The sequence below is a fragment of the Lissotriton helveticus genome (assembly GCF_964261635.1).
Source record: "Lissotriton helveticus chromosome 1_1 unlocalized genomic scaffold, aLisHel1.1 SUPER_1_unloc_3, whole genome shotgun sequence".
Lineage (NCBI taxonomy): Eukaryota > Metazoa > Chordata > Amphibia > Caudata > Salamandridae > Lissotriton > Lissotriton helveticus.
Genome location: NW_027611670.1, coordinates 5,649,121 through 5,721,209, shown reverse-complemented (window position 1 = coordinate 5,721,209; position 72,089 = coordinate 5,649,121).

The window sequence follows — 72,089 nt, the reverse complement described above, 5'->3', positions numbered from 1 at the left end:
TTGGGAGGTCTCTAGAACATTCACCAAAAAATGGCATTTTAAATTGTAAGTTTCATGCGAGTGAATATATTGCATCACTTTTCCTGTTTTGCACTAGTTTTGTAACAAAACATATGGGGCACAGAGCTCTGACCACCCACTCCCCTTGCATGCGGAACCCCCATTTATTTTGAGGCTGAAGGGCGCACAGATGTATTTATAATCGGTACTAGCTTTTTTGTAAAAGGGAAAAACAAACTTTTGTTTTATGTGCTGATACGTTTTCTCTCATCGAGTATAAAAATGAGGTGAACTCAGGCATGGGAGGCTGTATTGAAGCCATTGACCATACTTATGTTTCAGTAATATTTGAATATATTCCCCTTTCAGGGACCATCGGAGAGTTCTACTGGGTTTGGTCTAGAATAGATTTGAAAAATTACGATGGCCCTATTTGTAAACGCACATTTGAAGATGTTTTTTAAACACAATACACTTTTTTATTTCATTGTAAATGCATATTCCAGATTGAATATTTGGCTTTCAGTTTATTTATTGAAGACAACACTATTCAGTGGATTCAAATGGCCTCGGGTCCAATCTTTTTGTTTTTTTACATGACATCTGAGCTGGTGGCCACACTGGGGTTACTTTATTTTTATTTACTATGTCAAATAGTTAATTGTGACCATAGCAAAACAAATGAGACCCAGGCCCGGCCAACGAGCGTTCTGGCTTTGTTTTGTTCAAATAAATGCAGTCTCTCATGACTTCATAAAACTGGAGGAGTTCTGATTAAGCGTGACTAATACAGTTACTGTGCTGATGCGGTCATCTGCATTAAAATGCGTTAGTCTAACCCCTGATGCGTGGTACTTGTCAGGGCTGCACATGCCAACTCACTCCCACCGTGTGATACAATATTGGCCCTCTTCACACAGTCACCTGGTGAGGAGCCGAAATCAGCCACCCTCAGCACGATTTTGGGGCATATTTGAAAGCCCCTATCACCAAAGGAACGTCACATTTTATGACAAAACAATACGGTGGAGGAGGACCTAGGGGAAGTTTAAAGACCATGCTCTGGATACGATCCCCACAAGAACCTATAAACAACAAAGGTACCAGAGGGTCTCAGCAAATGTGCCCAGAAGTAGAGAAAACCAACCAGACGCCCAAAGGCTCTCACAAGTCGCGTCACAGAAAGCTCTCAAGGGATGAGGAAAAATACCCATCAGTCACCATTCGGATCCGCCCTTCATCATTTGGGATTTTATCCGTACCACCCGTCAGAGATGAACTGTGCCCCACTCAGAGGTCAACCCGGTGGTAGGGGGTATCCTCAGTAGGTGTAGGCAGCGACAGTGTGGTGTGCCACTCGATGTTAGTGAGTGGCCATAGAAGTGGGACTGGGGTGTGCAGTGCAGAAAAAGTGTAAGAGAAGAGAAACCAAGAAAAAAGTGTGTTTAAAATTGGTTTTAAAAAGCAATAGACAAAATTTATTCCACGTGTGCTTGACATACCAATGTTAAAAATAGTGCGACCTAAGGCTGTCTGTTTATGTAGACCGCCTGAGGTAAGGGTGGTCGACAAGTTTCAGCAATCTATGGACTATTGCGTCCTTGCATTCATCAGGACCAAAGTACAACAAATACTACGGCACCAAGTGAAAAAGTAAATTAAGTGAAAGGTGACACCAAGAAAACATAAACAAGTGCGCAAGGTCACCTGAATGCTCCGGGTGCCCTTACAGTCTATGTGGATCACTGTGGAGAGAGAAAGGGTTGGGTATAGCTATCAATATCTAGTGGGCTAAACAGTAAGACCATAGCATGTGGATCAAACTTGAAATCACACTCAGAGTGTTGATTTAAAAGGCACTTCATATTAATACCACCAAAGGTTAATGCATTTGGAAAGAGATTTCGAATACCAAATGTCGTTCAGTTCTTACCTAGATCTGTAAGGTAGACTGGCCTCACCCCACCTGGCAGCGGCTCAGGGGAAGATGAAGCACAGCTCTAGAAAACATGCAGGACACACGTTAAAACACAGTATGCACATGATAGGACAGAACACTTCTCACTATCAGTAACCGATAATGAATGGTCTCAGTATCCTGAGAAAGGGATGTCGTTCTCAGCAGTAACGGAGAAAAGGCTCCGTCTGGGTAGAGGCACCCATGGTGAAGAATACGCGGTAATGCGGAAAGATGGAAGAGCTCCTCTTACCTAACCGTCGGTACTCCGGGCCAGCGTCCTGGCCGTCTGGGGAGGTACCGAAGGCAAACGCGAGGCTGTTGATAAACCGCGCTACCATTGGTCGCGTGGTCACGTGGGGCGCTTCGTCGCGTCTCGTGATTGGTAAAGACGCGTACAGACCTGCACACCCATTGGCTACCAGACCTAAGACCCGGGATGGTCATTGGTAGATTGGTTGTTCCGTAGACAGGGAGACATGGGTAAACATGTTCGAGCAGGCGCGAGGCTGTTGATTAACCGCGCTACCATTGGTCGCGTGGTCACGTGGGGCGCTTCGTCGCGTCTCGTGATTGGTAAAGACGCGTTACAGACCTGCACTCCCATTGGCTACCGGACCTAAGACCCGGGATGGTCAATGGTAGATTGGCTGTTACGTAGTCAAGGAGACAGGGGTAAACATGTTCAAGGGACAGATGTAACCCTGGATAATAACACTATAAGCGCGGCCCAGTCGGGAAGAAGCTCAGGAATGTAAACAGCGTTAGGATCAGATGCGCTGAGGGACAAAGTGTGAACCTGGATTAATTCAAATCAAGCAACACTCGTAGCCATCTTAATATAAAAGTCGGGCTAAGGAGAAGCGCAACAGAGTGCTGGTAATAGGTTGACAAAAGAGTTAATGCCAATAGAGCCATACATCCAGTATCGTGGTTAACCCACAAGGAACTATTACCTTAGACCAGGGTGTCAATGTCAAAGGGAATGATGTATATCTATCTTACTCTTACTGTGGGTAAATCTGGACAAATCACTGATGCTGAAGTAACCTATTGATAATTGGGAAGGAATTAGTTACAGTGTAGACCACGGAATGTCATCATTCAGACCCTCTTTATGGGTTTTCAATTTGAGTACCCATCTTTGTTCTTTTTTCATCAGGTATTTGGCCACATCTGCTGTGTGTGTTGGTATGAAAGGTTGTTCCAAAACAGTCCACTGGAATTCAGTGGCCAGGTGTTTTGCCTCCAGGAAGTGGGCAGTTAACTTAGTGGCTTGTCTGGCACACCGGATCGTACTCTTATGCTCTGATATCCGTATGCGGACCTTACGTGTGGTCATGCCTACATACTTGTGACCACAAGGGCAGGTGATGAGGTAGATCACATGATCACTATTACAATTGGTGAACTTTATTTGCTTCCAAGGTCTGGCAGTCCCAATATCGATCTCCAATGATTTTGTTGTCTGTGCACAGACCTGGCAATTACCACAGGGATGATGTCCCTGGACAGGTGGGAGATTCCACAATGTGCCTATAGCTCTAGGCATCTCATCACGTGGCCTGGTGTGCACCAGTCTATCTCTCAGGTTTGGGCCCCTCTTGAACGAAATTAGGGGGCGAGGAAGGGTTAGGCGTCCAGAGTTCAGTATTGGCCAATGTTTCTTGACCATGCTTTGAATACTGTTGGAGAGGCTCCCAAACGTATGAACAAAGGTGAGGCGGTCTAAATCCGGCTTGGGGGGTCTCGGTTCCAGCAAAGCTTCCCGATTAGTATTCATAGCCCTTTTCATGGACCTTTGCACAAGTTTGGGGGGATATTTTCGAGCCACCAGTTGCGTACTCAAATCCTTCGAATGTTTCTTGAAAGCTGTCCTCGTGGAGCAGTTCCTCTGAACCCGTAGAAATTGGCTAAAGGGGAGGCTCTCCTTCAATGCTCGCGGGTGGTTGCTGCCAAATAGCAGCAAGGAGTTCCTTGCAGTAGGCTTCCTGTAGAGCTCTGATTGTAGGCCTTCCGGTCCTGCAGTGATCAGAAGATCGAGAAAGGCTAATTGTAGTTGACCAATTTCAATGGTGAACCTAAGGTGGTTATTCCTACTGTTCAGCCAACCCAAGAATTCTAAACAACTCTCGCTAGACCCTCTCCACACAACAAAGACGTCGTTGATATACCTTTTCCAGGTTTTTAGTTTATCGATGAAAGGATTAGCCTGGTTCAGTACATGATTTTGTTCGAACGAGTGAACATACAGATTCGCTAAGCTGGGGGCATAAACGCTCCCCATGCTGGTGCCTGATGTTTGTAGGTAAACCTGGTCCTCAAATTGAAAAAATTTTTGTTTCATGGCCAGAGTGGCACAGGCCATTATAAATTGGACGGGAGTGATGCTGTTTAATTCTCTGGACTCAAGAAGTTGGTGTACCACGTCCAATGTCTCATCCTGCGGGATGGAGGTATAGAGTGCCTCAACATCAAATGAAACTAAGAGGTCAGTATCCGTATCAAACTCGATGTTAGGTATCAATCTTAGCAGATCAGTAGTGTCTTTGAGATAGGTGGGCATTTCCTGCACCATCGGTCTCAAGAAGTGATCAACAAAGGTGGAAAGGGGTTCCAGAGCTGATCCTATCCCAGAAATTATGGGGATCCTGGAGGCGGTCGTTGCTCTTTATGAACCTTGGGTAAGGTGTAAAAGTAAGGCATCTTTGGGTGCTCAGTGCATAGGTACATGGCTTCAGCTGGAGTGATCCATCCCTCCGAAGAAGCTTCTTCAACCATTGCTTTGATGTTCAGTTTCAACTCATCTGTCGGGTCGTAGTTCAAAGGAGCGTAAGCATGTCTCATGTTAAGTTGTCTGAGACACTCAGCTCTATAGACTTGTGTGTCCATTATAACAATCGATCCGCCCTTGTCGGCTGGCTTTATTGTTAAGTCCTTATTATCAGTCAGAGATTTGAGTGCTGAATGATGTGATTTAGGCAAATTATGAAAGATTTTATGTTTAGTACTGAAGAGGTCATCCATTTCTTTCTCAAGGGCCTGCTCATAGGCCAGTACTTGGGGAGGCATAACATGAGTAGGGGGAGTGAAGGTGGACTTGCATTTCAGTCCTGTGTTGACATCTTCCTCACTCTGTGCACTGGCTTCTTTATCGGCGAAGAAGAAATGTAATCTAATCTTCCTCAGAAACCTGGCTAGTTCTAATCATTGTAATGAGTGGGCACAAAGCCCAATCCTTTATTCAGGGCCTCCTCCTCTGTTTGGGTCAAGATATGACTGCTCAAGTTCATAACTATACTGGGGCTGCACTGCTCTGTCCGGCCTCCTTGTTCTTGGACGAGTTGCTCCTCAGTGTCCTCCCTTCTGTTGATGTTGATGGGGGGCTGAAGTGAACTTGAGGCTGTGTGTTCCCTCTCTTCCTGCCCCGAGATCTGCCCCGGCCAAACCCTAAAAAAGGCTGCCCGTTGAAGTTATTTGCTTGGAAATTCCCGGGGAAGTTGGTCATATTCGGTCCCATAGGCTGTTGGAATGGACCCGGTTGTTGAGGGGGAAAGAAAGGGTGCATCCCGCCAAACTGCCAAGGGGTGGGTGACCACCATTGTTGTTGTTGGTTGCCCCTCCAGTTGTTTCTAAAGTTTCTTTTGCCTTGACCCTGACCTCGTGTGTTGGAGTTATCACTACCGGTGTCACTACCAGAGGAGTTATCGCCAGAGCTAGATGTACTGTAGGATGATCCCTTCCTACGGGCGTTAGTGCCAAAGTCTGGGGGGGTGTAAGTGTCGCTAGAGTAAGGATATATTTTCTCAAACTTAAACTTATCAAGGTCTTTCCTGAATTTATCCATCTTAACCGCTAATGTGTGCTCTCTAAAATCTCTGTTGTTTTTGTTGGAGTCATCTAAGTTCTTGCTAAAGACCTTAGGAGCTATTGTGGTTTTGATTTTAGACTCTAGGATTTGAATTTCTATAAGCATGGTGTCAGCTATGCGTTTGGAGGTTTGGATGATCAAAATCAGCCAATCTCTAGTGCACCTCCAGGAGCCTTTTCTCCGTTACTGCTGAGAACGACATCACTTTCTCAGGATACTGAGACCATTCATTATCGGTTACTGATAGTGAGAAGTGTTCTGTCCTATCATGTGCATACTGTGTTTTAACGTGTGTCCTGCATGTTTTCTAGAGCGGTGCTTCATCTTCCCCTGAGCCGCTGCCAGGTGGGGTGAGGCCAGTCTACCTTACAGACGCACCTAGGCAGATGCGTCACTTTGTAAACCCCTGTGCCACATTATACCTGCGTCAGGTATAAAGTATGCAGGGTGGGCTTCCCCCTCAAAAAGCCTGGCAGAAGTGACACAGTGAAATCTATGAGATTTCACTACCCCACTTCTAGGACGTCATTGCGTCAATATCGTTCACTTGCCTCACAGCAGGCGTAAGACTGATGCAGGCCAATTAAAACATGAGACTTGACCCATGTGAAAGGACACATTGATAGAGTTGCGTCTGTTTTCAGACACACCCCAGTAATGCATCACTTTTGCGCCTACAGATATGTCAGAGATACTGACATATCTGTATCTCCTTGCCGCATGATGCGTCACACAGTAAATATGACGCATCCATGTTTTCGCAAGGAGGGTGCACTGAGAAGTGACGCATCTCTGTTTTCACATAGCGATGCGTCACTTTCCATAAATAAGGCCCTCAGAATATAAAATGTACATCCGTGGCTGGGAGTTGACTTTTCTAAAACGAATTGATTTCTACTCAACGGAACACTTTTTGCAACATTAGGATAATGAAAGACTGGGGAGAAATTAACGGGCAGATTTACAAGCCCATTGCGCCGCCTGTGCCTCACGTTGTGTGACATACAGGCGGCCAAACTGCTGCGTGATATTAACAAGCACAAGTAATACCACCCGGCGTGGCTTTACCTGTTCTAGTAAATATCGCCCCTTTTCACTCATCACTTTGGGGGAAATGCACAATAGAAGTGGCGGAGTGAGGTGTTAAACCTTTCTACGGTCTCATAAGACCTGATTTTTCAGTTAGGCAATGGACACAGGAACACACAGATACACTTTGTTCCCTACAAGCTGACATGATTGCTTCAAACATTTACAGACACGTGTGAATATCCACAATCAAGTGATCCGTCTAGTTGTGGGTCAATCTGGGTACACATACTTAACAGATAATGAAGGCCAAACAGTACCCACAGCATAGAAATCACACTTGTACACAGATACAGAAACTCTGACGGCTGTACAAAGAGTGGTAGTGAGAGAAAGAGCGCTGCCTCAGGGGAAAGGAATAATTTTTGTGACTCTAGTACCGGCCTTAGAGGCTGCTCCAAAGGCAAGCATCCCAAACCCTAAAGCGTCATATCCAAGATTAATACAATGGGCTAATTCTCTCACTGCATCAGATGTAGAATACAGATATGACCCAAGTCTAAAAACACACGCATTCCTGCAACATGAACAAGAAGATCCTCTACCAAATGAAATATTACCTCTAGATCAGTATGAATACATAATTTACACTGATGGATCTGCGCAGGCAGTCATAGGAAGTATACAGCAATACAGCACGGCGTGTGTGATGGTAAAAGGTTGTATGCAGGAGGGCAAGTTCCATCCAGGCTGTACAGCAACACAGTCACTAGGAGAATGCATGGCTCAGCTGGCAGAATTAAAAGCTTTGATACTCGCATTGGTAAATACGGATCAGGAATTCCCCACACTAATTGTGTGCGATTCCTTTTACTGTGTCCAGTCATACAATGAATATCTGCACTACTGGGGACAGAATGGGTTTAAAGATTCAAAAGGTGGCACAAATAAACATAAAATGTTATGGGAACAGGTAGCTAAGTTGAAAAATGAACGACCAAGAACACACTTGATGCACACACTGAGTCATCAACGTGATGGCGTTCACGTTGAAGGGAATTCATTGGCTGATGAAGCCGCAAAGGGGGCAGTATAACTGCTTCGGTAGCTGCAATCACTCGTTCGAAAATGAGAATAGACAGATAATTGTAGCTGTCACTGCTTCACGCAGAAACAGCCCAGCAATACCGAAAGGTTTTACACTCAAGTACTCCTACAAGTTAGATATAAACAACATTCCGAATGATCAGATTCCTGGAGTGGGGGATAGAGTAATACCAAACATGGATCGTAGATTAGATTTAATAACTAGCTGCACACAAGTGTCTAGGTTCTGCACATGCTGGAGTTCCCACAACAGTTTCTTTACTGAAACAATGCTATTGGTGGCCAGAAATACTAACACAGACAAAGAACTTTGGGCCATATGTATCATCATCTTGATTTGCGAATTTGAAATAGCGATTTTTTTAAAATCTCTATTTCAGAATCGCAAATTGGGATATATGCACAAATTCGCATTTTTTTTGCGATTTCTTAGTATTCCTTAATTGCGATTAGATAATTGCGAATCACAATTAAGGAATACATTCCCATTCATTTCTATGGGCCAGGAGGTTCATAGGAATGAATGGGAAGTTATTTTCAATTTGCGATTCGCAATTTGAGAATCGCAAATTGAGAATAATTTCAAGGGTGCAGGGGTGTCCAAAGGACACCCTGTTGCACCCCTGAAAAGAGCATGGGTGCTCATGTGGCCATGTTGCGCACATACATGCCCTAAGGGCATGTATGTGCGTCACATAGCACCTTGAAAAATGCAAAAATGTGCATTTTTCAAGGAATTCCCAGCTTACCACCAACTTGAAGTTGGTGGTAATTTACGATTCCTTAAGGACAATTTGATTTTTTTTTGCTTCATACATTGCGTTTAACGAATCACAAAATTTGAGATTCCTTAAATGCAATTGCAAAATAAGGAATTGCAAATTTTGCGATTCCTTGTTTTGCACCAGTTTTTCCTTATTACATATCATTTAGCAAATTCGCTGGATACATATGGCCCGTAGTCTTGAAGGTTGACGTCTGTCAACACATTGAAAGAGCGCCATGTTACTGTGAAAATTTGTAGGGATGCATCATAATCCCGAGTAGTCAGCACCCATATATTTAGAGGACTTATTAATGTAGTTTAGAAACGTAACATTGGGCCGGGGAACAGTGTAATATGTAGTGATGTGTTTATTAATCATAGACTAATGTAGTGCCTTAATCACAGAATAACGTAGAAATGTGACCACGTGTGAATATTGTATCAGAAATAATGTGCCTTAACCGAGTACACACATAGTTATTAATGAGTGAATTAATATAAGCTTATAATCTGAGAGATACGTTGCTTACTGTTAAAATAAAATAATGTTTTCATATGATGAATTATAATGTCATATAATGTGCAAAGGCCTGGAATACGATAAAGCCAGTAGAGGCCTAACTGTCATTTTTTAAGTTAGCCTTAGTCGAAAAGGAATGATTTTCTCTCTCTGGAAAAAGCTGTCCTCAGCGAGAGTTGAATTGTAATTTCGAATGTTTGAAAGGTTGCTTCTTATGTATTTCAGCCTGCAGGTGCAAGGCCTGAGGCTCGTTAGGTAGAAAGATACATTGTTTAGGAGTTAGGATGTTAGGCACGAGTGCAGAGGAGCCACCAAGGAATTTGGGAGTGCAACATTCAGCGGAGAAGGTGCCTGGAACCCAAGGACACTCCAACGGACGCTTGATGGAGAGGTGCCATGCTGGAAAAATCCGAAGATCCGTACCTGCCAGAGGTGCATGCTTCTGGGCGTGCCTACTGCTTATGGGGTTTTGTATTAGGGACAGCACCCCATGAGAGGAGAGCAGATTGTGGTAGATTCAGAGGAGAGCAGACACGAAGTTAGAAGGGAGTAGATTGATCTAGAAAGAGAAAACTTTGGGGAAGGCAAGATGAAGGTAGTTGTGAATTTCAGGCAGGGTAAGGTGTTGTTGCAGCGCTACTCCGGAAATTATTTCTAAACCATATCACCTTTCACAGAAGTACCGAATTGCACAATTCTACTCACCAGTGGGGCCCATAACACTGCGAGTGTCTCACAATTCACTTACACCCTACTCCATGGATCGGTGAAATTCAAAGGAGTGTTGCTGTATCATTGGCAAAGTGTCTAAACCAAACTAAATATTTATACTATTTACACCTGCAGTTTTAAATGAAATTTACCATTGTTTTATCAGCAAAATAATTGTATTCAGACACACCACCATAGGGGTCAATGGATCTGGTAGTAAGAAAAACAGGCGTAGGAAAATAAAAGACCAGCTTAATTCTCCATTTATCTAATTTTTATTAAAAGCAACCTTTTAGCAAGTCTGACATTTTATTCGCTTTATTTTATTTCTTTATTCAGAGTAACTCTTAAGGAAAAACTTTAATTAAAAAAACAATCATTTTATTTATTTAAAGATCAGAAAATAAACATTATTATTTTAGTTCAGAATAAAAGTTCAGTAAAAGAGAGATAGTTCCCAAAATTCATTTGCTCCTAGCATCCCTAACTAACACCCTCATCTAAACCTCAGTTTTCATTCTGAAAAGTAAGCATTTATTCAAAGAGTCTTACATCACAGGAACCGATCAGCAGTCTGGCAGCATCTCGTGAAGAAATCGAAGAGAAGCATAATTCGAAGTAGAATCAGGGGTTTTTATACACTATTTCGCTAACTTTATCTATCTAAAAAGTATCTAGCAACGCAAACTCGATTTCTGATTGGATGTATTTGAGGTGGATGAGCATCACCTCATCATTACAATATTATTTTCACAGTGAATCAGCACAATTTAAAAGGTTCATTGTTTAGTAAAGTCTTTGGCCTAGCACATCCTCAACTGGATACTACCGGATATTTTCTCATGTTCAAAAACTCAAATGTCCGTCCTATTGTCAGTCATCAGGACTTCCAGGTCATGTTGGCCTTAAACTATCCTCGTTCAGGCACAGGCGGCTCACATTCATTCTTGAGCCGAGACAGCGCATGCTCATTTCAGCATCTATTCGCAGTTTACCAGAGCAGCCATTTTCTCACTAGGCCTCACAGGCCTAAATGGGAACTATCATAGAAACAAACACAAAACAACTAAATAAGGAACTATAGCCCTTCTGTTTACCTCCCCCATACTAAGGTTTCCCTATTAGTTATTACCTAGCAATTAAGTCACACAGATGCTATTTACACTTACATATCCAACGACTGGCTTGAATTCATGAACCTCGAATAATATATAACGTACTAACTAACATGTTTTGTGTGCTAATATTTGCACCACATGCCATTTAAGTAGCTAGGGGACGCTTTTACTAACGATAATCCGCTTCCAATAAAATGACTGCTGCTATGCGGGGTTTTCTATTGCGCATGTGTCTGTCACATTCACGTGACATGACGTATTCTATGCTTTGGAGGGAATCTTTTGTTTCTGCGCACTAGAGCTAATATGGCTGATCCGTATACTCACATGCACGGAGCTTGCACTGCTGCTTTTGCTAAGCTGTTCGTTCTGCCTAATCCTAATGCTATAGTTAAATATAAAATAATGGGTACAGAGTAGAGATAAGTGGTATACAGAATATTCTTTTATCCTTTGTTCTAAAACTGTTTGTCTTCTATTTTTACATGTAATTAATTTGGGCCTGACGAGATCCCACTGCATCCATTTTGAACATGCGCACAAGAAACCAAAAGACGCTTCAGAAATGGCATTGAATGATTGCCAGGAACTGTCTCATCCAAGATGCGCCTGAGAACCTGACCTGCTGAACTCAATCAGAAGCAAATATTGTTAGCATTGTATTTTTATAAAGAACATTCATTGTTGAGTGAAATAAAGATGTCAGGAGAAAAATCAATTGATGGGCGGGAACGTTAATTTGAATAAGACATGCGGAAAGTTTCATTTTGGTACGGTGTGATGACCTCTCCTCTTATTTTGCCCAATCGAAATTGGGGATTCTTACACTTGCAACATTGGAGTGTGGTACACTGCCCTGGAAAATGGTATAACTAGAGCAGGCTTAGTTAGCTAAATCGTCCGACTTGTCCGAATAGCTGACCTGTCACTGACCCAACGCACTAACTAGTTGATTGAGAACAGAGGTGTGGGCGAAGCACTCTGTCAGAAGATTCGCTGACCCAATCGGGGTCCTGGGAGCTGAGGTGCTGGCGAAGCACTTGGTCGGGAAATCGATAACCCAATCGGCGTTCTGGCTGTTAGCTGCAGAGAGGGAGCAGCGCAGGTGTTGCGACTTAACTGCCAGTGCCGGTCTTACCCTTTGGTGGTCCTGTCCTGATCCAAATTGGCTTCACCTGTCCTGATTCTAATCTGCACCTGCTGGCCTACTGGCGACTGCAACTTTTGGGGTTTTCTGTCCTTTGTCCAGCCCGTGGCCGGGGTTGGTCTTCACACCATTCTAGGTAAATATAAATAGCTGTGGGTTCGTCATTGTATTGTTTCCTTCTCTCCACCCTCCCTCATGTCAAATGCGTAAAGACTGTCTTATTAAATCTTTGCATATCCTCATTTTAATCATTATTTTCCTAATTGAGCAATGTTTAATGTTTAACGCTTGGATCATGATACTTAACAAATGTTAGATAAAGAGTTTAAACTTTTCCAGAGTCTGTGGTTATTATATGAGTGCAAATGTTATTTTTCTCTACCTATTTTTATTATAACACCCTGATCCAATAGGTTTACAGGTACCAGCGACAAGGATTGGTAAGTCAATGGTATAAGACTTAGTAGATAAAAATAACTGATAGTAGAGCGAAGGTTACCTGATTAAGTTATGTGTTATTGATTATGGGGCCCAGGTGAGTATGTTAAATTATAGTCGGGTGACCTGCGCCCTCTATCAGTAGCTGAGGCTAATTATGGGAAAAAAGTGAAGATACTTCTTAGGAGGTCTTCTCTGCTGACACCTTCATTCTTGCCGGGGAAATCCTTAAGTAGGGATGTCACTCTAGAGAAAGAGTAGGGACAGTCTAACCCAGTTCTTTTCCTTTCTGTAAATGCAGTCCAGATTTTCTGCATTGACGATAATAGTATGCCTAATGCTTCTCAAACTGTCCCTAATTTTCATTCTGAGTCGTCTGAGACTCCTACGTAGGATTATGTTTGTATTAGTGCCCATCTATTTCCTGAACTTTTTTTTATTTTTTTTAAGACCTTTATTGCACACTTCTAAAATGACACAGCTTATGGCCTACAACCGCTGAGGCCGGCCGCGTCGTTGTGTACTTTTTCACTCAATGCCAATCATGTAACACAGCCTTTCAGCCGACATCCCTGGGGCCCGGCGGCGTTTCAAATGAGGTGTATAGAAGTCATTCAATATGAGCAGTGGATCACGTAAAGGCCTAACATTTTCTCAGGTTTTTCTGTTTTTCACATTTAGAATTTGCAAAACTTTAAACAAATCAATCAATGACACTTGTAGAGCGCGCTACATACCCGTAGGGTCTCAAGGCGCTGGGGGAGGGGGGGTGCCGCTACTGCTCGAACAGCCAGGTCTTCAGCTTCTTCCTGAAGGAGAGGTGGTCTTGGGTCAGGCGCAGGTCGGTCGGGAGGGAGTTCCAGGTCTTGGCGGCCAGGTAGGAGAAGGACCTTCATCCTGTAGTCGCTCTTCGGATGCGGGGGACGGCGGCGAGGGCGTGGTTGGCTGATCGGAGGTGGCGTTTGGGAGCGTAGAAGTTGATCCGGCTGTTGAGGTAGCTCGGGCCTTGGTCGTGTAGGGCTTTGTGTGCGTGGGTGAGGAGGCGGAAGGTGATTCTTTTGTTGACGGGGAGCCAGTGGAGGTCTCTCAGATGTCCGGAGATGTGGCTGGTTCGTGGGATGTCGAGGATGAGTCTGGCTGAGGCGTTCTGGATCCGCTGGAGTCTCTTCTGGAGCTTGGCGGTGGTACCGGCGTAGAGGGCGTTGCCGTAGTCCAGTCGGCTAGTGACGAGGGCCTGGGTGGCGGTCTTCCTGGTCTCGGTGGGGATCCACCAGAAGATCTTCCGTAGCATGCGTAGGATGTTGAAGCATGCCGAGGAGACGTTGTTGGCTTGCCTGCTCATGGAGAGGGAGGAGTCCAGGATGAAGCCCAGGTTGCGTGCATGGTCTGTCGGTTTGGGTGCGGTGCCCAGGGCGGGAGGCCACCAGGAGTCGTCCCAGGCGGAGGGTGAAGAGCCCAGGATGAGGACCTCCAAACAAACACGTTGACAATCAGCACGACAATGGTTCCGTCAGGTACATGAGCAGATCCATACCTGGGATCGAAGTTAACACAGTCTGCATGTGATGTGAAGCCCCACAACCCCCTCTATCTAGGTTCAGAGGCAATCTTATCAGTCCCAGTCCCCCTCTTCTTCCTCATCAGAGCTGGCATCGTCGTCTTACGGTAGTGGATCACAGAGGTCACCCCTGTATGCTTTCCATAGGGACCAAACCTTGTTCCATTTCCGCGGACAAGCCCTATTAACGTAGACTGCCCGCTCTGTAAACATTAGCAGGTCCATGTTCCTGCTCCATTGTGTGACCGTGGACAGCTCTGAGGACCCCCATTTCTGCGCTATGTCCCATTTCGCCACCAGGAAAGCCAATGTGCCCCACACCAGCCCGTACCTGTTCAAATAATTTGGCTCCTAGATGTTTAGTAGACATTTACGTGGTTCATGGAGTTAATGACACCCCCAGTGTTTGTGACATTGTGCGCAACACCTGACGCCAATAGGCGGTGATTCGCGGGCACTCCCAGATGGTATGAAACAGCGTACCCTCTTCCCCACAACCCCGAAGACAGTAGGGGTGCGAATCCCTTTGTAGCTTATGTAGTGTGGTCCTCGTAAAATATGTACGGTGCAGGATTTTTAGTTGCACTAGCTTGAGCTTGGCCGAGATTCCCACCTCCCTTGGGGACGCCAGCGCCTCGTTCCACTCCGTCTCATGCATGTCGCCTACTTCATCCACCCATTTTTCGCGCAGTTTCAGCATAGGGTCTGGTTGGTTGTTCAGCAATTTTTTATATGTAAGGGAGGTGGCACTGCGCTGCATATAATCTGTTAGTAATCTATCCTCCAGTGGGGAGTATTCCGGGACCTCACTGTCTAGCGGTATTGCCTGTAGTAAGGCGTGTCTTATCTGTACGTACCTGTAGGTTTCGTTGGCGTCTAAATCATATTGTTGCTGAAGAAGGTAAAAGGGGACTACCGTCCCCTTGTCCCATAAGTCACCCACTGTGGATATTCCAATGTTGTCCCATTGTGTAAACCCTTTACTGTTTCTCAGCTGTCCCAGTGCCTTAGTATCTCAGAGCGGAGTGAGTTTAGTTATGGTATCCTTCCACCCCAGCTTCGCCTGTGCTGCATGTCACAGCATGGCTGTGTGTTTCGTGGGTCCCACCAATCGAGCCGCCTGACCCCTGTTGTAAAGCACTGAAAGCATACTCTCTGCGCCTATCCGCTCTGTATGCTGGGTCATCCCGTGGAGCATGAATCCACTGGTTGATGATTTTGATTTGGGCGGGCCAGTAATAGAGTTGCAGGTTGGGCAAGGCAATCCCCCCCTCGTACCAGCTTCTATACAACTTGACCTGGGCAATACGTGCCGGTTTGTTGCTCCAGAGTGAATTGGACACCAATGCAGACACCTGTCGGAAAAAACTTGGCGGGACAGGGTAGGGTGAGTTTTCCAGTGCGTATAGGAACCTCGGGAGTGCCATAATTTTGTAAAGTGCCGCTCTGCCAAGGAGCGTCAATGGCAGCGTAGCCCAATGCTTGACGTCCGTTTGGAGCCGGGTCAAGGGTGGAGTTAGATTTTTCCCAAGAAAAGCTTGGTTGTTAGTAATGTGGATACCCAGGTATTTAAAGGAGGACTCCGCCAGTTGCAATGGGCACTGCACATCGAGCTGGGGCGCAGGCCCCTTAAGGACATAGATGAGCGACTTTGACCAATTAAGGGTGTACCCCGAGGTTGCACCATAATTGCCGCACAATGCCAGTAAGGCTGGTACACTCCTGTCCGGCTCTGTCAGGTACACCAACATGTTGACGGCATATAAGGACACACGGTCCTCCCAACCCTCCCTCCAGCCAATGCCTCTTAGTAACGGTGTGGTCCTGATTAGCCAGTGGTTTCAAAACTAGGGCGAACAGTAAGGGTAAAAGGGGACAACCCTGTCTGGTCCCTCTTGCCAGATGGATTGTACGTGAGATGTGACCGTTGTCTGTAAGGTGTGCAACCGGGTTTGCATACAGGAGACGCACCCAGGCTATGAAATTGGGGCCGAACCCCATCCGCGTCAGGACCGCGAAGAGGTGTCCCCACTCAACCATGTCAAACGCCATTTTGGCATCCAACAAAAGGATCACCGCTGGTTCCGTCAACAACGGAGCACGTGCCAGCACCCCATGTACTCGCCTGAGGTTAAGAGCCGTGCTCCGGTTCTGCATGAAGCCAGATTGATTGGGGTGTATCAACAGTGAGAGATGTGTTGTCAATCTCGTGGCAAGTACCTTCGCCAGAATTTTGGCTTTGGCGTTAAGGAGAGAGATCGGGCGATAAGATGTACACGCCGAAGGTGGTTTGCCTGGTTTCGGGATTGCCACTATGGTGGCCGTCCGTTGGTCTATGGGGAGTTCCGCCCTGTCCCGACTCTCTGTGTACATATCTAGCAGGGGGCGCGCTGAGTGTGTCCGACATGAGTTTATACCACTCTATGGGAACCCCATTCGGGCCCGCCGTTTTTCCTGACTGTACCGCGTGGATTGCTAATTGTAGTTCCTCAACAGAGAGGTCGGTTTCCAACTCTTGGACTGCTTCTGGTGTAAGTGTCTGGATCTCTATTTGGGTTAAGGAATCTATGGCTGCTTGTTCCGTGATCGCCTGACTTGGGGTGTATACATCCTCGAAGTGGTCTGCCAGTGTATTTACAATTTCCTCAGGGAGTGTTTGTAGCTGACCTGTGCTAGTGTATAACTGCTGTATGCCTCTTTTGCTCCCACCCTTCTTGTCCAGCCAGGCCAACATCTTCCCTGCTTTATCGCCCACTTTATACACCTTCTGGGACGTACTATCTATCACTTGCAGTCTGAGGTGTTCCCTATAGGGCTGCTGGCATACCTGTAAAGTTTGATTTGTGTCTATCGTGGGATCCGCTGCCTGCGACGCAGTGGCTGCATGCAAGGAGCGTTCTTGCTCCACAAGTTCCTGTCTCTGTTTTTTCTTATGTCCCGCAATGGATTTAATTGCCTGCCCGCGAAGGACTGTCTTGTAGGCTTCCCAGAGTGTCGAGGGGGAGGGCACCGAGCCTTTATTTTCGGCAAAGTACAACCTAGTCGCTTTCTTCAGCTCTCTCCTGATACTTGGGATTTTTAAGAAGTTAGGGTATATGGGGTATATCCTTCTGCATGACTTTTCCCGGCAAAGGAACGTCAACATTATCGGAGAATGGTCTGAAATTCCCCTGGGCAATATGTCGAAGGTGTCGATGTCTTGCATACCGTCTCCCAAACCCAAAAGTAGTCTATGCGCGATAGGCTGTTATGTACGTCTGAGTGGTAGGTGTATTGCCTTGCGCTCAGGTGTCTGTGGCGCCAAATATCGATTAGGCCATGGCCTCCAGGAAGCCGTGTAAGCTAGCCTGTGTATCGCAGCAAATTGGCCCTGGTCATCTATTTTGTGGTGCAAGAGAATGAATGGGGAGGTCTTCCTCAACAGAATACCTGTTCCCCTGGAGCCTGAAGTAAATTCCGAGTGAGCCACCATCTTATAGTCCCTGCGATCCAGCGCTTGACATGCTTTTCCTGTGAGGTGTGTCTCCTGCAGCAGAACCAAATGTGGGTTTTGACGTCACTAACCCTCTCTTAATTTTGTCACCCTGCCCCCTGACATTCCAGGTCAGTATCTTCAGGGGTGGGACCAGTGACTGTTGTATTACGCCGCTAGCGGCGGAGTCGTGTGAGTGTTGTGACATATTGCGATGAGCTAAAAGAGAGTCTTTGTGTCTCCCCTATCCATGCAGTGGGCCCAGCATCCCATTGAGCGGTGTATGTGCATTCCATGTCGTGTCGTGTCTTTTCGTGCAAAACTAAAATCAAAACAATGAAACTCTCCCTCCCCACCCCCCTCCCTGCCTCCCTGCTACACGGACATAAAACCGCCCGCCTCCCCAACTTAGCAGAGTGCATAGCCCCGACCCAACCCATTGTACTTGCTTGTGGGGTAGGTAGTTCCGTGATGGTAGCGACCCCATCTGCCCACTTCCGCTTCTCCCAGAGTGTAGCCCAAGGGCAACACGCCCATCATGTTCGATTACAGTCGCCAGAGCTATACCAACTGTGTCCTCACGATTCGCTTTACTGTTCTTCTTCTTCTTCTAGGCCCGTCTCTGAGACAACGTCTTGACTTTGTCCGGCTGACGCCTGTGAGTGTGATCGGATCTCCGTTCGCTGGTTACACTGACCTCTGCCCGTTCGCCGGGGCGCCTCCACTTGCCGCCATCCGCCCAGCCATTCTCGTGCCGCTTCAGGTTTTGTGATTGTCGACCACTCGCAATTTCGCCGGAAACAGCATAGAATAGGGCAGTTCCTTCTCCCGCAGGGACTTTTTGACATCTGTGAAGGTCTTTCTATGTCGGGCCACCTCGGCCGTGTAGTCCGGAAAGAAGGCAATTGTGGAATTTTGTATTTTGATAGGAGGTGAAATCCTTGCCGTTTGGAGTATGGCATCTCTGTCTCGGAAGTTAAAGAGTCTGGCCAGTACTGGTCGCGGCGGTGCCCTCGGTTTCGGTGCTCCACCGGGGACCCTATGCGCCCTTTCAATAGAAAAGAAGTGGGAGAGACCCTTCGGTTGCAACTTAGTTTTAATCAGGCCTTCAACGTAGAGGTCCATTGTTCGCTTGCCTTCTGACTCCGGTATTCCTAAGATCCGTACGTTGTTTCTTCACGAACGTCCTTCCTGGTCATCCAGCCTTTCCTGGAGTTTCTTGGTGACTGCTTCCATTCTTTCCATTGCTTGTTGCAGTTCGGAGGTATCCACCACCAGGGACTTCGTGACCACCTCCACCTGCGCCATTCGTTCCGTCATTTTGTGCAAATCTGCCCGTAGGAGGCCAACGTCCATAGAAATGGACCCCACCGTCGCCTGCACATTGGACAATGTTTTCATTAAATCTTCTAACGTCACCTTCTTGGCGCCGTCTCCCTCAGGGCCCTTGCCTGTGGAGGTGCGGCCTTCTGGTTGGTGCGTGTTGGCCTTATCATAGGCATACTTGTCGAGTCTTGATTGCGCCACGTTGTTTCTGACGCCTCTGCCGCCATGACTCTCCCCTCCACCGCGTCTCCGATCGTGGCCAGCCGTGAGGCAATATTCACTGCTATTAGGTGTCCCTGAGCTCGAGTCCGCACCAAAGATGTCCTGTCGCCGAATGAGAGGCCCACCCTTGCGCGGGAAGCAAGATGGCGTCACGCCTCGAGGTCCCTGTGATGCTGCAGGCTATGCTGCTGTGGTGGCGCGTCTATTCAAATTTACTTCCAACGTAGGCACCCCCTTGGTATCACCTGCGCAGGTCCAGAGTCGGCAAATATCTTGGGGCTCAGCCTCTATGTAGTCCGCCACGCGCGGTGGCCCCCCTTCACTCTATTCACCTATGATCTGTCAGGCCTCCAGCATCCACTCCTTTCACTAGCGCCCTGCAAGGCACTCACTGTTCCTGTAGTGGGTATGCCCCCCGCCGGCCGCCACCCCGTGCCGCTGTTATAATCAGTCTGACAGGCACTTCGCAGTTCGCCAATAACATGCCACAATTGACGTTCTGTGCATCTTATTATTCCCCAGGGCGTGTCACGTATGTGTCACAGGTCTCAGCTTCTCATTAATTATAATCACACAAGTGGGCTGGGGGGGCTGGCAACGTGTGTGTGCAGCGGTATGAGCCCAGGAGAGGATTGTCTGCAGCCTTACCCCGAGCCCGGCAGTCGCGTTGCAATGTCGCTGATGCCGGGGCTGTTCTCAGCGTCTTTCCGACGTTGCAGGCGCATGTGAGAAGAGCCAACGGGAGCGCTGCTGATAGGGCGCTAGGGCAGTGATTCGGTTTGCTCAGCTCCCTTGCCTTAGCTGGTAACTTGCCTGTGCAGCGGTAGGAGCCCAGGAAAAGATTATCCGCCGCCTCACCCCGCGACCGGCAGTCACGTTGCAGTGGCGCTGATGCCAGGCTGTTCTCAGCGTCCATCCGGTGCTGCAGGCGCTCAAGAGGAGATCCTATGGGAGCGCTGCTGCTAGGGCGCTGGGGCATTAATTCCGGTTGCTCTGCTCCTTTGTCTCTGCCACTAGCTCCCCGGATCATAGGGGGCACCCGCAACTTCCGGCCAGCCCCGCCGGTCCGCAGGCACTTCCGGACGGACAGCGGACTACGCAAGGCCAGTGTTGTCTGGATGCGGAAAGGCCCGCGCCGTCACCTCGGTGCCCGCTCGGCTTTCCGTGTCGGATCTGCTCCAAAGTGGTGGCGGACGGTGCCTCTTGGTCTAACCTCCCGGGGTCAGCTTCTGGAGGTAAAAATGTACCGGATTAATTATCGGATTTATGTGAGGGGGACGCCTTGTTCACAGAGCTCCTTAGCTAAGCCGCCATCTCGGTCGGCTGCTATCCACGCCCCCCTTTCCTGAACCTTTTATTGAGATGTCTGTATGTTCAATTATTTTTGGCTTTGTAATTAATCTTCAAAACTTCAGTTAGTAGTCAGCAGTCCTTTGAGTCTAATTTGGATTTGGGTTGTAAACTGCTGAAATTTATGGTTGTAGAAATCTTCCCTTACGCTTCTACGACAGGTAAAAAGATCCAGTCGACCTGACCTGGGATTCTAGATATTGTTAAGTAAAATCTAGATGAGAATCTCAGCTTCCCCAGTGGGTAGCAGTGTAGGATGGTTCCCTTCTAGAGCGAGGGAAGATCTAGATTAGGATCAGAGGTTCCCAAGGCCCATAGAAATTAGGTGATGATTGCCCAGTGGATTGTCGGCGAAAGACAGCGTTTCATGGAAACCGACCGAGAGTGAAGGTGCGACGAAAAGCAGCAGTTCGTGGGAGAGTGAGTATGAATAGGGTTATATGTTATTAGATTGCGGTGTTTATATGTTGTGTTGTGTTGTAATGTCTTGCAGAGTTGGAATGCCTGTTGTATGAAAGGAGATCAGGCTGTGAGCGCGCGCAGCCCGGGAAAATCTTAGGCTCAAGGAGTAGCTTAAGTGGTTCGGGTGTATCAAACACCCATAGTAATTGTCGACCATGGTTAATGGGATCGTGAGGTACCATCGATCACCCGCTAGACCGAGATAGGGGGAACGAATGTGTGAGTGTGTGTGTAACTGACGCTGGTCGTGAGTTGCTGTGTCTTTGTAATCTTTCAGTGGAGGTGATTTACCGGTCGTTTTGTGGACAGACAGTTGCCAGTTCGGTGACAATTACGAGACTGTGGGCGTACAGTCAGACTGTGGACGTACAGTCAGCGAAGTGATTGCTTGGTTGGAAGTGATCATTTTAGTGTATGATTGGGACGTGTGTGTGAGTGAGAGATTAACTGTAAAGGAGGGGAACTGCTGCAGAGCGGGGCGAGTGACGTCAAAAGTTGCCTCGCTGGGATAGGACGGTTAATGTGAAGCCGCGCTGGGATTGGTGCATTGTCATCAGGAAGTAAAAGAGTATTGTAAATAGAAACGTGGGTTGTCATCATGAAATGTTTCAAAGTTTTGCGAGATTTGTTCAGAAAAGAAAAGAGGTTAGAACCCCGGGGGAGAAGAGGCTCCACCCGAGGACACTCCAGCTCGTTATATGGCTACCAATGTGGGTTTGCATACTATATTGTGGCTTGAGAACTGGTGCAAGATGACGGATGGAAATGAGGAGTTGACCTTTCCCAGATACGGAACTTTTAGACTGGAAGTGTTATATCAGTTGAAAGCGATTATGACTTCCTTGCGACCCCTACCTAGACCAACACAGTTTGAGGCATTGAATGTGTGGATCAGGGCGGCGCAGGAAAGGAACCGGGACAAGCGACAGGAAAGAGTGAAGAGGTCAGTTAGGGCAGTCCAAGACGGAAGGTGGGATGCATTGGAAAAGAGATGGAGGGTACAGACGATTGAGGTAGACAGATTGTACCCTCTGTAGGTTAAGACAGGGGATGCACAGAAAAAGAATGCAGAGGAAGACAACAGTGATACGGATGATAGCTTGATAGAAAGACTGTTATCTGAGACACCACCTCCATATAACCCAAAGTCAGGGGAGGAGAGATCAGCCCCGGTAGAGGAAGTTAGGGCACCGCAAGTTCCTCCTAGAACTAAAGCACTGGGAAAGCTCTCGACAGGAGAAGGACAGAATGTAGAAAGTGTCAGTTCTCAGAGGTTGTTGGATGCTCTTACAGTACCGGTTACCATTGGTCCCATTGTGTTGGTGTATAATCCAGAGCAAATGAAAAGTGGAAATCTACCACAGACAGGGATAGAGGGAAGTACCAGTTCTGAAAGGAACGGTGTAGTGGGTGGATTGAGTCAAATGTCAAGGCCTGTAGAATCGAGTACTCTGTTACCAGCTACGGCAGATTTGTTGAGAGGGCCGATGGATCTAAGGGGACTGTGGTAAATAAAATAATTACCCTATCAGAATTTCTATACATTAACAAGGATCATGCATATAATGAGAGGCAGAGTCCGTGGTGTCCGATTCAAAAGGGCTTTAATTCAGTAACTCGAGTTAAGGGAGAATCGGGTTCCATCACCACTAAGGATCAGGAAGGATCGTCATCTGAACTTTATTCACAGAGTACATTATTTATACTTTAAACGTACATTAACTTGCATAGAGAAGTCGGAGCGCTCCAGGCGGAGCAAGCGAAGGAGAGAGATAAGAGCATATGGGCGTGAAAAGGGCGTGTAAGAAGGCGTACACGTGGGTGTTCCCTTGAGGAGTCATAGGTGTGTCATAGGTGGGTGGATACATGGAGGGGGTCTGCATGGTCAGCAGGAACCTTTACCCTACTTGTGTGCGCAACTTGGTCATGACGTGGAATTGACGTGTAACTGGGGGGAGCTGGGGGGAGATGACTTTCGTGCTAGTAGAGAAGCCTTGGATGTCAGGACGACCTGCACTTCTGGTATTATCTGATATGTTGAGTCTGGAGGATGTATTATCTGAATTAAAGGTCACTCGAGCAAAGGCTGCTCATCACTAAATGCTAGTGTGTGCATATATTTCTCCGTGCATTGCGTGGGGGCCATGGGCCTTCTATGGATGCGAGTTCTGCAAATCACTTGAATGGAGACAGAAAGGCTAGGCCCTATCTACTGCAGGCGGGTTATGTTTACCTTTTTCATTAAGCAGGAATGTGTTTCTGTGGAGCAGAGCAGATAACTGTAAGCAAAATACTGTCAGGCAGGCCAGGCTGGCCACCTCTCGGCTGAGCAGGAAGTATGTGAGAGGTCAGGGATACATAGCTAAACTGCAGCTTTCAGAGTGTCAGGAGGCATGGAGCCTGAATTCGGGTCCTGGCTCAGCTGAGCCACAAAACGGGTTCATCTCGACTTTTAAACGTGCACCATGCAAATACATTGGCAACATAGGCCTCAGTGAGGGGCGTGGCTTGGGCGCCGATGGCGATGGTCCCCTGAGAGCTCGGCTCCGGGACTGAGCCCGGAATTATCCTGTAAATCGGAGGCTGCGGGGCACCCCAGACCCCGCATTCCGCTGAGCGGACCGATGGAGACCTGCCGGGGCCCCTGGTGGGGCTTGGACGAGGGTTGATCCGGAGTAACACCGAAGTTTGCGGAGTTGCGGAGTGCGATCCAACATGGCGCCCGGACTTCTTTGTCCCCCTGGTCGGACCCACTGACTCGGAGGAGCGGCGCGAGCAGCGACCTACGCCCGGCTTTGCCATTACCGGCGGCTCTGTGTACATGATATCAATTGGATCGGACTTTTTCCAGCGAGCCTACGCTCGGTTGAGTGACTGGGCGGCTGCCCACGTTATAGGGGACCCCCGGAGCAGACGCCCTGTGACCCAGACGGTGGCCCAACCTTCGACACCGCACCCAGCTACGTTCTCCTGACCAGTCCATTTCCATGGGAGGCACGACACTTTGGCGCCACAAATCGTCAGGTGGAGTTGGTGACCCTCACCCCGGGCCTCTAGCGGCTGAGCGGGCCTGCCCGACTAGGCGGCGATTATCTCCGCCCCCTCATCGGTGCCCTCGGACGCCGTGGCGGTGGCGTGAGCCGAAGCGGAGGAGTCTCCACAGGCCCTGGAGAAGGAGGTCTCCCATACACGACTTGAAGACCAGTAACCGGGAAGATCGTGGTCGACATCTGCGCCCGGAGACGCCTACTCCGGGACCTTCACGGAGTGCCCCCGGTGACATGGAGAAACCTAGAGGAGCCAAGGGGACCACCCCGACAGCCTCAGACTCGGAAGCCCAGGATAAAGAGGAACGTGGGGACCCGAAAAGTTCTGATGGCGCACCGATGCAACAACAGTTTGACCGCATCCTGGAGGCGATAGCGACCACGAGATCGGCCCTCCAACAGGATATTGCCCAGGTGGCGACGAGCCTAGGCCTCCTCAGAGCGGACCATGGCAAACTTTCGGACCGGGTCAAGGAAGTGGAGAGCTCGGTGAAAACCTTGGAGCCGGCGCAGCGGACCTTGGCTGCAACGATGAAAGATGCCTTATCCCGAATTGCGTCCCTGGAGCAGAGGGCGGAGGATGCGGAAGGCCGCAACAGAAGGAACAACATCCGTGTAGTGGGCCTCCCGGAAAAGATCGAGGAGGGCGACATGGTGACATACTTGGAGACCTGGCTCCGTGACACTGTGGTCCCGGAGGGGCTATCCTCCTTCTGCACTCTGGAGCGTGCCCACCGAGTCCCGGCGCGGCCACAGCAACAGGGACGCGCCCCGAGACCGGTGGTGGCACGGTTATTGCACTTTCGGGACAGGGACTTAATCCTTAATGCCGCCAGACATAATGGTCCATTCAAAGTGGCGAACAGTCAGGTGAACATCTTCCCAGATTACACCTATGAGACTCAACGCAAGCGGTTCTCCTTTCTGGCGGTCAAGCGTGAGCTCAGGAGCGAGGGCATCCAGTACTCGCTCCTCTATCCTGCGAGGCTCCGCATCATTGTCGACGACAAAACTCAGTTCTTCGACACCCCGGAGGATGTTTGTGCCTGGCTGGAGCTTTACAGGGCAGGGAAAGATGGCTTCGGCTCCTCGTCCCAACAGGCAGATGAGCCGGAACAGAGACGGCGATCCAGGAGGATCAGGAATCGCCGCGGCCGTACAGGAGGGCCCTCAACTGCAGAGACATCATCGGAGCGGAGGGGAGTGTTGGAAGTATTGTCGGAGTTGTCTGGTGCACGGGACGAAGCCATTGTGGAGGACGACAACCCGGGTGATGAGGAGGCGCCATCGGAATCGGAGGACTCAGTGACTGATAGTGTCCATACACCGGTGATCACACCGAAATCGGTGGAGGACCTTTTGGATGGTCAGGGGTAACGGGGTGTGCTGCCTTATTATGGGTGGGGGCCCGGCAGGGGGGAGGCGGTTGCCGTCCACTGATGCTGACTAGGAGGGAGGGAGGGGTGGGGTGCCCCTGTTTCTGCCCCGAGAGGGTTTTGCTACTGTTTAGGGCTTGTTTTAGTCCTGGTGGCTCGAGCGTCGAGGGCCCACTGCCTCCGCCCGGCCCGCACCTGGCCCTTAAGGCCTTCCTACGGTGGCGACCGTAGGATTAGTAGGGGATATTGGGTTGACGGAGGGCGAGGTTTGGATGGGATCTGGATGGTGTAGTTTGGGTCCTGTTCTGGGGTGGGTGGGTGGGAGTTCGGTTTGTTCTTGGGTTGTGTGGTTTTGGTTGGGGAAAATGGCCGCCATCAGTACTGGGACTTATGATGTCTTTTCTTTGTGGGGGCCCGGCCGGGGAAACTGGGCGAGAACAATATGGGACAATGGCTGATGTTGCTAACTTGAAATGTGTTACTTGGAACGTAAGGGGGCTTCACAGTATGTCCAGGCGCCACAAGGTCCACGCTTATTTAGTGCGTAGGGGAGTGCAAATGGCGCTGCTGCAGGAAACGCATCTGACCAAGGCGGAAGGGGCGGCGCTACAGCGTAGATGGCGGGGGCAGGTCTTTTCCACGTCGTACTCCGCGTATGCCAGAGGGGCGCTAATCTGGATCAGAGCAGGGGTCCCCTTCCAAGTTACGAGAACTGTAATAGATCCGGAGGGGCGCTACGTGGCCATCTCGGGCACCCTGGGAGGGAGGGACCTGAACGTTTGCTGTGTGTACGCTCCTAATGTGGACCAAATTGCCTTCCTTTCCAGGTTATCGGGCTCGTTGGCCCACTTCTTCTCCGGACCCCTTCTGCTTGGGGGCGACTTTAACTCCGTGGTGGACGTGGATATTGACCGCTCCCATCCACCACTTCCCGATTCTCCGATTCGTCGCACGGCTAAGGGGCGTCAGGATTGGCAAACCCGATGGGGTTTGACGGACATCTGGAGGGCGCACCACCCTGCGTCTAGGGATTACTCATACTTCTCGAGCCTTCATGAGTTGCATGTCCGCTTGGATGGCTTTCTTGGATCGCCCGAACTGGTTTCGGCAGCGGTTCGATCTGAGTACTTGTCCAGAACCATTTCAGACCATAACCCACTCTTGCTGGACCTTCGCTGGTTCACCGGCGGTGCCCACCTGGAAGCTGCGACCCGAGATTCTTGAGGACAGTGTTTTCAGAGCGGACCTGGGGGACAAGGTAGTGGAATATTTTGCGTCCAACGGTGGCACCGCGAGTACACGAGCGTTAGAATGGGACGCTTTTAAGGTAGTGGTGAGGGGTTACTGTATTTCTAAGAAAGTGGGCATGAGGCGCGTTATCCTGGCTGACTTAGATGCAGCGGACCAGCAACTCCGCGAGCTTGAAATCCGCCGCCCTGGGCATCCGGAATTGCAGGTGCGAACGGCAGAGGCGAGGGAAAAGGTAGCGGCAGAGGTCGAACGGCTTCGCTGTTTTGATTATAAAGCCCACACGGTCCGATCCATCGCAGAGGGAGACAGATCGAGCGCGTTGCTGGCGTGGTTGGCCAACCCTACGCGCCAATCCCAATTGACGACAAGTATGCGTGAGGCGGACGACACCGAGGTGCACACCCAACCGGAGATTCTTAGCTGCTTCCGGCGTTATTATGAACGCTTATATCGCAGTCACTCCGCGCGAGACCCTGCCCGGCTTGATGATTATCTACGTCCGCTGGAGCTCCGCACAGTGGAGCAAGAAGTGGCGAAGGCCCTGGGGTCCGACATTGAACTGGGGGAGATCCGCGGGGCCATTAAACGGATGGCGAGAAACAAGACCCCAGGCCTGGATGGCCTACCCGTGGAGTTTTATGCAGCTTACGCTGATCTCCTAGCCCCTAGATTGTTGGTGGTCTACAGGGAGGCGAAGAGGCTGGGGCGACTCCCGAGCTCGATGTGTGAGGCGTTGGTGGTTCCTCTCCTCAAACCGGGTCGAGACTCGTCCGACCCAGGGTCTTACCGTCCCCTATCGATGTTGACGGTGGACTATAAAATACTGAGTAGCGTCTTGGCCTCGAGGCTGCTGGGACACATGAGTTCCCTAGTGCATGAGGACCAAGCTAGTTTCATCCCACGCCGAAACACGACTATGAATATTCGCAGGTTGTTCCGTTTGCTAGGGGAACCTTTTGTGGATGCTCCGTCCCCGGTCGTCTTGTCGGTGGACCTAGAGAAGGCTTTTGATAGCCTGGAGTGGGATTACCTCTGCACGGTGCTGCGGCGATTCGGCCTCGGGGAGGGCTTTGTTAGATGGACCGCGGTTCTTTATGCCTCTGCATCAGCCAGGGTCCGGGCGGGTCCACTGATCTCCTCACAGTATCCAGTGGAACGGGGCACGCGGCAAGGGTGTTCATTATCCCCACTTCTTTTTGCGCTAGCAGTGGAGCCACTCGCGCTGCACCTTCGTTCGGGTGCCCACTATACGGGTTTGTGGACGCCTGCAGGACAGCATTTTGTTTCGCTGTATGCGGACGACCTGTTGCTCTTCCTAGAGGACCCGCTCAACGCTCTACGCGGAGCGGCGGTGGCGCTCACAGAGTTTGGGGAGGTTTCAGGCCTCCGAGTGAATTGGTCCAAGACCTGTCTCTTTCCGGTGCGCAAAGGCGCTCCCGCCCCTACCCTAGATAGGGAGATTAGATGGGAACCCGACTGCTTTAAGTATCTTGGGGTGTTCGTCTACCACGACCAACCCGACCTCCTGGATGGGAATATTGCCCGCAGCATTCGAGCACTTCGAGGCTGCATGGACTTTTGGGCCACGCTGCCGCTCTCGGTGGCGGGGCGGATCGCCCTGCTCAAAATGGTGGCGCTTCCCCGGCTCTTATACTACTTTCGGACCCTACCGATCTGGGTCCCACCGGCCACGTTTCGACTGTTACGCTCTATGGTGGTCGGATTCCTCTGGGGGTCGGGCCGCCGGCGGGTAGCCCTCAAAACCCTGACGAGGCCGAAAGACGAGGGGGGGCTCGCGGTGCCGGACTTTGAAAAGTATTATCTGGCGGCGCAGCTCCAGACCTTCACTCAGGAGATCGCCAGGGAATTCCGGGGCCCGGAGGACAGGAGGGGGACGGGCATGGCCAGGCATGTTCTCTCCTTTATAGCGCTGCGACAACGTTTGGCCCTGCGGGATTTGTCGATGGAGGAGCGGACTGTCCGCCTGTGTTGGAATCGGGCCCACGCCCGAGGCCAACTGAGAACACCGTATGCGCCTGAAATACCGTTGGGGATGCTGACGGCCCTCCCACACGGAGGGGATTGGTCACGGTTGGCGGCCTGGGAGGATGCCGGCTTACAGCTGGTTGGAGATCTGTACGAGGATGGAGCGCTCTTGTCCTTTCAGGATCTTCTTGACCGCTTCGAGATCCTCAGGGGTGATTTTCTGCTGCACTCGGCCATTGTCCGAGCAATCCAGGCACACTGGAAGAGCGGGCTGGAGGAGCCCCCCTTATCTCAGGTGTGCCAGTATGTGATGATGTCTGCGGGCACGGTGAAGGCGGTCACTTGCCTTTACGGCAGGTTGCTCAAAGAAGGGTTGGCTCCTCTTGCCACTCTGAGAATCCGCTGGGAGGAGGACATTGGTAGGGAGATCCCGGAGACGACCTGGGACCAATTGGTGAGACGAGCCTGGAAGGGCACACGCAACGCCCGTTTCCAGCTGGTCCACTATTACGTGCTCCACAGAGCGTACCTGACCCCAGTGAAAATTAGGCGATATTTTGCCACAAATTCGGCGGAATGCCCTAGATGTCCAGCTCAGGAAGCGGACCTCCTTCATATGTTGTGGGCCTGTCCGGGATTGTCATCTTATTGGCAGGAAGTAGAGAAGACCCTGGAGGAGGTGACGGGGAGGTCCTTATCATTTGATGCGGCGGTAGGGCTCTTACACTGGTTCCCCCATACCCCCAGGAATAAAATTTCTAGTAAATTTATCGACCTAGGGCTTCTCCTTGCTAAACGAGAGGTGACCAAAAACTGGAAGGCATGAGTTGGTCCGACAGGCGGCAGATGGCACAGTGAGCTTTTGAAATGGGCGGCGGGGGAGAGCGCGCTGAGGTATCAACTAGCTTGGAGGCAGCATAATGAAAAGGCGCAGGAGGCCGCGTTGGAGTGGGAAATGCTGGTGCAGGCCCTCAGGGATTATTGTGCCCCCAGCGACTCTGAAGGTGAAGAAGCGACTCGCCCCGAGTCCCGGTAAACGATTGCACTGTTAGTCCCATTGCTTTCCTCAGGGGTCCCATGGCAGATCCTGTAGCGGTAGCTCCCAGGCGCTGGTGGCGGGGTTGGGGGGGTTTTTCTTTTGGTTCAGAAGTAGTATTTTGAGGGTGGGGGTTTCTTTTGGGTTTATAGCCTTGTTTGGAAAAGCAGATGACGGACAGTGGATCATCCGGACCAGCTCAAGCTTCCTGCTGAGCCCCCATTGCATTTCGCCGCCCGACCCCAGGGTTGTGGGCCGGATGGCTGTGTACGAAACTTACGGGGGGGGGCCAGAGGGTTTTACCGTGCTGATATTGCTTCTGATACAATGCTGGTCGATATTGTAACGATTTACTGATTCCTGCAATAAAAATATATTTAAAAAAAAAAAAAAAAAAAACATAGGCCTCAGTGCAGAATTAACGTTTCTTTCATGGAGGGCTTGATAACTGACATGCTAACATTGGACGGAAATGCAGAGGCATTATTATTACATGCATGAGAGGGGAAGTGCATGGTGACATGGACATACATGGGGTATATGTACATACATTGGGTACATGTAGGGGACACACTGGCCACGTAAAATTTCTATTTCCTCATTCCCTCCTTGTCCCCTACTGTGCCCTTCAGGACACATCTATATTCATGATACCATATATCTGATCATACAGCATCATTTGCTCGTCTTTTTAGGGCTCGCCTGCTGTGCGCATGCGCACAGCTGGAAGCTCTATAGGGGCTTATCAAGTGTTTAACCACCACTGGCGATTCAACTGGCGATTCCTTTGAGTGCATGTGCTTTTTATGTCATTGCGCAAGCGCAAGCCCTAAAAAGCGCGTGCACAATGCCACCAGCCATCTGCCTGCCTGCCTCGCATTACCACATCAAAGGCAGCCGTCCCAGGTCATTTGTCACCTCCTAATTATTCACTGCCTGCCGGCCGTATTTTCAGTTTCGTCTCCTAATCTTCCCGCCCCTTGCTGCAACAACTGTTTATGCTCTGCTTGAAAAGAAACATGGAATGCATGCTGTATCCTTTTCTGTAAAGATAAATGCCGCTCTGTCAGTAAAACCATTTTTTGAGTGAATCAGTGTGCCGTCTTTTGGGAACACATCTCCCCCAAAAATGTGCCTCAATAACTTAGGACCACGAATTCCATGCTTCTTAAGAGGGCTTTTCGGAGTTTTGGTTTAAGTACTGAGTGCACTGTGTAGTAGCTAGCTAAGGCGCAGTTATGTTGCCATGTGCTGTTGCCGTGCCCAAACAACATTCATATATATTTTCTTTCCTTTCTGCATACATTGTTGCGATTTATTTTGCCCTGCTACTTATCATTTTCTAAGCAGACCTTTAAAATTCGTCATTCCTTAAAATATAGTGTAGCTTCGGTATTAATTAAACACCGACAGGTTTAACAAAACCTTCTCCCAATGCAGATGTTAACAAACAAACCTCTCTCATTTACGGTTCGTACTCTTTTCTTTTCTGTGATTTAGTTTTCCTTCCAGAATACCGTCCTACATATTTTTCTGCATGTATCTGTTGGAACAGTAGCAAGCACTTGTCATAATTTATCCAGCATCGTTAAAGGATAGATTTTTTTTGTTTTGAGAGTTGTAGTTTCCGTTAAGGCTCCCACCACACAGCTTCACCTACACAGCTCCACCAAGGCACCCACCACACAGCTCCACCGAGGCACCCACCACACAGCTCCACTGATGCACCCACCACACAGCTCCACCGACACAGCTCCACCGATGCACCCACCATCCAACTCCACCTACACAGCTCCACCGATGCACCCACCACACAGCTCCACCGATGCACCCACCACACAGCTCCACCGATGCACCCACCACACAGCTCCACCGATGCACCCACCACACAGCTCCACCGAGGCACCTACCACACAGCTCCACCGAGGCACCCACCAAACAGCTCCACAGATGCACCCACCACACAGCTCCACAGATGCACCCACCACACAGCTCCACCGATGCACCCACCACACAGCTCCACCGATGCACCCATCTCACAGCTCCACCGATGCACCCACCACACAGCTCCACCAATGCACCCCCCACACACCTCCACCGATGCACCCCCCACACACCTCCACCGATGCACCCACCACACACCTCCACCGATGCACCCACCACACATGCCCCCACTACACATGCCCCAACCACACAGCTCCACAGATGCCCCCACCACACAGCTCCACCGATGCACCCACCACACAGCTCCACCGATGCACCCACCACACAGCTCCACCGATGCACACAGCTCCACCGATGCACCCACCACACAGCTCCACCGATGCACCCACCACACAGCTCCACCTATACAGCTCCACCGATGCACCCACCGCACAGCTCCACTGATGCACCCACCACACAGCTCCACCGACACAGCTCCACCGATGCACCCACCACACAGCTCCACCGACACAGCTCCACCGATGCACCCACCACACAGCTCCACCGATGCACCCACCACACAGCTCCACCGATGCACCCACCACACAGCTCCACCTATGCACCCACCACACAGCTCCACCTACACAGCTGCAGCGATGCACCCATCACACAGCTCCAGCGATGCAGCCACCACACAGCTCCACCGACGCACCTACCATACAGCTCCACCGTTGCACTCACCATACAGCTCCACCGTTGCACCCACCATACAGCTCCACCGATGCACCCACCACACAGCTCCGCGAGGCAACCACCACACAGCTCCGCCGAGGCACCCACCACACAGCTCCGCCGAGGCACCCACCACACAGCTTCGCCGAGGCACCCACCACACAGCTCCGCCGATGCACCCACCACACAGCTCCGCCGATGCACCCACCACACAGCTCCACCGATGCACCCACCACACAGCTCCACCGATGCACCCACCTCCACAGATGCACCCACCACCGAGCTCCACAGAAGCACCCACCACCCAGCTCCACAGATGCACCCACCACCCAGCTCCATCGATGCTCCAACTAAGCTCCACCAATGCACCCACCACACAGCTCCACCAATGCATCCACTAAGCTTCACCGATGCACCCACCACACAGCTCCACCGATGCACCCACCACACAGCTCCACCGATGCACCCACCACACAGCTCCACCGATGCACCCACCACACAGCTCCACCGATGCATCCACCACACAGCTCCACCGATGCATCCACCACACAGCTCCACCGATGCACCCACCACCCAACTCCACCGATGCACCCACCACACAGCTCCACCGATGCACCCACCACACAGCTCCACCGATGCATCCACCGCACAGCTCCACCGTTGCATCCACCACACAGCTCCACCGATGCATCCGCCACACAGCTCCACCGATGCACCCACCACACAGCTCCACTGACACAGCTCCACCGACGCACCCACCACACAGCTCCACCTACACAGCTCCACTGATGCACCCACCACACAGCTCCACTGACACAGCTCCACCGATGCACCCACCACCCAACTCCACCGATGCACCCACCACACAGCTCCACTGACACAGCTCCTCCGACGCACCCACCACACAGCTCCACGACACAGCTCCACCGATGCACCCACCGACACAGCTCCACCGTTGCACCCACCACACAGCTCCACCGATGCACCCACCACACAGCTCCACCGATGCACCCACCACACAGCTCCACCGATGTACCCACCACACAGCATCACCTACACAGCTCCACCGAGGCACCCACCACACAGCAAAACAACTATTAAAGGAGGGTCAAGGGGAATATATTTATAGACCGTCCAAACTCGAAGAACCCCTATTGGAACTATAAAGAACAAGAAGAGCTGGAGGGTCTGTGAAGCAAAATGCTAAGTCTACAAGGTCCTCACTGAGAGCTACACATTTGGATTGCACTGAACCAGACCCAGTGGTCACTAGACACTAGGTGTACAGTAGATATCCTATCAGCCCACCCACTTGGCGGAGCCTCGTCATGTAGGACGTCTAGAACCAAGTTGGTGTATCCAAGCCTAGATGAATTGGCTAGACATCACACAATTATGGTTCATCCGATAGAAGTGTCCACGCCACTGGGCGGTGCTGGTACAGTGCAGTGCAAAGAAAAAAAGTGAGTGAGTGATGTTAAAATGACGGTCGAGGCAAAAGAAAAACTTTTTATTATTATTCATCTGGACGTCAGATTAAAAAGAGATGCAAGGCAGTGTGACAAAATCACTGTCTACTTTGCTGTGTGGTTAAATAGGCCAACATGTTTCTGCCAATAGGTGAAACTACACCGGCATTCTTCAGGGCCACTTGTGTAAAATGTTGCTACTGCAAAGATACACTCTGGTAATAGTGTAAAGAAAGTGAAGATGACAGACCAAAAGTTTAAGACTGTCAAACTAATAGTGTGGTCACTAGGACCATCCTACCGTATCCTCTTGAACCGTTTGATGATAGAGGATGCAGTCCTGTAAACAAAAAACAGAGGAACAAATACTATTTTGTGTTCTCTAGACATAACAGACTTTCAGGAGCAGTTAACCCCATGGTGGGTTATACTATCATAACATGAGGACCAAAACAAGACTTAGAAAGGCCAGTCCAGATTAGAACGGCCACTTAATTAATTACAGGTTGCACTTAGAATAAACCACAGAAATTTCTGTATACAAAATTGAAAACAATGAAAAGACTTACCCAGCAATGTGTGGGAGTCAAGACTCACCTCACTCGGCAACGGCTCGGAGATTGAGGCCCCGCTCTATGCACAAACAAATATATGTAAACATGTAAACCGGAGCGACTATAAAGATCTAGTAAGTATCCTTAGTCAGTACTATGTTGCAAAAGTTTGCGCATATAAACAACTGGTTATAAGTTGCCCACAGTGATCACAGTCCCATGGAGAAGGAAAAGGGGAAGGCATAAAATCTAGTTGAAACTAGTGAAGATACTGACTAACAGGGCAAATAATGTGTTCATAGCACTATTCACCCATAGTATTGATTAACCTTGAGAAAACCCAAAGCATGCAAACAGCTGCCAGTTTTAAATGCACTGTAGCACTTACAAAAATGGAAATAGAAGGGGTGGTTAAGCTGACTTTCTATTGCAGCCTATTCTTAAGGGAAAGTACAGCCTCTAGCTTAACTGGTGAAGCAAAACAGCATCTGACGCCTCAAGCTTCACTGGTAGAGTAAAGCAGAATCTGATGTTAACCCTTCAAGCCAGTTTTATAATTACTGCTATGTCGAGTAAAACAGCTTAGTTATACCTCAATATGTACCAGAGAAACAAAGTTAGGCTAGTTTTAGCGGAACGCGTCGTGACAACTCACCTCTCCGTCGGTACCTCTCTGCTAAAACCAAAGCCGAAGGGGAGGCAACGAGGAGAGGTGAGACGCGCATTATATACCCTCTCTGATTGGTGGGGGTAGCGTTAATGATGAACAGCTGCTTGGCTGATGCCGGTCTCGTGATGCGCGAATTCTAGTCACAGCGCATGCGCGCCGGTAAGCCACATTTTGTAGCGATGTGATCAGAAACCGGAGCATGCGCAGAGTGATTTTGGGCGCGCCTATGGTTTACGATGTGTGTTCGTTTCTTTGCGCGTGCTCAGACCGCTGCAATCTAGCATAGGCTGAGACAGTGATATTACAAGAACGGAGCACACCCTCGTTCATGTGAAAGCGCATAGATAACGTGGAAGAACAAAACGGGCGCGGCAGAGTTCGTTATACGCCTGAGTTATAATGTTGTCGAAATGTTGAAATGTCATTATTGAGGTTTAGAGACGGACTAGTATGAGCCTCTGATTATGTACAGAAGACATGTCAGTGAGGGGCACTACAAGAGTTACAGACTATGTAGGTGAACATCAGAGAAAGTATAAGAGCCACCATGATGTATAATGTCATATTGCATATAAACAGAGCAGACAGTGCGTTGGGCTCAAGGAGGATAGGACCATATCATATGTATGTTGTACCTATCACGGTCCATTCTAAAGGTAGGGCTGATATTGATGTTTTCTTACGCAGGCTGTACATTGTGCAGTTACTAGGGAGAACCTAGACGGTGTTTAGTACAGCAAACCGTGTAAGAGAAGCATAGAGTACTGGGAGTTGACAGTGCATGATGGTCAATACTCTATGGCGAATACAAGCTGGTCATATGGATACCCATGGGATGTTATCATTCAACCCTGACACATCAGTTTTCAATTTAAAAATCCAACATTGTTCCTTGATGAACAGAAACCGTGAGACATCTGTGATGTGTGCTGGGATGAAAGGTTGTTCTAGGACCACCCACCTCAAATCATCTGCTTTGTGCTTCTTGGTTAAAAAGTGATTCGTAAGGCAGGTGGACTGTTTGTTACAACGTATCGTGCTCTTGTGTTCACTGATACGCAACTTGACTTTCCTGGTAGTGTGTCCAATATATGCTAGACCACAGGGGCATGTGATCATATAGATCAATTTCTCCGAGTTGCAGTTCGTGTGGTTGATCAACTTCCATGGGCTGGATGTACCGAAGTCAATGGAGAGGGTCTTCTGAGTCTGTGGGCACACAGTGCAGCCACCACACGGGTAGTGCCCCCGGACCGGGGTAGTATTCCAGATGGTGTCAAGAGTGGTAGTGGTATCTCTCCTCTGCGTCTTAGGTCTGGTGTGAACCAGGCTATCTCTGATGCTAGGCCCTCTTTTGAAGGCGAACAAAGGCCTGGGTATTGCACCCGATGCTGTGTTAAGGATCTTCCAGTGCTTCAGTACCGTTTTTTTGACCACATTGGATAGGGTACTGAAGGTATGCACCATCGTAATCCTGTCAGACGGTGTCTTGCTTTGTTGGTGTTCAATCAGTGCCTCTCGATTGTTGTTGGATGCTCTTTTGTGCGCCCGACGTATCAAATGATTCGGGTAGTGACGTTCCTTCCGGTTCAGCGATAGTTCTTTCGCATGTTGTTCGTACAAGATGTTCGAGGAACAATTTCTCCGAACCCTCAGAAATTGACCTACCGGTAAGTTGTGACGTAGTGACTGCGGGTAAAAACTACGGTACGATAGCAGTGAATTCCGAGCCATGGGTTTCTTATATAGTCGACTCTGCAGGCCTCCCTCTCCAGGAAAGATGAGAAGATCTAAAAATGGTAGCTGCTCTTTGCTGTGCTCAATTGTAAACCGGAGGTATTGATTTCTAGAATTCAACCATGTGTGGAACTCGGTGACCTCAAGACTTGTGCCTCTCCATATGACAATGATGTCATCAATATATCTGCGCCACAGCAACACCTGACGAAAGAAAGGGTTGCTGTGGTTTAGAACATGGTCTTGCTCAAATTGGTGCATATACAAATTAGCAAGGCTTGGGGCAAAGACACTCCCCATTGATGTTCCGGAGACTTGGAGGTAGAGGTCATCCTGGTATTGAAAATAGTTCTCCATCATAGCCAATCTGGCGCACTCCATGATGAAAAGTATTGGAGTGATAGTAGCCGGTGGTTTAGACTCAAGCAAATTCCTTATGCAGTCCAGAGTCTCTTGTTGCGGGATGCACGTGTAGAGAGACTCGACGTCGAAACTCACCAATAGGTCGGTCTCGACGTTGAACTCGGTCTCTGCAAGGAGTCGGAGGACATCACCAGTGTCTTGCAAGTACATAGGTGTATCTTTCACTATTGGTTTGAGAAAGAAATCCACAAAGGTGGATAATGGCTCAAGTAGAGAACCAATCCCCGAAATAATCGGGCGACCCGGAGGAGGTCTTTTCTTCTTATGAATCTTTGGGAGGCAATAAAAGTAAGGGACCACAGGGTGTGCCGTGCTAAGGTATCTGGCTTCTTGAGATGTAATCCAACCTTCGCAGGATGCTTCCTCAATGAGGCTTTTGATGTCGTTGGAGATTCTCATGGTAGGATCGTCCGTAAGTCGACGATAAGCATTAGAGTCATTCAATTGTCGTTTGCACTCCCTGTGATAAATGTCAGTATCTTGTATGACAATGGCTCCGCCTTTGTCGGCGGGTTTTATTGTGATGTTGGTATCTTTAGACAAGGCCACGAGTGCCAACCTTTCTATTCTGGTCATATTAGAGAAGGTCCTTTTATTTGTCTGGTCCATATTCATGATGTCATGAGTGACTGCTTGCTCAAAAGCAATAACCCTCGCTGGAACTTGATGGTTGAGAGGAGTATACGTGGATTTAGGTCTAAGACCTGTATTCCGATCCAAAGAGTCCTCCGAATTGTTGTTGTCATTAGTCGATTTGAAGAAGAAATGTAAGCGGACCTTCCTGTAAAAGGATTCCAATTCACACCTCAAGTTGAAGGGGTCTCCTTCGTTGGTTGGAACAAATCCAAGTCCTTTGTTAAGGACTGAAGTCTCCGTGGATGTGAGTGTCCGGGTGCTGAGATTCACCACGAGATCACTGGTTTCTTCTAGCATTGCTCCCCTCTGTTGTTCGTGGTGTCTGGTGCCCAATTCACTGACTGTTGGCCTCTTCTCTTCCCCCGACTTCTGCCTTGGCCCTGCCATAAAAAAGACTGGTCGTAGTAGAAGTTTGGATTGGGTGGATAGTTTGGCATTTGATGGCCCATAGGGGGTCCCATCGGTGGTTGATGATAACCCCAGGGTGCTGGAGGCCACCAAGGCCCTGGATTTGGGTAGTATTGAGCTCCTCGCCCTCTGTTAGGTCTTCTCTGGGGACCTCTGCCTCGCCCTCTGTTAGGTGTCCCTCTATTCGAATTGCCTTGATCACTAGACTCTGATTCTGAGCCTGAGGAAGAGTAGTTGGACCCATATCTCTTTCCTCTGGTGTTATAAACGGGGGCTACATAGGAGTCACTGATATAAGGGTAGGTAGTTTCCATAGAGAAACGTGTAAGATCTTTCTTAAATTTTTCAACTTTAGTCATAAGGATGTTGTCATAGTATTCTTTATTAGTTTTGTTGGTCTCATCCAAGTTCTCGTCCAAGTTCTTTTTATAGGATACCGACCGAATCGCTGCGTTAATTTGGCCCTCTAGAACTTGGATCTCAACCAGTAGGGCATCGGCTGTATTTTTGGCGGTTTTAATAATCAAGATGAGCCAATCGCGTGTGCAGCGCCACGCAATGAGTGCCCAATCTTTTTAAGAAACCCTTGTCTGTTAAAAAGAGACGTGGTGTATTAGTCACTATTAGGCCTGATGGTGCACACTTGCCATGAAGATATTCGTTCATAATTACGCCATGTATTGAGGTGCGGGAGTGGTTTTTTTTCATATTCAATAAAGTCACCCAATCATCCTCAGTTGTGGTGGTGGATGTCGAGGACAAGCCGTCTAAGATGCTAGGGTTGTCAGTCAGAAGTGTGTTAAGATCTTCATCATCATGGCTGACTTTGGGGGGTTGGCATTCATTGCGTGGCGCTGCACGCGCGATTGGCTCATCTTGATTATTAAAACCGCCAAAAAGACAGCCGATGCCCTACTGGTTGAGATCCCAGTTCTAGAGGGCCAAATTAACGCAGCGATTCGGTCGGTACCCTATAAAAAGAACTTGGACGAGACCAACAAAACTAATAAAGAATACTATGACAACATCCTTATGACTAAAGTTGAAAAATTTAAGAAAGATCTTGCACGTTTCTCTATGGAAACTACCTACCCTTATATCAGTGACTCCTATGTAGCCCCCGTTTATAACACCAGAGGAAAGAGATATGGGTCCAACTACTCTTCCTCAGGCTCAGAATCAGAGTCTAGTGATCAAGGCAATTCGAATAGAGGGACACCTAACAGAGGGCGAGGCAGAGATCCCCAGAGAAGACCTAACAGAGGGCGAGGAGCTCAATACTACCCAAATCCAGGGCCTTGGTGGCCTCCAGCACCCTGGGGTTATCATCAACCACCGATGGGACCCCCTATGGGCCATCAAATGCCAAACTATCCACCCAATCCAAACTTCTACTACGACCAGTCTTTTTTATGGCAGGGCCAAGGCAGAAGTCGCGGGAAGAGAAGAGGCCAACAGTCAGTGAATTGGGCACCAGACACCACGAACAACAGAGGGGAGCAATCCTAGAAGAAACCAGTGATCTCGTGGTGAATCTCAGCACCCGGACACTCACATCCACGGAGACTTCAGTCCTTAACAAAGGACTTGGATTTGTTCCAACCAACGAAGGAGACCCCTTCAACTTGAGGTGTGAATTGGAATCCTTTTACAGGAAGGTCCGCTTACATTTCTTCTTCAAATCGACTAATGACAACAACAATTCGGAGGACTCTTTGGATCGGAATACAGGTCTTAGACCTAAATCCACGTATACTCCTCTCAACCATCAAGTTCCAGCGAGGGTTATTGCTTTTGAGCAAGCAGTCACTCATGACATCATGAATATGGACCAGACAAATAAAAGGACCTTCTCTAATATGACCAGAATAGAAAGGTTGGCACTCGTGGCCTTGTCTAAAGATACCAACATCACAATAAAACCCGCCGACAAAGGCGGAGCCATTGTCATACAAGATACTGACATTCATCACAGGGAGTGCAAACGACAATTGAATGACTCTAATGCTTATCGTCGACTTACGGACGATCCTACCATGAGAATCTCCAACAACATCAAAAGCCTCATTGAGGAAGCATCCTGCGAAGGTTGGATTACATCTCAAGAAGCCAGATACCTTAGCACGGCACACCCTGTGGTCCCTTACCTTTATTGCCTCCCAAAGATTCATAAGGAGAAAAGACCTCCTCCGGGTCGCCCGATTATTTCGGGGATTGGTTCTCTACTTGAGCCATTATCCACCTTTGTGGATTTCTTTCTCAAACCAATAGTGAAAGATACACCTACGTACTTGCAAGACACTGGTGATGTCCTCCGACTCCTTGCAGAGGCCGAGTTCAACGTCGAGACCGACCTATTGGTGAGTTTCGACGTCGAGTCTCTCTACACGTGCATCCCGCAACAAGAGACTCTGGACTGCATAAGGAATTTGCTTGAGTCTAAACCACCGGATACTATCACTCCAATACCTTTCATCATGGAGTGCGCCAAATTGGCTATGATGGAGAACTATTTTCAATACCAGGATGACCTCTACCTCCAAGTCTCCGGAACATCAATGGGGAGTGTCTTTGCCCCAAGCCTTGCTAATTTGTATATGCACCAATTTGAGCAAGACCATGTTCTAAACCACAGCAACCCTTTCTTTCGTCAGGTGTTGCTGTGGCGCAGATATATTGATGACATCATTGTCATATGGAGAGGCACAAGTCTTGAGGTCACCGAGTTCCACACATGGTTGAATTCTAGAAATCAATACCTCCGGTTTACAATTGAGCACAGCAAAGAGCAGCTACCATTTTTAGATCTTCTCATCTTTCCTGGAGAGGGAGGCCTGCAGAGTCCACTATATAAGAAACCCATGGCTCGGAATTCACTGCTATCGTACCGTAGTTTTTACCCGCAGTCACTACGTGACAACTTACCGGTAGGTCAATTTCTGAGGGTTCGGAGAAATTGTTCCTCGAACATCTTGTACGAACAACATGCGAAAGAACTATCGCTGAACCGGAAGGAACGTCACTACCCGAATCATTTGATACGTCGGGCGCACAAAAGAGCATCCAACAACAATCGAGAGGCACTGATTGAACACCAACAAAGCAAGACACCGTCTGACAGGATTACGATGGTGCATACGTTCAGTACCCTATCCAATGTGGTCAAAAAAACGGTACTGAAGCACTGGAAGATCCTTAACACAGCATCCGGTGCAATACCCAGGCCTTTGTTCGCCTTCAAAAGAGGGCCTAGCATCAGAGATAGCCTGGTTCACACCAGACCTAAGACACAGAGGAGAGATACCACTACCACTCTTGACACCATCTGGAATACTACCCCGGTCCGGGGGCACTACCCGTGTGGTGGCTGCACTGTGTGCCCACAGACTCAGAAGACCCTCTCCATTGACATTGGTACATCCAGACCATGGAAGTTGATCAACCACACGAACTGCAACTCGGAGAAATTGATCTATATGATCACATGCCCCTGTGGTCTAGCATATATTGGACACACTACCAGGAAAGTCAAGTTGCGTATCAGTGAACACAAGAGCACGATACGTTGTAACAAACAGTCCACCTGCCTTACGAATCACTTTTTAACCAAGAAGCACAAAGCAGATGATTTGAGGTGGGTGGTCCTAGAACAACCTTTCATCCCAGCACACATCACAGATGTCTCACGGTTTCTGTTCATCAAGGAACAACGTTGGATTTTTAAATTGAAAACTGATGTGTCAGGGTTGAATGATAACATCCCATGGGTATCCATATGACCAGCTTGTATTCGCCATAGAGTATTGACCATCATGCACTGTCAACTCCCAGTACTCTATGCTTCTCTTACACGGTTTGCTGTACTAAACACCGTCTAGGTTCTCCCTAGTAACTGCACAATGTACAGCCTGCGTAAGAAAACATCAATATCAGCCCTACCTTTAGAATGGACCGTGATAGGTACAACATACATATGATATGGTCCTATCCTCCTTGAGCCCAACGCACTGTCTGCTCTGTTTATATGCAATATGACATTATACATCATGGTGGCTCTTATACTTTCTCTGATGTTCACCTACATAGTCTGTAACTCTTGTAGTGCCCCTCACTGACATGTCTTCTGTACATAATCAGAGGCTCATACTAGTCCGTCTCTAAACCTCAATAATGGCATTTCAACATTTCGACAACATTATAACTCAGGCGTATAACGAACTCTGCAGCGCCCGTTTTGTTCTTCCACGTTATCTATGCCCTTTCACATGAACGAGGGTGTGCTCCGTTCTTGTAATATCACTGTCTCAGCCTATGCTAGATTGCAGCGGTCTGAGCACGCGCAAAGAAACGAACACACATCGTAAACCATAGGCGCGCCCAAAATCACTCCGGTTTCTGATCACATCGCTACAAAATGTGGCTTACCGGCGCGCATGCGCTGTGACTAGAATTCGCGCATCACGAGACCGGCATCAGCCGAGCAGCTGTTCATCATTAACGCTACCCCCACCAATCAGAGAGGGTATATAATGCGCATCTCACCTCTCCTCGTTGCCTCCCCTTCGGCTTTGGTTTTAGCCGAGAGGTACCGACGGAGAGGTGAGCTGTCACGACGCGTTCCGCTAAAACTAGCCTAACTTTGTTTCTCCGGTACATATTGAGGTATAACTAAGCTGTTTTACTCGACATAGCAGTAATTATAAAACTGGCTTGAAGGGTTAACATCAGATTCTGCTTTACTCTACCAGTGAAGCTTGAGGCGTCAGATGCTGTTTTGCTTCACCAGTTAAGCTAGAGGCTGTACTTTCCCTTAAGAATAGGCTGCAATAGAAAGTCAGCTTAACCACCCCTTCTATTTCCATTTTTGTAAGTGCTACAGTGCATTTAAAACTGGCAGCTGTTTGCATGCTTTGGGTTTTCTCAAGGTTAATCAATACTATGGGTGAATAGTGCTATGAACACATTATTTGCCCTGTTAGTCAGTATCTTCACTAGTTTCAACTAGATTTTATGCCTTCCCCTTTTCCTTCTCCATGGGACTGTGATCACTGTGGGCAACTTATAACCAGTTGTTTATATGCGCAAACTTTTGCAACATAGTACTGACTAAGGATACTTACTAGATCTTTATAGTCGCTCCGGTTTACATGTTTACATATATTTGTTTGTGCATAGAGCGGGGCCTCAATCTCCGAGCCGTTGCCGGGTGAGGTGAGTCTTGACTCCCACACATTGCTGGGTAAGTCTTTTCATTGTTTTCAATTTTGTATACAGAAATTTCTGTGGTTTATTCTAAGTGCAACCTGTAATTAATTAAGTGGCCGTTCTAATCTGGACTGGCCTTGCTAAGTCTTGTTTTGGTCCTCATGTTATGATAGTATAACCCACCATGGGGTTAACTGCTCCTGAAACTCTGTTATGTCTAGAGAACACAAAATAGTATTTGTTCCTCTGTTTTTTGTTTACAGGACTGCATCCTCTATCATCAAACGGTTCAAGAGGATACGGTAGGATGGTCCTAGTGACCACACTATTAGTTTGACAGTCTTAAACTTTTGGTCTGTCATCTTCACTTTCTTTACACTATTACCAGAGTGTATCTTTGCAGTAGCAACATTTTACACAAGTGGCCCTGAAGAATGCCGGTGTAGTTTCACCTATTGGCAGAAACATGTTGGCCTATTTAACCACACAGCAAAGTAGACAGTGATTTTGTCACACTGTCTTGCATTTCTTTTTAATCTGACATCCAGGTGAATAATAATAAAACGTTTTTCTTTTGCCATTTTAACATCACTCACTCACTTTTTTTCTTTGCACTGCACTGTACCAGCACCGCCCAGTGGCGTGGACACTTCTATCGGATGAACCATAATTGTGTGATGTCTAGCCAATTCATCTAGGCTTGGATACAGCAACTTGGTTCTAGACGTCCTACATGACGAGGCTCCGCCAAGTGGGTGGGCTGATAGGATATCTACTATACACCTAGTGTCTAGTGACCACTGGGTCTGGTTCAGTGCAATCCAAATGTGTAGCTCTCAGTGAGGACCTTGTAGACTTAGCATTTTGCTTCACAGACCCTCCAGCTCTTCTTGTTCTTTATAACCCACCACACAGCTCCACTGACGCACCCACCACACAGCTCCACTGACACAGCTCCACCGATGCACCCACCACACAGCTCCACCTACACAGCTCCACTGATGCACCCACCACCCAACTCCACCGATGCACCCACCACACAGCTCCACCGACACAGCTCCACCGATGCACCCACCACACAGATCTACCTACACAGCTCCACTGATGCAACCACCACACAGCTCCACCGATGCAACCACCACACAGCTCCACCGATGCAACCACCACACAGCTCCACCGATGCAACCACCACACAGCTCCACTGAGGCACCCACCACACAGCTCCACCGAGGCACCCACCACACAGCTCCACCGAGGCACCCACCACACAGCTCTACTGAGGCACCCACCACACAGCTCCACAGATGCACCCACCACTCAGCTCCACAGCTGCACCCACCACACAGCTCCACCGATGCACCCACCACACAGCTCCACCGATGCACCCACCACACAGCTCCACCGATACACCCACCACACAGCTCCACCGATGCACCCTTCACACAGCTCCACCTACACAGCTCCACTGATGCACCCACCACACAGCTCCACCGATGCACCCACCATACAGCTCCAACTACACAGCTCCACCGATGCACCCACCACACAGCTCCACCGATGCACCCACCACACAGCTCCACCTACACAGCTCCAGCGATGCACCCACCACACAGCTCCACCTACACAGCTCCACCGATGCACCCTCCACCCAACTCCACCGATGCACCCACCACACAGCTCCACCGACACAGCTCCACCGATGCACCCACCACACAGCTCCACCTACACAGCTCCACCGACACAGCTCCACCGATGCACCCACCGCATAGCTCCACTGATGCACCCACCACACAGCTCCACCGACACAGCTCCACTGATGCACCCACCACACAGCTCCACCGACACAGCTCCACTGATACACCCACCACACAGCTCCACCTACACAGCTCCAGCGATGCAGCCACCACACAGCTCCACCGACACAGCTCCACCGATGCACCCACCACACAGCTCCGCCGAGGCACCCACCACACAGCTCCGCCGAGGCACCCACCACACAGCCCTGCCGAGGCACCCACCACACAGCTCCGCCGAGGCACCCACCACACAGCTCTGCCGATGCTCCAACTAAGCTCCACCAATGCACCCACCACACAGCTCCACCAATGCACCCACCACACAGCTCAGCCGTGGCACCCACCACACAGCTCCGCCGTGGCACCCACCACACAGCTCCGCCGTGGCACCCACCACACAGCTCCGCCGTGGCACCCACCATACAGCTCCACCGATGCTCCAACTAAGCTCCACCAATGCACCCACCAAACAGCTACACCGATGCACAACCCACTCAGCACAACCACAGCATCACTGGTTCAAATATGTTCTTTCAATTTTTCAAGCTTTCACGCTTTATTACAAATCACAAAAAGATGTTAATATTTCACTTCTGTTCTTGGATTTTCGTCACAATAAAAAACACTGAAGATAATCTTCACAAATGTTATTTACAAAAGTTTAAGCTATTGCCATTACAAATTAAATAAATAATTAAGTATTATTTAAAAAAATTAAAAGCCATTGTTATTTGTAATATCAATACATCTAAGTCACGTAAATACAAAACATGTTGCATTGCAAATGCTATAGGTGTCACATTTGCGAAAGTTATAACTATTGGCATTGTAAATGATAAAGCTATTAATTTAGCTATTTAAAAAAAACACATAAATAAAAATAAATCATTTATAACACAAATAGCTCAAACTTTCCTAATGCGAGCCCTATTGCATTTCCAATGCTTGTTTCTTTTGTATACGTGGATGGGGAATACAGGCAGTGGCACACAAGCCGCAAATCGCTGGGCCACATTGCAGACAGAGACAGCAACTGAATATAACGAGCAGTATCATTCCTAGGAACGACAATACTTTCCATCCCCATGCTGATATTACACTCCAGAGCCAACCGGACCAAGTCCATGTGCCTGGATTTTGATGCATCTCGTGAGCTATCTTGTGGAGTCTTGTTATTGCTGCATACACGGATGGCGGGTTATTAGGAATAAACACGCAACAACTGGAGCCGATCACTCTACAAGCCCCGCCACTATCTGCCAGGATGACGTCAAGAACAAGGCGGTTCTGAAGAACAACAAGTCTCATGGCAGACTGCTCCTCCGTCAAGTTCGCTAGGGCAGATGCAGTCTCATTTACTACTGCTTCGAGTGTTCTTGTTAACCTACGTATTAGTTTACTGTTTTGGACGGGACCTATGAAGAAAAAGAATCCTTTATTGAAATCTGTATATTGCTCCAAAGCTGTCTCAGTCTGATCAATTACTAGGGAATCGGTCTCTCTCTTATTTCTAACATGCACTAATCGGGAATCTCGATGATAATGGGATGGGGCTAGAAAGACGGGTGGCAGCAGGAACGCTATATAACACGTCCCACCCCAGTCTAAGGGCAGACGTACATAGGCTGTCTGACCGCAAATGAAATAGGAATGGCGGGAAGCTTTGAAAGTAGACTTTCCTTTATCATTGAACTCGACTACAGTATTACAATCACTGTGTCCTAAATGCACTGACCCTTTCTTTCTAAAGCACAATTCACCTTTTACTGGTAAGACTGATATGAACGGTGGACCTTTATTTTTCTCGGACTGGACATTCAGAATCATAAAGTTAAGGGAAGCATTTCCTTGTTCGTACACTTCATTTTCTTGATCGGTCCCTTTTCTCTGGGGAAGACCATCTTCGTCTGGGAAACATGCCCTATTCATTACTGTATTTAAATCTCCCCAAATCCAATCGCCCTGGGAAACTGTGAACTTTCTGTCTTGTGATGACATTAAAGCAAACCATGCTCCGCACGAACCATTGTGCGAGAACGGGGAAAAAAAAAGGGGCAGAACTCCCTTCGTTTTCTGATAAGGTGGGAGTCGGCCACATACCCAGCAATTCGTTACATTGCTGGTCTGATGAGAATGGTGCAACATTCGAATAAAAGTATTGTTGCGCAGTGCTAGTCGATATGACAGTTCATGGGGTGGCAGATCACTGAATGTGTGCTCTACAGTTTCATTAAAGGAAGAGTGTATATGTGAAGCAATAGGAGGAAAGAAAACATGTAGTGTCAAGCTGATACATATAATCGTTATACTTAGAAGAAACATAGTAATCAGAGTTACTATACATCTGCTGCGTAAAATCTTGCAGTATTTCTCTCTCATCTTTCTCTTTTTGCTATTCTGGTCTACGATCTTGTACATGTCAGGAACCTGTCTAACCGTTTCACCACAGGGTGGAATTAAACAATTAAACGCTGTCTGACTTACTAGACCGTAACTTAGACCTATATTCTTGTTGCGGAGTCTTTTCTAGCAAAGGGGGCTTTGAGTCCTTAATTTCGGGGCAGTCTTTAGTTTCGATCAAAGTTCCGGAATCACCATGGAATTTTTTGATATGCTGGGCGTGGATCCAGACTTTTCTTCCCTCGACCTTGACGGCAGTCCTCGTGGTAAGCAGTACTAACTTCGGTGTTCGCCAGCGGGGCTCAAGAGGGCTTGAACGATCAAAATTCCAGACCAATACCATGTCCCCCGGGACGATGGCATGTTCTTTGACTTGGGTGTTGTCGGGGAAGGCGGCGGCAACCTGTGAACGACAAGAGAGTAGTGCAGACATCAAGGAAGCCAGGTAATCTGTCAGCATATTACTGTCAACATCAGTAATTTTCTTTGGCATAGGCGTACCCCACATATTTGGTGGTCTACCAAAAACCACTTCGTAAGGGGACAGGCCTGTTCTGGAATGAGCTACCATACGCATGTAAAAGAGGGCAACCGGCAAGGCTACCATCCAATCCACGCCTTTTTCTGCACAGACTTTCGCTAATTTCGTCTTAAGTGTCTGGTTATGACGCTCGACAAGTCCGGCTGCCTCTGGGTGTCGTACACAATGAAATTTCCACTGGTAGCCTAACAGAAGGGACACTTGTTTCATTAATTCAGAGGAGAATGGCTGACCGTTATCTGAGTACACGACACGGGGCAATCCGTACCCTGGGAAAAACTCTTGTACCAATTGCCTGGCAGTGGTCACAGCAGTATAATCTGAGACTGGGTACGCTTCTGTCCATCTAGATAATGCACATACAACTACTAGGACATATTTGTATCCTCGACATCTGTCCATCTGGATATAATCCATCTGGAGGACTTCAAAAGGATGGTCAGGGGGATGAAATCCACCTTGTTCCACCGGAATGCCTTTGCCTGGATTGAACTGGCAACAGATCATACAGGTGCGTACTTTCTGTTTTGCTGCTGCATGCAGGTGCTTGTTAAACCAAATATTCTGTAAACTGTCTAGCATTGCCTTTTCTCCTAAGTGTGCTGGACTATGTGCTGTGTTTATGATGACTTGTACCATAGAGTCCGGGAGAAACCATGTAGCTTTGCCTTTTGTCATCCAACCCTGGTCAGTCTGGACCCCTCCTTGTTCAGTCCATTTCTTTATTTCGTCTGGAGTGGCATGTGTCTGTATGTTAAGTACATTTTGTGAAGGATCCCTGACTGTCATGCTGTTTGTCAGTGATGGTACTTTGGTCTTTGTCGTGTCTGTTGGTGTCTGGGCTGTAAGTTTAGCTGTTCGGTCTGCCAGGTCGTTACCCTGGGAAATGGTGTCTGTAACTTTCGTGTGTGCTTTGCATTTCAGGATGGCTATGGCTGTAGGCAAGTGTATTGCTTCTAACAGAGCCTGAATAAGGGGACCATGCTGAATTTTGACCCCATGAGAGGTCAGGAAACCTATCTCCTTCCATAACACTCCGAAGTCATGAACAACTCCGAAGGCATACTGTGAATCTGTATATATGTTCACTTTCAAGTTTTTGGCTCGTATACAGGCTTGTGTCAGAGCGATGAGCTCTGCTGCTTGTGCTGACAGTGTGTCTATTCTTTGTGTCTCTATGACTTCAGTATCAGTGGTCACGGCATATGCGGCCACTAACTCTCCTGTGCTTGTTCTCATGCATGAACCATCTACATATAGTGTCAGGTCAGGGTCTGGCAATGCAATTTCTGTCAGGTCTTGTCTTGGTTTCGTCACTGTATTAATTACTTCCACACAGTCATGTGGTGCAGTGTCTACTGTGCTTGAGGGCAAGAGTGTAGCAGGGTTAAGAATGTTGCATCGTCTGATCTCTATGTGTGGCTGAAATAATGTCAATTCATATCCTGTCAGTCTTGCTACAGTCAGATGTTGTGTCTGTGTCCTCTTCAAGAGAACTTCCACTGAATGTGGAACCTGTACTGTCAGGGGGTGTCCTAACACTATGGAATCTCTCTGTCTTATAGCTAGGGCTGTTGCTGCAACTGATTTCAGGCACGCAGGCAGAGCCTGGGCCACTGGATCCAATGTACTAGAAAAATAAGCACAAGGCTTGTGTTTTCCTGCGTGATCTTGTGTAAGGACAGATAATGCTGTTCCATCTCGTTCAGTGACAAAAAGCGTAAAAGGCTTGCTGTAACAAGGAGTCGCTAAAACTGGTGCTTGACATAAGGCTTTTTTCAATTCTTCAAATGCCAGGGTATGTTCTTGTGTCCAAGGGAGGACAGTCGAAGACGCTGCCTCCTGTGTTGTTAACTGTATGAGTGGTTTGGCTAGATATGCATACTGGGGAATCCATTGTCTGCAGTAAGAAGTGAGGCCAATGAAGGCCCGTACTTCCTTTTGTGTCTTGGGCTGTGAAAGGTTGGCAATTAACTGAATACGGTCTTGTGTCAGCTGCCTACCCCTCTTGGACAGCAAGTGTCCAAGGTACACCACTTGCTGTGCACAGAATTGCAACTTCGAAGGGGACACTTTGTGCCCCTTGTCTGCCAGAAAGTGTAAGACTGACAGTGATGCATGTTCGCAGTCTGGCTCTGTTCGTGCTGTGATCAGGATATCGTCTACATATTGGAGCAGTGCGGTGTTGGCAGGCATGTGAATACTGTCCAGCTGTCTCTTTAATGCTTGACTGTAAATACTAGGACTTTCTGTGAAACCTTGAGGAGCTCTCGTAAATTTAAAGCTGCGTCCATTTAAACAGAATCCGAAGAGGTATTGGCTCTCTGGATGAATTGGGACACTGAAGAAGGCGTTCTTTAGGTCAATTACAGTGAAGAACGTTGCCTCGGAATCAATTGCAGTCAGTAATGAAGAAATGTCTGGGACCACTGGGTATTGAGGAATTATACATTTGTTCAGTTCTCGAAGATCAATCACTAGTCTGTAGACTGGTGGTGCATTAGGGTCTGTTCGTTTAAGAATAGGGATGACAGGTGAATTACATACATTCAAGTCAGTTTCTACTACCACGCCTTCTGCAATGAGTTCGTCAACAATTTTCAGTAAGGCTACTACAGCATCAGGTGGTAACTTGTATTGTCGGATTCGTGGCAGTACTACTCCTGGTTTGAGAGTGACACGGTGTGGCGTAATGTGCATGTAACCTACGTCAGTCGGACCTTGTGCCCATAAATGCTGTGGTACATTCTGGAGTCTGTGATCAAAATCTTTCAACACATAATGTCCTTTAAAATCACGTAAAAACAATCGTACTCCTTCCGGAGAACAACATATAACTGCTCCTAGTTCTTTCAATGTCTTTATACCAAGCAAATTTTCTGGACATGACTTAGTAAGTAACAAGTCTGTGGTACGGGACAATGGACCGACTCCTAGGGAAACTGGCTTGGACACTTCGTTAACAATAGGCTTTCCTGAAAATCCCAGGGAAACATTCTGTGAGCCTGAGAGGGGTGCCCCTGGAACCTCGTCATGACTGATGGTAGTTCTGCTCGCCCCTGTGTCAATCAGAAATTTTCTGTCTTTTCCCAATACACGACTATGTACATAGGGACCTTCTTGATCTACAGGAACCTCAATAAGGGGCAAGCCAACCTCCCTCTCTAGGCTGTTTCATGAGAACTGTTGGTATTCTGGATAGTCCGACTTTGTGTACAGGTACATTCGTTGGGTGTCTTGTTGTGTGACAGCTGGTGGTGGGGGAAAATTCGCTACTGTCTGTTGTGTGTTCTGTGGGGTGCTATTCTGTCTAGGAAGATGCGGTCTTTCTTTTGTCTTGCCTGTAGCTATATTGTGTTTCAGGACAGCACATTCATTTACATAGTGACCTGGTTGCTTGCAATAATTACAGTTCCCTTTAACAGGTGTCGTGCCCTTTTTATTCACATTAGCTGGTACCGATTGTGCAACCAGCACTTTCATTTTCGTATCTTTCATGCGTCTCTTTTCATGATCCTGTTCCTCTCTAATTCTGTTCTGGTGATATTGTAACATTTGCAACATTTGGGAAGGGCTATTTGCTTGCCAGGTACTCTCAACCTTCAGTACTCTATTCTTGATCGGGGGTAAGGAATTCTCGACTAATTTGCTCACAAAAAGATGTGGATATGATTCACTACTTGGCTTAAGGCCACTATTAATAGAAAAACATTTCTCGAATCTAGAATAAAAATCACTGGTGTCCTCGTCTTGTTTCTGTTTACAGGCTGAGATAGCATCCCAATCTTCCTTTTTAGTAATCAATAATCTCGGTAAAACTTGTATCAGGAGTTCAGGTAGTGCTTTAGCTTTGTCCCCAAGACCAACACCAGGGTGCCTGTCTTTATCCTCGGCTTCCAACTCTGCCCAACTTAACTTTTTCTCTCCCACCTCCCAGTCTTTATTTATTTATTTGTGTATTTTGTAAAGCGCAACAGCTGCCCCAACGGGGCGTCCCGGCGCTGATGAATCATGGAACTTTGGAGGCTAGGCAACCAATGGGGCATTATATGGGGAAGAGATGTGTTTTCAGGGACTTTCGGAATGCTAATTCGGTTTGGCAGGCTCGTAATGCAACCGGGAGGTTATTCCAACACCGAGTGGCACAGACCTCGAATGTTTTCCCTCCGGCGCGAGTACGTTTAAATATAGGGGTTTCCAGCAGAAGTAGGGAATTTGAGCGTAATGTCCTGGTGTTGACATACGGTCTCAGAGTGCTTTTCAGATGGGCCGAGCCTTTGCCCTTGGAGGCCCGGAAAGCCAGGGTCATGGCCTTAAAAATACATCTCTTGGAAATGGGGAGCCAGTGGAGTTTTCGGAGGTGTGGGGAGATGTGATGTCTGGCAGGAATTCTCTCCACCAGCCGAGCAGCAGCATTCTGGACAGTCTGTAGCTTGTGGCATAGGCCTGCTGTGATGCCAAGGTATAGTGCGTTGGCGTAGTCCAGGTGAGATATTATCAGGGCTTGTACCACAGTCTTACGGCAGTCCATCGGCAGGTAGTTGATGAGCCGTCTAATTGTCTTGATCTTAGCAAAACAGGATGCTGCTACTGTTTGAACCTGGGCGCTAAAACTGAGATGATTATCCCAGTGCACTCCCAGGTTTCTCACCGAGTCTTTAGGCGTGGGGGCATGGCTGAGATCATCCGGCCACCATCAATTAGAATCAAGAGGGGATGATGAGTTAAAAAACAGAATCTCTGTCTTTCCAGCGTTGAGTCGGAGGGAATTGGAGTCCATCCAGCTAGAGATGTCTCTTAGACAGTTTTTCAATGGGTCGAAGGCAGAGGCAGTGGGGGTATCAAAAGTGAAGAGTAACTGAATGTCGTCAGCGTAGGAGGTGGATTTAATCCCAGTTTGCGCAATCAGTTTAGCCAAGGGGGAGAAATAAACATTGAACAAGAGCGGGCTCAAGGAGGAGCCCTGTGGGACTCCCCATTTAAGTGGTCTAGCTGTGGAGGTGTAGGGAGGGGTGTATACCTGCTGAGTACGGTCACCCAGGTAGGAAGAGAGCCATCTCAACACTGTACCGCCGATACCCAGGTCTCCCAGCCTTCTCAGCAGGATCTTATGAGAGACGGTGTCAAATGCTGCTGAGAGATCCAGCAGCACTAACACCCCCCTCGACCCTCGATCCAGCGTCCATCTCACCGAGTCAGCCATTTCGACAAGGGCCGACTCCGTGCTGTGGCCCGATCGAAAGCCGTGCTGAGAGTCATGCAGGAGCCCATGGGATTCGATGTAGTTGGCAAGCTGGGCGTGCACCAGTTTTTCCAGGATCTTAGCTGGGGCAGGCAGGAGAGAGATGGGCCTGTAGTTACTAGGGTTATCTGGGTCAAGATCAGGTTTCTTAAGGATGGGGACTAGGGACGCGTGCTTCCATTTTGCGGGAAAAATGCCCGTTCTCATGGATTCGTTCCAGATATGGTTAAGGAATGGATTGAGCAGGGGTGCCAGTTTTTTATATTGTTTGGCTGGCAAAGGGTCCTTGGGGGAGCCAGATTTACAGTTGAGTAATTCTACCAGTGTGTCAGCCTCAGAGATATCTGCAAATTCTAGCAATGAGGGTGACTGTAGCGGGTACGTAGTAGATTCCTCAACCGACCCTCTTTCTCTTTAAGCTTTTCGTAAATACCAGCAGGTAACAGGACTTTCAATAATTTTATAATGTCAGCGTACGTGTAATCCCCTATGCGGAGAATGTCTTTTAATTCACGATGGAACCCCCCCGGGTCTTTATCATGGCAGGGCAGCATTTTTTCATTTCCAGTATTTCTAGTTTCGTCAAGGGTGTGTAAACGTATACTCGCTGAAGGTTACCCGCCGCATTTTTTTTGTTTTTTAATTTTTGTAAACCTTTATTGTGCATGAAAAAGGACAAATACGGGCCCACAACCGTCAGGCCGGCCACGATACATTTGAAGCACAAGAGTGAGCAATGCAGGTTCTCAGTGACATCACGTTACAACTAGAATCAAGAAGCGTCACACTGAAATAATCCGTGCCACCGAGAAACAGGAGCATTGAAGGTTAATTTTTAAATTTTTGTTCTAAATGTAAAACAATGAAGAATAGTAGTCAAAGAGAGCTGAGTCCGCACAGTAACTTAATAACATGAGCAGGCAACATCAGAGCTTGTGATAACAGCGGGAGCCAACACCCCCCAAATAGTATGATGGTTCTAAATAGAAACAGCAGGATCGTCAGTCAGCATTTGCGCATCATGTACATAGTTACCCACTCCCTACTAACCCCTACCACGGACCCAGAGCAGAAATAGATAAGAAAAGCGCAGATAGAGAGAGAAAGAAAATTAAGGCCCATAGAAACTAAATATAGAAATTAAATCGGACCCCCCACCCTACACTCATGCAGAGGCTACGGCCTACCCCCCCCCAGCAGTGTGTCTGTCGCCCCATAAAGAACCCGAAATTTAGAAACAAGAAAAGGAAGAAAAGAAAAAGAGAATTTTAATACTAATACGCGAGGAGGGCCAAATCCTAGATCTCCCGGACTTCCCCGACCCTAGAATACTCTCCCCCCTAAACATAGTGACTAAATCAAGGATAATAAAGTACAATAGAAACAGGGAAAAAGATATTATAGCACAACATCCCGCGCCGAGGAGGCGTCCCATTCCGAGTCTCCACCCGCCCATCAGACACAGATCGTAAGAATGAAGGCCCTTCTAGCCCTGGCCAGATCTCGAGCGTCCTCCCAAAAATGGCGGCGGAGAAGGACCCGCCTCAGGGAGAACAAAGAGGCAAAATGGCCGCACTCGGCAAGTAAGAGGCCCCCCAAGACAAACCAAGTACTTCCAAACACACGCAGATACAGCAACCCAGAGGGGCGCCAGTCCCAAGACCATCCGACAGGGGACACCCGCCACACCACTGATCAAGCAGTCCTCGGAGCTGCAGCCCTCTCCGGCGGCGCGCAGGGACAGGGGTTCCGGTTTCAGGGCTCAGCAATGGTCGTAAGGTCAATATGCCCATAACATCGGAGAACAGGCGGGTAGAGACACCGGAGAAACACCCCCGGTAACAGCGCGCTGACTTCTTCCTCCCGCAGTAGCGCTACGCCAGGATAGTGGACAGGATGGTGCTGCAGGAGACACAGGCTCGGGGAGCCGGGCGACTACACGTCCGTCTCCGCCGCCATCTTGGCTCCTCCCCCCTACCCGCCGCATTTTTGACGGGATGTACCTCTCGTAGGGGGTTCTGTCTGTCTATGTGTAGGCTCTTTCTGTCGTGGTGTGGGGCAGGAATCATGCACGTGGTCATAGAAGTCAAGTACTTTTGTCGTTGGTCTAGAATGACATTCATTAATTCGGTACCTAGGTCTATCCATCTATCTAGAAGTATATCGTCCAGTAATTTATACAAGGGACCAGGATCAGAATATTGACTCTCGTACAATGTTATCAAATGTTGAACCATGTAAACACCAGCCAAACGCTGTTCGTTCGGAGGAAGGCTCAAAAAGGTCTGAGCCACTACGTCACTGTTATATATGTTAGCATTTGACACCCATTGGACGGCTGACCAGGCCAATTCTTGAAAGTGTGGGGTCTGGGGTCTATCACACTCTACTCGTCTTTTCAGTGCGTTCTCAGTAGCTTGGAATAGATTTTGGAGGGAATATCTTTCTTTTATAGGAGGTCCCTGTTTGCGGTAGTCGAGGCACTTGGGCCTGTCAAACTGTCGTGCTTTGCCTACGTAATTTATTTTACCCATTTCCTCTGTTTCGTGCTCAGCATCTTCTGATGCTGAATCATCTTTCCCGTCAGACTCTTTCCTGTGTAAGTTTAAGATTTCTTTTTGTATTTTCCTGTACATACATTCTGTCTGTCCCTGTTTATCATGTTTACCGGCAGCTATGCTGTCACTCCAATCAGTCAAACCTCTGTTTACTCCTTTGTCTGGTTGGTCTTGTTCCCTGATCAGACAGTTAATCAAAAAACGTAAAATCATGCATTTAACCTCCACCTTTCTTTGTTCCATGGCCTCTTCTATACTCTCGGGTCCCTCCCCCGTTCTAATGAAATGGTATATTTTGTCTAAATTTTCCTTCATGCCTGGTAACGTGATCAGATAGTCTACGGCGTGTCTTAATCTTAGTGAGTACACGAGCATTGCACCCACACCTGGTACTGGATCGTATATACAATGTGAAATCGTTACATTATGCTTACAGGGTGATGCTGTCATTTGCCGCGTTCGTGTAAGTCCTGACCCTAGCAGTGCTCGTGTTGCTGGCGGTGTTCGTGGCGTGTTTGGTGGCCCCCCTCCCACTGCCCCTTGTCCTACGTCGTCTTTCACGGCCGCCTGCGGAAGCCGCATTTGTAGAAGCAGATCCTGTGATGGGGGCGGAGGGAAGGGAGAATTGTTGACAGGAGGGAATTCTGCGTTTACATAATCCGGAGCGGGCTCTTCTAGATAGGAGGAATTAAAAGCCTCAGCTTCTGTCTGCTTCTGTCTACGTACTTTAGACGGTACTAGTGGTGGTGGCAACTTACTGGGTACTTCTGAGGGTGTCACTTTAGCTAGTCCTTCTGTGAGGACGGGATAAATACCCGCAATGAGGGCATTTCTTTCTCTATCTGCTTGTTCTGCCTTGACCCGCTCCCCCTCTTCCTGTAGTTCTTTTTCTCTGGCTTTTTCCGCTGCCTGCTTACTTCTCTCTGCTTTGTGGAATTCTTTCTCTGCTCTCCTATGCGCTTCTTTACGCCATAACTCAATGGCATCTTTCTGGGACGGTCTCACTTTCTTTTTCCATAGTGCTTCCTCTACTCTCATAATGCATTCAGCATCCCACGTTCCTGAGGCAGGCCATCTATACTTCTCTTCTAGATCCTTTGTGTGATCTACCCATAAGTCTAAAAACAGTATGGCATCTAGCCCGTGTTTCTGATACATAAAATGACCAGGTGTGTCTCTAGGCGGGACGGGAACTGCCTCTTCGAGTATCCCTTTCCTGGTCCCTATCTGACGTAATTTCGAAAACAGTGGCATGTTTGAACTAACTTAACGAAAACACAATATACACAAAAAATAGACTGAGAACAACCATTCGCACTACAACACTAAAACATTAAAAACAGATACATCCTAACTAGTACATGAGGAAAAACATGAACTTGAAAACTGTTAACTTTATGTACTGCAATACAGTACAACCCTACCGGTCTCATAAAGAGACACGTCTTTACCGTGCCTGTGTACCCAGACACGTCTTTACCGGGCTCAAATAAATGAACTCGTCTTTATGCGTTCCCAATAACGGTACTCACCGGGAAGCAGAACTTGAAGGCCTCGGAAACTCGATACTGCGTGACTGCTACTGCTACTTCTGCTGCGCATGCGCCTCGGAACAGGTGGGCCTCGGGACACCTCGGACCTTGCTCTCTCAAGGCTTGGGCTCTGGTTGGGATGGTCCGCAATCCTCACCGCCTCGTGTGGATGCCTGGTCGCAGTCTCCGTCTCCTCCGTGGGCCTGAGGGAGTAGGCAGGAAGTCCCGCTGTCCAGTACACTTGAAGTCCGTCACGGCTGTAGAAGGGGACAGGGGGTTGGACCTACATCTCCGGCGCGTGGGGAAGGGGACTAGTCCCTGTTCGGGCGCCAGATTATGTGGTAAATAAAATAATTACCCTGTCAGAATTTCTATACATTAACAAGGATCATGCATATAATGAGAGGCAGAGTCTGTGGTGTCCGATTCAAAAGGGCTTTAATTCAGTAACTCGAGTTAAGGGAGAATCGGGTTCCATCACCACTAAGGATCAGGAAGGATCGTCATCTGAACTTTATTCACAGAGTACATTATTTATACTTTAAACGTACATTAACTTGCATAGAGAAGGCGGAGCGCTCCAGGCGGAGCAAGCGAAGGAGAGAGATAAGAGCACATGGGCGTGAAAAGGGAGTGTAAGAAGGCGTACACGTGGGTGTTCCCTTGAGGAGTCATAGGTGTGTCATAGGTGGGTGGATACATGGAGGGGGTCTGCATGGTCAGCAGGAACCTTTACCCTACTTGTGTGCGCAACTTGGTCATGACGTGGAATTGACGTTTAACTGGGAGCTAGGGGGAGCTGACTTTCGTGCTAGTAGAGAAGCCTTGGATGTCAGGACGACCTGCACTTCTGGTATTATCTGATATCTTGAGTCTGGAGGATGTATTATCTGAATTAAAGGTCGCTCGAGCAAAGGCTGCTCATCACTAAATGCTAGTGTGTGCATATATTTCTCCGTGCATTGCGTGGGGGCCATGGGCCTTCTATGGATGCGAGTTCTGCAAATCACTTGAATGGAGACAGAAAGGCTAGGCCCTATCTACTGCAGGCGGGTTATGTTTACCTTTTTCATTAAGCAGGAATGTGTTTCTGTGGAGCAGAGCAGATAACTGTAAGCAAAATACTGTCTTGGCAGGCCAGGCTGGGCACCTCTCGGCTGAGCAGGAAGTATGTGAGAGGTCAGGGATACATAGCTAAACTGCAGCTTTCAGAGTGTCAGGAGGCATGGAGCCTGAATTCGGGTCCTGGCTCAGCTGAGCCACAAAACGGGTTCATCTCGACTTTTAAACATGCACCATGCAAATACATTGGCAACATAGGCCTCAGTGCAGAATTAACGTTTCTTTCATGGAGGGCTTGATAACTGACATGCTAACATTGGACGGAAATGCAGAGGCATTATTATTACAGGCATGAGAGGGGAAGTGCATGGTGACATGGACATACATGGGGTATATGGACATACATTGGGTACATGTAGGGGGCACACTGGCCACGTAAAATTTCTATTTCCTCAGGACCAAGGCCAAAATCTTTCGGGGGATTGAGGCCAGATTTGAGAACATTGGAGACAGTTGAAGGGGCTCAGAGCGACAGGCCAAGGGAGGACTGGGACATTGGGAGTGTCGAGAACAGGACGGATTTTAGAGAAGTATCTGAGGCGAACAGATGCAGAGAACAAGACAGTGTTTGTAGAGAGATAAGTGGTACATCTAGTCGAGGTACTTTGAATGCAGCGATAAAGGCCAAGAAAATCGATGTGATGCGGCTAAAAGCAGAAGATGAGATTGTTGAAGGAAACTTGCCTTTAGAGAGGATCGAACTTTACGAGCCTGATGAGTTGCTGTTTGTAGCGAAGGATGTGACTCGGGAAGCTAGGTCAACCCATGAAAAACTGACTGAATTGGTGAATAAATATGATGTGGATCTGTCTAGGACAAAGATGTTGCAGGGTAATCACATATTGCAATATTCTGATCAGGACCTAGAAGAGAAAAGAGTGATCGGATTAAAGACTCACATTTGAGAACTGATTATAGGGATACGAGCCTGGAGCAGACTTGACAAATGGGAAGAAAGGTGGTCAATGAAAAAGAGTGTTAGAAGGAGTGTGACAGAGACACCCCCTCCGGGAGGAGGAATGGCAGGAATTGGAACATCCAAAATAACAAAAAGGGGAGAGAGAGACGGGGTGGATACGTTCTCCCTTAGTAGATTTGAATAAACAAAGAGAATCCACAGATGGGTGTGTGGGTGGTGCCTACAATGCTGGGGAGCACATAGTGTTCTTTAAATACACCTCACACACCAAAAGGACCCTTTATGTCATGCTTTGTCATTAGGGTCTTCGCATCCCTCTACAGTATGCTGCGTGCTTCTACCTACGACTACACGGGATCACTTTTTCCATTTGACTATGTGTGGTGCGTGTGAGGTATTTGTAAAAAATTAGTGAGTGGTGGAGTCGAAGTGACTTAAGTGATAATTAAAAAGTACCTGGCACGTGTGGTAAACTCCCCAAAAAATGTAATGGGCCCCCGAGCTGGTACTGTTAAAAAGGGTGATTTATGAGGTTTTATGTAATGCAATGTAAATAACCTCGTGTATGTGTCAACGTGTTTCAGAGTAACTCCTTCTTCAGGGTTAGGTGCACAAATCCCCACCTTACTCACGTTTTTAACAAAAAACTGTAATTTACAGAAAAGTGATATTTTAAAACAAGGCTAATGACAAGGCCTAGACTAGTCATGAAGGTTTCTGCAATTCGCGAACCTTGAGAAAGAACACAAAGAAAAAAAGGATAATAGTTACTAGTATAGTGTTTCACTATATCTATTACTCCTGGTTTAGTGACCTAGGAAAAAAGTGTGGGCAGCAGCTACTAGACAAGATTTGTCATCCTAATAGTGATGGTGCGCCCTGTAAAAAGAAGGACGAAGACGGGACACACAAAACACTGAACATAAAACACATGCTCTAGTTGCTTAACCTCTAAATTTCTAGGGACCTGTCATTGTGAGGTAAATGATAATGAAATATTAGTGCATACTTGCTACCACATTCTGGTTGGCACCATGAGCCTCCTAACGTTGGGGGACCATTGTGCTATTATGCACCCTGTAAATTAAGGTATTCAACCCGATGTTACCAGATGTTGTACTCACTGTTATGAGGGAAATTCGTACGCCTTGTTGCCCCAACGCAGCTCCGCTGTGAATGAGGAGAGGCCTGAGTTTTGCGGTTTTTATATCGCCAAACCCTCAAGTCAATTAAGTGTTAATTGCTTAAAAACCGGGAAATGCCCAAATATGGTCTCTCCGGGCCGTAAGTAAGTTGCCAGCTGGTCCCAGAAAACGCCTGATAGTTTTGTGCCGGCGCATGTGCGACGTGCGGTCATTGCGCATTTGCAGGCGAGGAGACAAGGTGTCTCCTGCACTGCACACGCGCACGGGCGAGTGAGTAGTGTCACACCAAAGCCCGCATTAGCTATGACACTCAATTTGCGGCCGTCTAGCGAAGTAGTGTTTCTGGATCTTGCCACCTATGTTCTAAAAGTACCAATTAGTCTTGGGAACAATAGATGGACTAGAACGTTCGGTCTTTCTGGAATTAAGGAAATTAATACTTGTGCTGCATATCTTATTAAATGCCATCTACCCCAGGGACAGTGATATTATAGAATTCGGGATGATAATGCCTCAGTCGACAGGGTGCTAGTAGTGCAGTGGCCCAGAGCAAGATGCCTGATACTAGATCTGGAGAAGGCCTTTGACTCGGTTGAGTGGCCGTACTTGAGAGCAGTTACGGAGAAGTACCAACTAGGAGGAGACTGTGAAGTCATGGTGGGTCTACTGTATGACAAACCGACAGTACGAGTCCGCACAGGCTCACTACTCTCAGACACCATTCGGGTGCGAAGGGGCACTAGGCAAGGCTGCCCCTTGTCACCTTTACTGTTTTCTCTAGCCATGGAGCCCTTGGCCACAATCCTCAGGACCCAAGGTCCTGAATGGGGGAACCCACTGGCAGATGGCCTACATGCAGTGTCGCTATATGCAGACAACTTATTGCTATACATTAGAGACATAACCGACATTGCTGCCTCCCTAACTGACGTCTTCCGAACATTCGAGGAGATGTCAGGACTACGGGTTAATTGGTCCAAATCGGGGGCTTATCCCTTTAGCCCGGATACGCCCGATTGCGACATCCGACTGGGCGGAGGAAGACTGCAATGGTACCCCACCACGTTCCGATACCTAGGGATACGAATATACCGGGATCCAATAGACGTCCTGGAGGGGAATCTCCTGCGGACAATCGCCTCAATTCGGGCACAAATCGGCTTCTGGAACACCCTACCCCTTAACGTACCTAGCCGTATAGCACTGACCAAAATGATTGTACTGCCTAGGCTGCTGTACTATTTCCCCAACATTCCCACGTATGCGCCCAATAAAATATTTCGCGATTTGGAGATTCTGCTGCGTAGCCTCATCTGGAATGCGGGCCGGCCCCGAGTAGCGCTGACCAAGCTGTACATGCCCACTGAATTGGGAGGCCTGGCGGTCCCCAACATGGAGCTGTACTACCTCTCGGCACAGATGCAATGGGTGTCGGGGTGGCTCAGCGGCAACCATCTAGAGGATACTGCCTCGAACACTGCTGCCTGGACACAAGCACAAATTTGCACACTGTTCCATCCGATAACTCGAACACCCTGCCCCTCCCAGTTGCACCTAGCGGTGGCGCGCAGGTGCTTCCTGCGATGTCTACGACTCACCCGGGCAACGAAACCATATGCCCCGATACTACCCTTTCTGGGCACTCCCGGACCGACGGGCGCACTGACTGAGACTCGATTGACCAGCTGGACACAGGCAGGGGTGGACACACAGAGTGACCTGTATGCAGATGGGGCACTGCTCACTTTCGCGGACCTAGCGGCTGGCACGGAACTCCCAGCTGGTCAATTCCTACTGCATGCGTCTCTCTTGCGCACGCTTACTGCCTCCTGGGGCGACATGACAGAGGAACTACCGATGCACAACTTCATACAGTATCTGCACGTTATGGGTAACGGCTCGCACGTCATACACTGGCTGGCGCAGGCCCTACAGACGCACTCACAACTGTCCACGCTGCCGCTACGGGAAAAGTGGGCTACAGACAGGGAAAGGGACTGGACTGATAAGGAATGGGCGAGGATCTTAGCCGGCCCAGCGAATATCCCACGCAACCCCCGCTTCAAAATTATTCAATTCTACATATTGCACCGTGCTTATCTCACGCCTGATAAAATAAATAGATACTTTTCAACCACTGATGCCGCCTGCCCACGCTGCTCTCTGACAGGAGCAGATCTCTTACACATGCTGTGGCACTGTCCTGACATAAGAACGTACTGGGACGAAGTCATGACGCTACTCACAAGTAGCACAGACGAGCAGTTACCACACACATGGGAGGCATGCATCCTGGGGCTATACAAGCGCACAAAACTTAACAAAGTGCAGACGCGCCTCCGGGACATGGGGCTCATAACGGCCAAGCGCCTGATCACTAAACACTGGAAGGCCGCGACGCCCCCACACACCCGACACTGCCACGCCTCCTTTACCAACTGGGCCCGGGCGGAAAGCACGGTGCTCCTCCGGGAAGAAACGGCGGGACTCTGAAAATTCCCCATTGCTCAGCTCTGGGACGACCTCCTTAAAACATTCCAGCGCACCTGCCAGGAGCAGGGGATAACCTGAAATAACGGGCCTCGCCGTCGCTACGACGTCAGCCAACATAAAAAAACGATCACTGCACTGTACCCAACCGCCCCCCCCCCTTACCTCCTCCGGCCTTCAGCCCTACCCTAACAGACACTGACACTTATACTTTTCCGCCATACAACTGACACTCACACCACGATGCGTGCATCACAATGCCCTCGCCTCAGCCCGCCTGCACCTACGCTGACCGCCCCCCCCCCCATTTCTCCCTACAAACTGCGGGACACCCTGCCATGCCTCGCCTCACAGCAGCTGACCCCCAACGAACACCTATGCTGATCTCCCCCCCACGCCCCGACCTCGCTTGCCTTCCCAACCCCAAGTTTTCCCGCCATTGTAAAGGCATAGGGAACAGTTAGTTTACTGGTCATGTTCCCCGACCAGGCCCCTTTCTTATCTCAGACGAAGACAACGGAAGCAATATATCGCTAACACGAAGCGATGCCTTATTGATCACACGCTACCCACCGCCCGCTGAGACCTGGCAGTGCTTACGGACTCCGACAGGTGCGGACTTGCACTACATCTTAACACACACTAGCCGAGGATATGTTACGCCGTACACTAACCACCACCTCAGTTTTGCGACCTCCCAATAATAGCACTGGGGAGAGGCACATGCGCCACACTGCCGGATATCCGAGCCTTTGCTAAAACGGCTGAAGACTAGCTTCGCCGAACACAAACGCTTGCTTCTACGCCTCAGTGAGCTATACCACTACACATTTTACAGCACCCACGTTAGCATTACGAACACGAATCTGGTGATCTGTCTATCGACGGTTCCCCCGCTATTGACTAACCTTAGCGGATTCCTAGGCTCTCTGTGGGGACTTGAGCGATGATCCCAATGGCACTAATGCTGGATTGAACCTGCACTGTTCTTATTGATAATAAAAGACAAAATCATAGACCTAACATTTATTAAGCTGCATACCTGATGATTGTAAATGCATATTCATAAGTTTCGCCGCCGGACCCCCGGGTTACCGGCTAAATGGCTGTGTCATCCAGATAAGGATTTACCCGATTGTTCCCTGACCGACTGGCCACTGTGCGCCGCAAAATGTAAACTGTATGATGACAAACTTGTGCAAAATAAAGGTCTTCCAAAAACCAAAAAAAAAAAAGAATAAGCAGAGTCTTGTGCTAGAGGGTCCTCAGACCCCTCCCAGTCCTCCCCTTCCTCCGAAGTCGAACAGGCTCAAAATGAGGAGGACGGACATAGAGCACAAAAGGGTCCATCGGCGTCAGTATTGGCCAATAGGGCAACGGGTCCGGGTCAGAGCTGACCCTGGGGACGACGTCATCCCAAGCAGGCGACATCAGAAGCGGTGCCGTGGAGATCAGCGCTGGTGGCGGTGTCACCAGGTCAACCGGCGTTGATTGGGGTCCGATTCCATATCCTTGGGGGGCTTGCGGCGTCGGGCCGGAGCAGCTGGCGACACAGGGGCTGGAGTCGCCACAGATGGTAAAGTAGGACCCCCCATCGGGCCTAATACTTAACTTACATTGCCTCCGGGATAAGCCTTCCTGCTCGTGTCACGTTACCTAGAACTCCTAAACATACTTATTGAGTAAAGTTACAGGCAATGAGGTATCATAACCATGAAATTGACCAAATGTTCTGCATCATCACATTTAAGCATTTTCCTTATGGAGTGGGATCGCGATTGCCATTGGAAAGTAGCAAGCACTCAGCAAAGTTTGTGGCTATTCTCACATATTTTCCATGATTTTTCCTACACAATTTGAGCACCTACACTTGATGCCAAAAATGGCTGATGTAAGTGTGCACATTGGGTGTGAAAAAGAAGGTGGAGATAAAAAACATTTCACGGTCTAATTCACGTTTGCGTCACAGTCTCTACGACAGACAATCCACGGAAGAAAGTCTGGGACAATTGAACCAATCACCATAATCTACACATTTCATACACTCATGCACTCATACACCCTGTTTCTTTAAGTGAATCCCGCAAACAATCGGAAATGATATGGAACAGGCTGCCCTTCAAACTGTACATGCACAGGCCTCTGTTTACCTTCTTTATATTTTTTTAATGAAAGCTTCGTGAAACACAAATGCACATTTTCAAGCTATACAAGCACTATTCAAACATTGTCCACGCCTCGAAGTTAAAGGCCCATGTTGATAAACAGAGTCAGATTCTGAAAGAGGAGATTATGACAGGACTTTGAATAACTATTGTCTTAAAGACAGCAGCCTTCCCATGCAGACTTCTAATCACAGGTGTTGAAGGAAGAGCACGAGGTAAGAACACAGGATAGTATGGATTTTGCATAAGTCATTTAAAGTACTACGTACTACGTCAAAACTATTTCCAATCTCATAGAACCTGCGGTTCAATGGTGGAAATTCCGAGCCCCTCCGATCAGCCACTGAGGTAATCGTCACAGGTCACATATGAACCAATTGACCATGGAATGAGGCTGATCGCAGTTGTATCGATACTGCATTGTATGTTCAGAGGTAACATTGAAAACAACGTCACCATTGCACCACAACCGTTTACAAAATAAAAGGTTGACAGTGTTTTGTAGAACTGGTTTCAGTGCATCAGAAAGAAAAAACAATGACGTCAAAAGCATCATTCAGAAACAGCAGGGCAACATTCATACATAGAGCAATATGGGGACGTATGCGCCCCACAACTCAACACAGGCTCTGTGATGGGGCTGATGCATAGGTTAGTTTGGTACTGAAGAGTCCCTGCCTGAATATGCAGGAGGCAGAATGCACAAATATCCTAAATGTTTAGGTCTCGCCTACAGACAAAGCAAGCATTGGCATAGCCATTAGGTCTCGCCTTTGGGACCTTATAAGTGTTTAGTTATGCAGCACAATATCCTTGTTTTTAAGGCCCTTAGCATCACGCTGTTTGTTCATTTGCATCTCTCAGATGCTGGGAACGAAGAGATTACAATCTTTACTGCAAGGCTCAAAGCACTTAATTAGCTTGTCCTGGTTTCCTCTCACAACTGGCAGAAACAAGTTAACATTTCACACTATACTAGACTTTCAGTCTGTCTTCTTTTGTTTCCTTTTTCAGACATTATTTACAGTTGCGGGATAAAGCCGAACTGGCTGCGTGCACCTTGTATGGATGTGGGTGGAAGACACTGGAGCCGATTCTTGTGGTTGTGAGCATATGATCTGCTTCCCAGGTAGTTTTATTTATACCAACTGTTTATATCTATTTTTTCAAATTTTTATGAAAACATTTTTAACAAATAGGACCACTGTACATCCATGTATTTACACTGTTATACAATACAATTTACAAACAAATACTGACAAAACAGAAGATCATTAAATGAAATGAATACTGACATCCTATATAAAACACAAAACTAATACACAAAACCATGCATCATATAATCATATGCCTTCAAATTTGATACTTAAATCAATTCTAAACTAAAGGAGTTTTAGTCAATTAATGGCCACTGTTTGGGCCAGCAAATGATAGAAAAAATGCTCCTTTTGTAAGTGCAGACGCGTTTCGATTCCAGGACACCAGTCCCTGGGATCTCTTCAGGGCGTTGTCATTATATCTATGGAAGATACAAAGAAAACAATAAAGTTTTATTCACAATTTTCCATGCTCGCCTCCATTCAAATGAGACTCAGTATTTTAAAACATTTTGTGCGAACCTACCAAGTAATTTCCAAAGAGAGTGGGAACTACGGAATACATTCTTGTAATTAGACGAATCTTGTCGCGTGAGGGAGCAAACTTGAAAGTCTTCCTTGCCTGTTAGATGGTTGCCTCCGCCTTACAAGCAAACTGCCATTCTGTTAAGAGAAATGGCTAATGTTGTTTCTGTGCAATTGCTGCTTTATTGCTTCTAACATTTATAACACTTGCTATCTGACCTACCTTGTTGGGGCGAAATATACAGGTTTCAGCTGGTTAAATTTGTGGGCTTTTTTGTGAATTCCCAACGAATGGCACGCCATGAACCGACTGCGTAAGGATAGCAGGGTGAGTTCATGTCTTAATTAAGTGAAGTAAATATATCATCACATCAAATGTCAGCAGCGAGCGTGAAACTCGCTGATCTTTTACATTTGTACGTCCACCTGCATACAACAAAGCATTCTTATTATAAGCGATGCTCATGTTATAGTGAACATCAGTTTAGCGCTTCTGGCTGTTTTATAGTGGTAACCTCTGTCCTTACCAATTTCCTATCAATGGCATGGCGGGTTGACGTCAGAATTAAGTGCCGTAAATATACGATCACACTTGATGTCAGCAGCGAGCGTGAAACTCGCTGATGTTTAAAATTGCACACGCATCTGCACAAAACAAAACATTCTTATTTTCAGCTATGCTTGTGTTATAGTGAACACGGGCTCAGCCCTTCAGGCTGTTTTATAGTTGTAACCTCTGGCCTTACGAATTCCCAACGAATAGCAATACATGTACCAACTGCGTAAGGATAGCAGGGTGAGTTGGTCAGTATTAAGTGCCGTAAATATACAATCACACTTGATGTCAGCAGCGAGCGTGAAACTTGCTGATCTTTTACAATTGCACACGCACCTGCATAAAGTAAAACATTCTCATATTAAGTTATGCTTGTGTTATAGTGTACACGGGCTCAGCGCTTCAGGCTGTTTTATGGTTCTGACCTCTGGCCTTACTAATTCCTAACCAATTGCACGCCATGTATCAACTTCGTAAGGATAGCAGGGTGAGTTGATGTCAGCATTAAAGGGCAGATGCATCAAAGGGTTTTGCCCATTATGTTTCTATAGGAGAATGTGTTGATGCATATGGCCCTGTCAGGGTTTTTTTTTTTTAAACATACATAAAATACATTCTCATTTACAATGCAACATTTTAAGGTATTAGCATTATAAATGACAATGGCATTTCTTTATCTATTTTCAAAACTAACACATAGATAAAAACTTTACCATTTACAATGCTGATATTGAATTGCCAAGGCTTGTTATAAATGGAGTTGCAAATTTTTTTGATGCTATTAGTAGTGACGCACCTGTCCGAGCTGTTAGAAAAAGTCCAATAATGTTCGTGGACGACATGCTGTAATCTCAAAAACGCCAGAGGGCTTGCAGCGTGCCCTCCAGCGCTTTGAAGAGTTTTGTCTTCTGAGGGGTCTTAAAATTAATTTCCTAAGACAAAGTTTATGGCATTCAATTAGCATAGATCGTTTAAAGGGAGAATGATGATGGATGGGCTACCCGTGGAGCAGGTTGGTGCTTTTATTTATCTTGGCATCAAACTGCAGAAGGATATGAGGTGGAAGCCACACATTGAAGGCATGACACTAAAGCATCGGCAGCTCGCAGGAACCCTAAGAAAATAATTTAAAACTACTTTTACTAAACCCCTAAGCCCGGTACTCCAAAGTTGCAATACCAAAGTGGTGAGCTCAGTTCTCTACAGGGCCGAGCTGTGGAACTTTGGAAACCTGGCCCACCTTACAATAGCGGAACACACGTTCTTCAGCGCAATTACTAGTATGCCACAAAGTATACCGATGCTCCCTCTAAGGAATGACCTAGGAAGATAAGCTCTGAAGGACCTGGCCATACTACGCCCAATACGATTCTGGCATAGAATCTGGTGTACAAAGGAATTGGCCATGTTCACACAGGGCCTAAGGGATATCGTAAACACGGACTGCTTCTGTGAAATTAGTTGGCTGCGCAAACTGAGAAGTTTGTTAAATAAAATGGGCCTGCAATACCTGTGGGATTCACCCCCCACCGAAACATTCCCAACAAAAAATTGTCTTAAAAATTGTCTTAATTGTCTTAAAGAAGTTCATTGGGAAACAGTGGTGCACAATGAGTTTATGCGCCATGATACAACTTCTCTCTTGGGGCTTTTTCTTCAGCCCAAGCCATGCCCTGGCCTTGAGCTGTATTGGGACATTATTGGGAACCCTCTGGATCGCAAACTCTATTTCCAAGTTAGATCTGGATCTCTTCCATTAAAGTATTTTACATCTAAATGGTCCGTTATTAGGGGCAACAAATGTCACTTATGCACTACACAGGTAGAATCATTTGCACACGTGCTCTTTGTTTGTCCTTCGTACGCTAGCCCACGTAAGGTTTGGCTGGTCCAGCTACGTAAGAACCTGGCTACAAGATCACATACCACAGCCCTGCGTATCCTTTTCACTGATCCATCTCCCAGGTATGCAGTTCCGGTGGCAAAATATTTGAGGTGGATGTGGACTATACGCACTAAACAAATCAAGGATGAATAAAGTGCAGGATGAGGTTCCACTAGTGCGCAGGATTGAGCTTACGTCGTCCTGCGGGCTCTTCTACCCGTGCTGATGGGCTAACGATTGTTTTATGTGTGTTATTTTAACAATGTGTCTTTTTAATCTTATTATTATTTTTTAACATAGCAATGGTCCTGATTGCTTATTTGCACAATTTTTTTATTCAGATCTTACATTTCTGTAATTATTGTTCTACTTCTTTTTAATTCCAATGCTTTTATGACTTGCATAGGCGAATAAAGCTTTCTTGACTTGACTTGACATTTTACAGCTTTGGACTCACTGTGGCCTGTTACAGCTCGCTGCCAATTGATACATTTTACCGCTTGGGACCCCCTGTGACCTATTACACCTCGCTGCGCATTGATTCATATTACAGCTTGGAACCCACTTCGGGCTGTAGCAGCTCGTTGCTCATTGATACACATTGCATTTTGGGACCCACTGAAACCTGGAACAGCTGGGCACCCATTAATAAATGATACAGCTGTTACAGCTTTCTTCTCATTGATTCATGTTACCTGTCGGAACCCACTGAGACCTGTTACAGCTCGCTGCCCATTTATACATACTACACCTTGGGCCTGTTACAGCATGCTACCCCTTGATATATGTTGCAGCTTTGGACCCATTGGGAACAGTATAGCTCTCTTCCCATTGATACATGTTACAGCTTCGGACCCCACTGAGACCTGTTACAGCATGGGACCCACTGGAGCCTATTACAGGTTGCTGCCCATTGAAACATGTTACATTTTAAGACCCACTATGGCCTGTTACAGCACACTGCCCATTTATACATACTACAATTTGAGAACTTGAGAACAGTTACAGCTCGCTGCCCATTGATACATAATAAAGTCTGGTGACACGCTGAGAACAGTTACAGCTTGCTGCTCATTGATAGATACTAAAGTCTGGGACACGCTGAGAACAGTTACAGATCGCTGACCATTGATACAAAATGAAGTCTGGGACACGCTGAGAACAGTTACAGATCGCTGCCCATTAATACATAATAAAGTCGGGGACACGCTGAGGACAGTTACAGATCGCTGCCCCTTGATACATTATAAAGTCTGGGACACGCTGAGAACAGTTACAGATCGCTTCCCATTGATACATAATAAAGTCTGGGACACGCTGAGAACAGTTACAGATCGCTGCCCATTAATACAAAATAAAGTCGGGGACACGCTGAGAACAGTTACAGATTGCTGCCCCTTGATACATTATAAAGTCTGGGACACGCTGAGAACAGTCACAGATCGCTGCCCATTGATACATAATAAAGTCTGGGATACGCTGAGAACAGTTGCAGATCGCTGCCCATTGATACATAATAAAGTCTGGGACACGCTGAGAACAGTTACAGATCGCTGCCCATTGATACATAATAAAGTCTGGGACACGCTGAGAACAGTTACAGATCGCTGCCCATTAATACAAAATAAAGTCGGGGACACGCTGAGAACAGTTACAGATTGCTGCCCCTTGATACATTATAAAGTCTGGGACACGCTGAGAACAGTTACAGATCGCTGCCCATTGATACATAATAAAGTCTGGGATACGCTGAGAACAGTTGCAGATCGCTGCCCATTGATACATAATAAAGTCTGGGTCACGCTGAGAACAGTTTCAAATCGCTGCCCATTGATACATAATAAAGTCTGGGACACGCTGAGAACAGTTACAGCTCGCTGCCCATTGATACATAATAAAGTTTGGGACACACTGAGAACAGTTTCAGATCGCTGCCCATTGATACATAATAAAGTCTGGGACACGCTGAGAACAGTTACAGATCGCTGCCCATTGATGCATGTTACAGCTTCGGACCCACAGTGAATGCAGAAGCCAAAAGGTTAAGGACCACTGCTCTAAAATATCTGCTAAAAAATCTTGAATGTGTTCCTTCTATATATTAGAACTTGGAATCTACATTTTCAATGAACACTGTACCTTCACCGACACCTCCCGTTCTTCATGTCTAATCCTCACTTTTCCTTACGATTCATAAAAGTACTTCTTTTCTTTTCCATCCCTTTCTTTTTTTAAATGTAGCTTTTGGTCCTAAATCTCCCCTTGCCAATCTTTCAGGGGGGCTCATTACCCTTTTACTACATTAGTTTCCTTTTATTACTGTCAAATGCGTCCACAGTCATCCCCCTGAGCACATGCTCTCTCCTAGTACCCTCCATACTCCTCTGCTGCAAACGCTCTCCTATATGATGTAAATGAATATTCTTCTATTTCCTATGGGCCGTATTCATAGCTTCATTATAACAAAAGCCATTCATGAGTTCAATTAAAATGTGATTATTATAATCAAGGGAACACATGTGTAATTAAATATGAACCAACTGGTCTTTTCTGGGTATATACTTACATACTGGAGCTGAAAAGAGCTCATTGATATTAATGAGGTGGCT